Source organism: Gordionus sp. m RMFG-2023, chromosome 1, assembly GCF_954871325.1.
Source record: "Gordionus sp. m RMFG-2023 chromosome 1, tfGorSpeb1-WG-v2, whole genome shotgun sequence".
Lineage (NCBI taxonomy): Eukaryota > Metazoa > Nematomorpha > Gordioida > Chordodea > Parachordodidae > Gordionus > Gordionus sp. m RMFG-2023.
The window spans coordinates 23,838,935-23,908,807 of NC_088775.1; the positions used below are offsets into that span (position 1 = coordinate 23,838,935).

Sequence of the window (69,873 nt, forward strand, 5' to 3'; positions counted from 1 at the left end):
TATTATTGAAGCCACCTCTACTACGTAAACATGAGAAGAAAAGTTCTAGATGGTATCTACAAAAATAGGAATAAAAAAGGTTTTATAAGATATTTATAAATAAAAATCATAAATATAAAAAAAATTAAGGTTTAAAAAGATATGTTTTATAAATAAAATTTGAACATCATTTTTGGGTTAGGGCCTGTCAATAATTCATTCCCAAAGCTAGCACACTTTTCATAGAGAGAATTAAACCCTCAATGCATGTTTTACAATTCGATTTATAGACATAGTTTCTCTTTTCAAATTTTAAGGCTAATAAAGTTTTAATACACTTTTCAAAAAATATATTATAATCTTGAATTAATTTTTGAAATAAAGGGGCTTTATTGCCCTTACCATAGATGTGACGTGAATTCAAATAATCAAACATTCTAGAGGAATTCAAATAAAAAATAATCTATTAATATTATACTTGTCTATCATCAGAATAAATTCAATGGTACCATCAGTTTTCAAATAAAGAAATGACTTTTAGCAAAGGCCAAAGCCTTGCCCACAGAAGCACTGAATACTTGTACTGCCAATTTTACCTTATAAATTATTTATATATGTTAGCGGCAATGTGAAAATTCCGGCAATGTATACATTGCCGGAATTTTTTCGGCAATGTGAGGTAGTGGTAGGCAATGTAAATGTGAGATTTCGGCAATGTATACATTGCCTGGTTATTTTAGGCAATGTGTATTTTACAAATTTATAAATTTATTATTTATTTAAGATTAATTTATTATTTATTTAATATTAATTTATTATTTATTTAATATTAATTTATTTTTTGATATAATATTTTAATTTGTTATATTATCTTTTTAAATATATTTTTTGATTGATTTTTTTTTTTAATTATTATAATATATTATAATTTGTTATATATTTTTTTACATATTTTTTTTGATAGATATTTTTTTTTAATATAATTATTTTTTTATATATTTTTTTTGATTGATATTTTTTTTTTAATATAATTTTTTTTATATATTTTTTTTAATATAATTACTTTTTTATATATATATTTTTTACGTAGATTTTTTTTGATAGAGAATTTTTTTTTGTTTTTTGGTTTATATTACTTTTTAAATAAAACTTTAGAGGTAATATATAATATATTTTTTTTGATATTTTTTTTTAAGTATATTGAAATAATATATTATAATTTGTTATATTATTTTTTACATATTTTTTTTGATTGATATATTTATTTTTTACGTAGATTTTTTTTGATAGCTAGTTTTTTTTTGTTTTTTGGTTTATATTATTTTTTAAATAAAACTTTAGAGGTAATATATTTTAATTTGTTATATTATTTTATTTTTTTTGATTGATATTTTTTTTTAAATAATTTTTAGATAATATATTTTAATTTGTTATATTTTTTTTATATATTTTTTGATTGATATTTTTTAATATAATGGTTTTTTTATGTATTTATTTTTTACGTAAATTTTTTTTTGATATATTTTTTGATAGCTAAATTTTTTTTTATTTGTGTTATTATTATTTATTTAAATATATTTTTTGATTGATATTTTTTTTAGAGATAAGATATTTTAATTTGTCATAATTTTTTTAAATATATTTATTGATTGATATTTTTTTTAAATGATTTTTATATAATTTATTTTTAACGTAATTTTTTCTATTTTATATCTTTTGATTCCTAATTTTATAAGTAAAAGTGACAAAAGGTATAATTGTAATTTTTTTTTTTAAGTTTTTAAAAGCAATTTTCAGTGAAGATGTATTATAGAAAAGTGACAATTGTCATAATCGTTATTTTTGAACATTTTTTAGTTTTTTTAAAGTAAATAGGTAAAAATATGTTTTGTAAAAATGTTAAATTAATATTTCAGTGAAGATGTACTATGGAAAAGTGACGTCATAATCGTTATTTTGAACATTTTTTAGTTTTTTTAAAGTAAATAGGTAAAAATATGTTTTGTAAAAATGTATATTTAAGTGAAGATGTACTATGGAAAAGTGACAATTGTCATAATCGTTATTTTTGAACTTTTTTGATTTTTTTTAAAGTAAATAGTTAAAATTATGTTTTGTAAAAATGTTAAATTAATATTTCAGTGAAGATGTACTATGGAAAAGTGATAATTGTCATAATCGTTATTTTTGAACTTTTTTGATTTTTTTTAAAGTAAATAGGTAAAAATATGTTTTGTAAAAATGTTAAATTAATATTTCAGTGAAGATGTACTATGGAAAAGTGACAATTGTCATAATCGTTATTTTTGAACATTATTTAGTTTTTTTAAAGTAAATAGGTAAAAATATGTTTTGTAAAAATGTTAAATTAATATTTCAGTGAAGATGTACTATGGAAAAGTGACAATTGTCATAATCGTTATTTTTGAACATTTTTTAGTTTTTTTAAAGTAAATAGGTAAAAATATGTTTTGTAAAAATGTTAAATTAATATTTCAGTGAAGATGTACTATGGAAAAGTGACAATTGTCATAATTGTTATTTTTAAACTTTTTTGATTTTTTTTAAAGTAAATAGTTAAAATTATGTTTTGTAAACATGTTAAATTAATATTTCAGTGAAGATGTAATATGGAAAATTGACAATTGTCAAAATCGTTATTTTTGAACTTTTTTGATTTTTTTTAAAGTAAATAGTTAAAATTATTTGTAAACATGTTAAATTAATATTTCAGTGAAGATGTACTATGGAAAAGTGACAATTGTCATAATGGTTATTTTTGAACCTTTTTGATTTTTTTTAAAGTAAATAGTTAAAATTATGTTTTGTAAAAATGTTAAATTAATATTTCACTGAAGATGTACTATGGAAAAGTGACAATTGTCATAATCATTATTTTTGAACATTTTTTAGTTTTTTTAAAGTAAATAGATAAAAATATGTTTAGTAAACGTGTTAAATTAAAATTTCAGTTTAGATATGTTTTATATTATATAGACACTAACAGGAATATTAACATTAAAATTCCTAAATTCGCTATTATTTATAAATTGAAAATTAAAGATGAATTATTTTCCTGTAAATCGTCAATGCCTTGATTTGATTAATCTCGAGATTTCAGCATGAATACATTAATGACCTCAAATGATAAAAATTTTACTATTACGATTACACCTTAATCTTCATAGCAGCCGGAAATGTTTTTTAACATAATTTATAATAGTAGACCGAGGTATAAATAAAATATTTGTAGGATTAATCTATTTTTTTCTAAAATATTAACTGCGAAATATTTAAATATAGAATCCTGCATCGGTTATTTGTATATCAACTAACTATAATATCTTTGACTTATTTATTTCAATTCTGTGAGTAAATATATTTTAAATATTTATTCACTTTAGTGAACTATCTAAAATTACAAGTTAGAGCTATTGAGATGTATATCTATCACTAAATACATTTTCATGAATATATTTATAAACGAAATAAATTTTAGCAATTAACTATGTTGCAATATAGCGTACATTAAATACTATTAGCCCTTATATTTATTACTAAGATTATGCGTCAAACATTATAAGTTCATCTAAGATTTTTTCGAGAAATAAAGGCCTTTGAGTAACTTTTTTTATACTATATTTTATTGATAAATGCTAGGCTCTCTGTTTGAAGGCCTTTGGCCAGTTATTGTTTTAAATTTTCTTTAGGTTTATACTCTTTTTTTAAAAAAAAATTTCTCACAAATTTTATAAGGTCGTTATTTTTAATATTTTTGTGACATAGTGGTATATTCTTAATTATTTTTAAATAATATTTACCAAATCAGACATATTTGGTAAAATGGGTGGGAATTTTTTACTTCCCCCCTTTCCCCAACTTTATACGCAACTTAATATTATGTTAAAATACATTTTTACGCCATATTATTAATGGATATCTGGTAGCAAGCCTTCCCTATATGACTATATCTTCATAATAGAAAAAACAATATTTACAATACACATTTTTTATTACTATATAATTCAATATTAATATAAATGAATCATTTATTTTGACATAAATTATTTTTTGTATGACAATTTGAATTTCAGGACACATTAGATGCCTTGCATTTACATCTATTTGTCCTGCAATTTTGTTTGCATTTACAAACCACAATGTTTGCCGACGTTGATGCTTTATCTTCTTCATCAATGGCGCCTATAAAATTAAAATATTATAAACATTTTATCATAAAAATTTTTAAAAAATGTTATTATAATAATCGCCCTGGATATATTTACATTTTTTATATATTTATAATTAATCAATATAGAAAGTATAATAACTTGATTGGCGGAAATTGTATTTAAAGATTGGACCAATTGGATAACCTAAAAAATCATTTTTATAAAATTTTATATATTTTTCTAAATACCGTCATTATCCAATTCATTCGAGTATACCATGTGTTTACGAGCGCTTTCTATAAAATAAGATTTATTATTTTGCAAAATATTGAATATATAAACCGGATAAATTGGCAAAATAGCCTAGTTGATCCTCATAGAGTTTCATCTCTTCATCAGCCAAATTATCTATAAATTAGACAAATTATTTTGCTAAATAAGGTATTATGAAAACCTGAAGCATTGTATAAAAATAATTAAGAATATACCACTATGTCACAAAAATTTTAAAAATAACGACCTTATAAAATTTGTGAGAAATTTTTTTTTAAAAAAAGAGTATAAAACTAAAGAAAATTTAAAACAATAACTGGCCAAAGGCCTTCAAACAGAGAGCCTAGCATTTATCAATAAAATATAGTATAAAAAAAGTTACTCAAAGGCCTTTATTTCTCGAAAAAATCTTAGATGAACTTATAATGTTTGACGCATAATCTTAGTAATAAATATAAGGGCTAATAGTATTTAATGTACGCTATATTGCAACATAGTTAATTGCTAAAATTTATTTCGTTTATAAATATATTCATGAAAATGTATTTAGTGATAGATATACATCTCAATAGCTCTAACTTATAATTTTAGATAGTTCACTAAAGTGAATAAATATTTAAAATATATTTACTCACAGAATTGAAATAAATAAGTCAAAGATATTATAGTTAGTTGATATACAAATAACCGATGCAGGATTCTATATTTAAATATTTCGCAGTTAATATTTTAGAAAAAAATAGATTAATCCTACAAATATTTTATTTATACCTCGGTCTACTATTATAAATTATGTTAAAAAACATTTCCGGCTGCTATGAAGATTAAGGTGTAATCGTAATAGTAAAATTTTTATCATTTGAGGTCATTAATGTATTCATGCTGAAATCTCGAGATTAATCAAATCAAGGCATTGACGATTTACAGGAAAATAATTCATCTTTAATTTTCAATATATAAATAATAGCGAATTTAGGAATTTTAATGTTAATATTCCTGTTAGTGTCTATATAATATAAAACATATCTAAACTGAAATTTTAATTTAACACGTTTACTAAACATATTTTTATCTATTTACTTTAAAAAAACTAAAAAATGTTCAAAAATAATGATTATGACAATTGTCACTTTTCCATAGTACATCTTCACTGAAATATTAATTTAACATTTTTACAAAACATAATTTTAACTATTTACTTTAAAAAAAATCAAAAAGGTTCAAAAATAACCATTATGACAATTGTCACTTTTCCATAGTACATCTTCACTGAAATATTAATTTAACATGTTTACAAATAATTTTAACTATTTACTTTAAAAAAAATCAAAAAAGTTCAAAAATAACGATTTTGACAATTGTCAATTTTCCATATTACATCTTCACTGAAATATTAATTTAACATGTTTACAAAACATAATTTTAACTATTTACTTTAAAAAAAATCAAAAAAGTTTAAAAATAACAATTATGACAATTGTCACTTTTCCATAGTACATCTTCACTGAAATATTAATTTAACATTTTTACAAAACATATTTTTACCTATTTACTTTAAAAAAACTAAAAAATGTTCAAAAATAACGATTATGACAATTGTCACTTTTCCATAGTACATCTTCACTGAAATATTAATTTAACATTTTTACAAAACATATTTTTACCTATTTACTTTAAAAAAACTAAATAATGTTCAAAAATAACGATTATGACAATTGTCACTTTTCCATAGTACATCTTCACTGAAATATTAATTTAACATTTTTACAAAACATATTTTTACCTATTTACTTTAAAAAAAATCAAAAAAGTTCAAAAATAACGATTATGACAATTATCACTTTTCCATAGTACATCTTCACTGAAATATTAATTTAACATTTTTACAAAACATAATTTTAACTATTTACTTTAAAAAAAATCAAAAAAGTTCAAAAATAACGATTATGACAATTGTCACTTTTCCATAGTACATCTTCACTTAAATATTAATTTAACATTTTTACAAAACATATTTTTACCTATTTACTTTAAAAAAACTAAAAAATGTTCAAAATAACGATTATGACAATTGTCACTTTTCCATAGTACATCTTCACTGAAATATTAATTTAACATTTTTACAAAACATATTTTTACCTATTTACTTTAAAAAAACTAAAAAATGTTCAAAAATAACGATTATGACAATTGTCACTTTTCTATAATACATCTTCACTGAAAATTGCTTTTAAAAACTTAAAAAAAAAAATTACGATTATACCTTTTGTCACTTTTACTTATAAAATTAGGAATCAAAAGATATAAAATAGAAAAAATTACGTTAAAAATAAATTATATAAAAATCATTTAAAAAAAATATCAATCAATAAATATATTTAAAAAAATTATGACAAATTAAAATATCTTATCTCTAAAAAAAAATATCAATCAAAAAATATATTTAAATAAATAATAATAACACAAATAAAAAAAAATTTAGCTATCAAAAAATATATCAAAAAAAAATTTACGTAAAAAATAAATACATAAAAAAACCATTATATTAAAAAATATCAATCAAAAAATATATAAAAAAATAATATAACAAATTAAAATATATTATCTAAAAATTATTTAAAAAAAAATATCAATCAAAAAATATATTTAAAAAAATAATATAACACAAAAAATAAAAAAAAATTTAGATATCAAAAAATATATCAAGAAAAAATTTACGTGAAAAATAAATACATTAAAAACCATTATATTAAAAAATATCAATCAAAAAATATATAAAAAAATAATATAACAAATTAAAATATATTATCTAAAATTATTTTTAAAAAAATATCAATCATAAAAAAAAATTTAGCTATCAAAAAATATATCAAGAAAAAATTTACGTGAAAAATAAATACATAAAAAACCATTATATTAAAAAATATCAATCAAAAAATATATAAAAAAATATAACAAATTAAAATATATTATCTAAGATTATTTTAAAAAAAATATCAATCAAAAAATATATTTAAAAAAATAATATAACACAAAAAATAAAAAAAAATATTTAGCAAAAATTAAATAAAATATTTAGTCAAAAAATATATCAAGAAAAAATTTACCTGAAAAATAAATACATAAAAAACCATTATAATAAAAAACATAAAAAACCATTATAATAAAAAATATCAATCAAAAAATATATAAAAAATTAATATAACAAATTAAAATATATTATAATATTTCAATATATTTAAAAAAAAATATCAATCAAATAATATATTTTAAAAAACATATTAATATATCTAAAAAAATAATATAAATTATCAAATAAAATTTTAATCTTAAAAAAATTATTAATAATAAAAACAAAATTATTAATAATATAATATTACAAAAATAACACATTGCCTAAAATAACCAGGCAATGACATTGCCGAAATCTCACATTTACATTGCCTACCACTACTACCTCACATTGCCGAAAAAATTCCGGCAATGTATACATTGCCGGAATTTTCACATTTCCGCTAACATATATATTAAATATATTATAATTTTACCTTCATCTTTTGCTTATAAAATTGAATGTGATAGGTTCAATTTATTCCCTGCTCTCAAGCCTTCATTTTCTTGTAAATTATGTAACTTGGTAATATAATCTTATTTTATGATCTATAAAGTTTTAATATAACATGAGAAATTTTATTTTAAAAGTTACGCTTCCATCATTGATGAGTAATTTGGCATCAGCTAGCAAATTTCTTAACAGTTTCATCATGTGACACACATCTAGAAGCATATAGACCTTTTAATCTTTATTGATAGGGTGGAGGAAATATGGAACTGAATTTTCAGGATTTAGGCAAACACCAAGTTGTTCACCCATTCTTTTGTTTGCAGCCAATCCATCTCATATTAAGGCTTTACAAATAACTCCAGTTTCATGTATGTGATGGAGAACATTCATAACTAAATTTTTTAATAACTGGGAATTAATACTAAAAACTAGGAAGTATCCAAGTGGAATCTTCTAAGATACATTGAGACAAGTTGCCATTGTAATTCTGTTTTATCCCAATGTATGTGCCGTCTGATTGCTATTTCATTTATACTAACAGCACAATATAATTGCTGATTTGAGGATTCTGATTGGAGACTTTTAATTTTTTCTAATGAAGACTTTAAAAATCCTAAAGGAATAAAATAAAATATTTTTATTAAAGATATTAGTAATACTAGGCCTAATCTTTGTATTGCAGCTCCAGTTCCTTAAAGTTGATTTAGATGGCATACAAAAATGGCTCTTTAAAAAGCGATCAGCCTTAGGAGAGTAAAAATAAATAGTGGAAGCGAATTGTTTAAAATTTCAATTTGTTTCATATTTAATTTTCTTTGGATTTTTGACTCCACCACTTTCAATGTGAGTTTTGACATATGTAAGAGGGAGACCTGTAAATAATCCCTAAACAACATCATGACCTTCACCATATATCAAGTTTTTATCTTTCAATGATTTAACAATAGACTTTAAGCATAGTATTTCTCTATCTTTTCTCATTAATTTTTTTTTTGCCAAATTTAATTTGTTTTGTAACTTTCTTGTCAATCTATTTTTAATAATAGACCTCTTTTTTATTGTATTGAAACTTTCAAAATAATTATGTTCAGCTTCAATATTCTTGCTAATAGGATATTCATATATGGGGCTTAAAATACTTGATTCAAGGCGTACAAGAGACATGATTTATTTTTTTGATCCCTTTGGCTTGATTGATTTCTATAAAAAAAATATTCAATTATCTTTAAATTAATCTGACTTCCAGGAAATCTGCATGTTATAATTTATTATTATTTTGTTACTTTTTGAAGATGCTTAAGAAAATCAAAAATTGATGGTATTGCTCTCTCTCTTAATTGAATATGATTTGTAACTGATGGAATAAATGAATCTGGTGTAAAATGTTTCGAACATAATTTACTATATTTTGTTGCGTTGAAATTATCTCTCTTCAAAGCATGGGTCCACTTTTGTAATAAAATTTTATTTTTCATTGGAAATCTGGCATAATAATTTTTACAAGAAAAAATTAGTTACAAAAATTAGAAATTCTTATTTAATTTGAGATATCATACTTATGAAAAGAAATTTTGCTTCCTGATCAATATTTTTGGTTACAGCCATATGCACAACAATATACTAATTTTCTTAAAATATAAAAAATATATTAAATTTTATTATAAATTTCAAATCATAATATATCTTTCCTCACTTTGATTTTGTTATTGAATATATAAATATAAAATTAATTCTTATAAAAAATATTCATTCTAACTTGATAAGATATATATTTGAAAAATCTTAAAGATATTCATGAGGTATTAAAGAAAACAAATCCTTACTTCTTTAGAAATGACAAAATTTTAAACTATATTCTTATTACTAAACAGATTTTATTTTATATTGATTAGTCTATATAAAATATTAAAATTGTTTATAAAATGATTTTTATTCATCTAGTAAAAAAATATGATTATAAATATAATAAAAATTCATTCATTCATTCATTACCACGCCAGAAATTGCACCGTGCAATTTCATCACCCACCAGGAGTTGAAGCGTGCATCATGTATTTTCACTAGTATATAGATCCCATACATGATGTCTACCCGTTTTATTATAGTGGACGGTACCACTATGTAGCCAGTTAGCAAAGTGAAGAAGGAAGAAGTACAATAATGGTGATGTATTAGTTCCGTTACCGGCAGAATAGTGTTAAGGAAAAAAAATAAAATAATGTCATATAATAATGTACCTGCATCCTTAAGTGGTATTTAGTGAGGCAACAAAAAATAATAACCCTTATATCTTGATAAGTATTGAGAGTTTATGTTAAGTTTGTATGAAGAGTCTCTTCCTTGTTTGTTGTTCGGTGTGCCAAATATCGTATGTCCTGTAGATCTTGTATGTGCTCTGCCAATGATATTTGGGTTCGTCCGAGTTATTGCGTTATTATTATAACCAGTGTACCTTCTCATTGTCCATTTTACAACTAATAGTCTCGTAATTGTTATCATTATCGTTATCGTCGCCGATATCGTGTGTCCAGAAAAGAAAGGTCGTGGGTTAATAAAGGAAGTTTTATGATGTTGTTGTTCAGGTTATTATCATTATCAAACATACTTTATTCTATTTATTGCAAGAAAGTAAAGGAGAAGAACGGTTTCAATATTAATTTAGGCCATATTTTAACATGTATTGTAAATGTTCTTTTAGGTGTTTCTTGTTTTTGCTGAGTGCCATGAAATCTGCAAACGAGAGGTTAATCAGGTCCATGTCTTTCAAACATTTCGCCAACCAATAGTATTTAGGAGTTTTCTTCCTACCGTCAGGGCACCATTTCAAGGACAAGAATATCATATTTTCCTGCGAGTGTCTTAAGCTATGGCCTAGTATTTCTAGTCTCCTCAAGGGTATGAGACGATTGATTGGTAGGATGTCGCATCTATTCCAGAGCGTTGTATTTGATGTGTTGTATGGGTAATACGTTTTGGTGATTTTTCTAAGGCATTTGTTTATAAATGTCTGAATTGTGTTTATGTTACTTTTTAAGTCCTGCCAAGTCTCCAGGCCGTAGGTAAAAATGGGTACAATTAGGGACTTGAAGAGTCTTATTTTTAAATTAGTTGATATTTGGTTGTGTTGTTAATATATATTTTGAATACTTTTTACTTTGTAGCTTGTGACCTTTTGTAAAAAACATTTCTTTATTTTTGATAACCTATAATTTGAATATTTTTTACTTTGACCTTTTGTAAAAATCTTTTCTTTTTTTAAGGACCTTTTAAATTATATTAATGTTAACATGTAAATAATAATGTGTATATATAGCTGTAAAAATTGTAAGTTTATCAGTTGTAATTTTTATAAAATTGAAATAATAAAATAAATTAATCTTTTTCTACTTTTTTAATACCTGCCTTCCTTGTGTTTATCAGGTTGGATGACCATAATTTCGACAGTTGATGATAGCGGAGTCTAGCATTATTCGTTCTCGATTTCGTATCTAAAAAAGTGAGGCCTAATGATGTTATCCTGGTTCCTTGGTATTTAAAATCTGACACTAATTCTATCGTATTACCCTCAAAGTTAAAGGGGTTTAAGTTACTCGCATCGGTATTTGAGGTGATCAGCTTGGTATTTGTGTAGTTAACTCTTAAACCATATCCATCACAGTTATTGATAAATAATGATAAAATATTTCTTAATTTGTATTCTGAGTTGGCTAGAATACATACGTCGTCGGCATAACATAGAAAGTTTAGAGATTTATGCATATCATTGAGGTGCTGTTGATCACTATAATATGTGTTGAGTGCATATTCCTGTTTAAGGGATTTATTTAGGATATCATTCATTATTACATTATCGGTGAAAGGATGCATCCTTGTTTGAGGCTCCTATTTGCTTTAAAAGGTTGTGATTTCATATTTAGATGTTGAGGAACTACGCTATGATTGTCGTAAATTATCTTAATTAGCGCTATCAGATGCTTATCTATTCCAATGTTTTCCAGCAAGGGCCATATCTTATTCTGAATTATGGAGTCAAAGGCTTGATTTAAATCAATCATTAGGGCAAAGATGGGGGATTTATGCATTCTGGCCTTTTCCAGAATGACCTTAAGTGCCATAGTCAACTCCGTAGTGTGGTAGGCACGCTTATTTTAATGTATATGTATTGTTTTTCTTTATTATTACTCATATTCTTTTACGATATTATTTGTTTTTTTTATCAATATTATAATTTTGTCAATATTATTACTTTAATCAATATTATTTGTTTTTTATCAATATTTTCGCAAGGTCTAAAAGTCGAAAGGCTGCATGATACGAAAGGCTAAAAAATAATATTGAAAATAAAAATAACAAAGAAAATGATTAATGTGTAATTAGATTGATTTATTGCTTTTTTTAGGAGAAAAATATTATAATAGCATTCATTACATTAAAATATATTAAAAAAATGGAAATTTTAAGATCTTTTCAATTTTTTTATTAATTCTTTGAAATAAATTGCGATTTTAATTTTATTTAATTTTATTAATTTTTAATTTATATTTTTAATTAAATTATATTTATTTATTTAAAAAAAATGGAATATAATATATTAAAAAAATGGAAATTTTAAGATCTTTTCAATTTTTTTATTAATTCTTTGAAATAAATTGCGGTTTTAATTTTATTTAATTTTATTAATATCTTACACGTAATTTTAAGTATCTATATATAATTCAACTCAAAATTAAATTTCCTATCCAAATATGCTTAGATATATTTTTTTAGGTTACCGTTTCAAAAAATAATATTTTTGTCACGAAAACGTTCGAAGGGAAAAGGCTAACATCTTAAGATTAATTTTATAAATTTGTATATCATTGAACTCAAAATTAAATTTCCTATCCAATTATGCTTAGATGTATTTTTTTACGTTTCCGGTTCAAAAAATAATATTTTTGTCGCCAAAACGTTCGAAAGGAAAAGGCTAACATCTTAAACGCAATTTTGAATATTTTTATATCATTCTACTCAGAATTAAATTTCCTATCCAAATATGCTTAGATGTATTTTTTTACGTTTCCGGTTCAAAAAATAACATTTTTGTCGCGAAAATGTTCGAAGGGAAAAGGCTAACATTTTAAGTTTAATTTTATAAATTTTTATATCATTGAACTCAGAATTAAGTTTCCTATCGAAATATGCTTTGATGTATTTTTTTACGTTCAGTTTCAAAAAATAACATTTTTGTCGCGAAAACGTTCGAAGGGAAAAGGCTAACATCTTAAGTTTAATTTTATAAATTTTTATATCATTGAACTCAGAATTAAATTTCCTATCGAAATATGCTTTGATGTATTTTTTTACGTTATCGGTTCAAAAATCAAATTTAAAAAATTTTTTGGTGGTAAAAACATTCAGTTGGAAAAGGCTAACATCTTAAACGCAATTTTAGGTATTTTTATATCATTCTACTCAGAATTAAATTTCCTATCCAATTATGCTTGTTATAAATATTTTAAACCGGTTTAAACGGTTATAAACGGTTTTAAAAAATAATTAATTTTAAACCATTAACCTAAATTTGAAATTTGAATTTTCCTTGAAGAAATTTTTTGCCAGACTTTTAGTTTCTATTCTGCGATTCAATAAATTTGAAAAATGTCGTTTTGGCTCAGCTATATATCTCGACCCATTAATAAAAATATCCATTTGATTATCATAAAATATAAAAATATAAATTAAAAAGATTTTTCTCTAATATTAATATATATGGTTTATGATTAAATTTTTTTTAAATCAAATTTATAAGAACCGGAACAAACCAATAAGAACCGTTATAAATTATAAACCGAACCGAACCGATATGAATTTTTTCAAAAAAACCGAAATGGAACAAAACCTTTATAAAATTTTTAACTAAAAACCGAAACGAACCGAACCTCTATATTTAACGGTTCGAAACCATGATAAAAATGGAACAGTGGTAATAAATGAATGATTTTTAAAAAAATTTTTTGAACCGATAACGTAAAAAAATATATCAAAGCATATTTAGATAGGAAATTTAATTCTGAGTTCAATGATATAAAAATTTATAAAATTAAACTTAAGATGTTAGCCTTTTTCCTTCGAACGTTTTCGCGACAAAAATGTTTTTTTTGAAACGGAAACGTAAAAAAATACATCTAAGCATATTTGGATAGGAAATTTAATTCTGAGTAGAATGATATAAAAATATTCAAAATTGCGTTTAAGATGTAGCCTTTTCCCTTCGAAGGTTTTGGCGACAAAAATATTATTTTTTGAACGGGAAATGTAAAAAAATACATCTAAGCATAATTGGATAGGAAATTTAATTCTGAGTAGAATGATATAAAAATACTTAAAATTGCGTTTAAGATGTTAGCCTTTTCCCTTCGAACGTTTTTACCACAAAAAAATTATTAAAATTTATTTTTTGAACCGATAACGTAAAAAAATACATCAAAGCATATTTCGATAGGAAATTTAATTCTGAGTTCAATGATATAAAAATTTATAAAATTAAACTTAAGATGTTAGCCTTTTCCCTTCGAACGTTTTCGCGACAAAAATGTTATTTTTTGAACCGGAAACGTAATTGTTGCAGTTTTACTTTACAAAAAAATGCATTATGCAAATCGTAAACAAAAATAATGTTTTATTAAAATATCCCCGTCTATGTAAATGAGAAAAAAACGCGTGAGATTTGTAGATTTTTTCATACTTTAACAGTTTTAACAAGTAGGATGTAGAACTTGTTAATCTTCGCTAGGGAGACTATGTAAATGTTGATTAAAGAAAAAGGATATATAATGGAGAAATTATGATGCGAAAAAGGGGATTATTATTTTAACTAAAATTTACTTTTAATTTTTTAATTTAATTTAATTTTATTTTTTTTATGATGTTTACTATTATAATTTTGAATAAAGAATTAAAGTTGATTTTATGATTTCGTGATTCCTAATTATTATTAATTTCCTTTTTATATATATATTTGTTTTCTATTTTTATATTTAGGTTTTGATGCACAATGACAATCTTGTCTTTGTGACAGTGGTGCCGAAGAGCGGAGGAGACCGGCCCTTAATAACCTTCAGTCTGTGACCGGCAACAAGGAGATGTGTCAAACTGTATTCTAATACAAAAAAAAAAAATTCCAGAAGAACGTAAGAAAAATATGTAAATAAAGATGAAAGGGAAAAATTATGTGGTTAAGATTATGTTTATGTAGGAATATAAAATCTAAAATTAAAGACAAAGGTTTTGAAACTAATAAAGACTATGATATTTTAGATTTTAGAATTATTATCAAGTGATCACTAGAAATAACTTTGACAAAGAAATAGAAACATAAATTGCGAAAGTAAATATTTAACTAATAGGTTGCTGAGATATAATAATTAAAAAATTCGGTGAATAAGATTAGAATATAACTTTATTGTTAGGAAATAGTTGATTAAATTCTTATTGAAGATTTACGTTTAACTTTTATTTTAAGGGCTGCGAGAGATAAAACAGCCTCAAGGATTAATGTGAATTAGTATATTAGGTTGTAGATTAACCAAAAAATCTTCATAGAGAGAATCGGCTTTTCGTCATTAGAAAATTTATGCCGCAATCGAGCTCAATTTGAGATCGGATTTTTATTTTGAATCATGAATAAGATTTAAGAAGAATCATACAATATTATTCTAATAATACAAAAGGAAAAACATGCTTTAGAAATATACATATCAGTTTTCAACAACGGTTGTGCGAAAAATTATAATGATTAGATTTCATAAGTTCTTCAAAGACGTGGGGTGAAAACCATAGTGATTAGAATTAAGAGGTTGTTCATAAACGTAAGTATGAAAACTTTTATGATAGGTCATTGATTTCTCAACAACGTATGTATGAAAAGAGATTTATATATGTCAGCAGTTTTTTTTAAAGACTGAGTGTCAAAGAGTACATGAGGAAATAAATACACAAGGATAATTTTTTTAAAGAGATAGGTTTTGATATATATTTTAGAATAGGATTTTTAGATATAAATTTAGTATAGACATGGCTGAAAAGAAGATGGGATCAATAGCTAAAGGATGAGTACAAGTAAATTTTTCAATGAAAATATGGGTCTAGGCTTCATTAAGGGGAGAGAATGTGATATATTTATATAATTTATTATATTTTGCTACGTATTATAAAATTTAAGATTTAGTATAATTTACGCCATTTATTAAAGGCAGAATTAGTTTAGAGGAGATAAATGTAGATATGTAAATAGATTATTTTAGGTAGAAGTAGATTAGATGTGATAACCCGATATCTCAGCAAGGACAAACTGTCATACAAGACCCGAAAGTCTGAAAGATAGATACGATTACGAGGCAACAACCAATCAATTACAAGAGAAAGGGGGAAAACAAGCAAATTGATAGAAAAGAGGGTCAAGACGTTATGCTGCAATCGTTAATCGCTGACCAATAATAGCCAATTATTCCGAGACTTTAGTCTTGATAAGAAAGCTACGATAAATTGTAAAAAAGATTAAGACAGACTAGCAAAAAACAAGAGAGGAAAGGAAACTGGATGTCATCGATAATCGTTATCAATCGTGGATAGTGGAAAACAGGCGTGTATCAAGTTCGTCAGTGGCTTACAGCGATAAAAAGCTGATCGTTTCACAGGGTGACAAGCGACAGATAGAATTCAAAAATTTCAAGCGACAAAGCCTTCGTTAGAACTTAGAAGACAACAAAAATTAAGAAGAATAAGTCGAGATCGAAAGAAGATTGATTATTCGCAGATTGGTGGGTCTAACTTAAGTGGAAGGGTGTTGCAGTTTTACTTTACAAAAAAATGCATTATGCAAATCGTAAACAAAAATAATGTTTTATTAAAATATCCCCGTCTATGTAAATGAGAAAAAAACGCGTGAGATTTGTAGATTTTTTCATACTTTAACAGTTTTAACAAGTAGGATGTAGAACTTGTTAATCTTCGCTAGGGAGACTATGTAAATGTTGATTAAAGAAAAAGGATATATAATGGAGAAATTATGATGCGAAAAAGGGGATTATTATTTTAACTAAAATTTACTTTTAATTTTTTAATTTTATTTAATTTTATTTTTTTTATGATGTTTACTATTATAATTTTGAATAAAGAATTAAAGTTGATTTTATGATTTCGTGATTCCTAATTATTATTAATTTCCTTTTTATATATATATTTGTTTTCTATTTTTATATTTAGGTTTTTATGCACAATGACAATCTTGTAGTTGTGACAGTAATAAATTACATCTAAGCATATTTGGATAGGAAATTTAATTCTGAGTAGAATGATATAAAAATATTTAAAATTGCGTTTAAGATGTTAGCCTTTTCCTTTCGAACTTTTTCGCGACAAAAATATTATTTTTTGAACCGGAAATGTAAAAAAATACATCTAAGCATAATTGGATAGGAAATTTAATTCTGAGTTCAATGATATAAAAATACTTAAAATTGCGTTTAAGATGTTAGCCTTTTCCCTTCGAACGTTTTTACCACAAAAAAATTTTTAAAATTTATTTTTTGAACCGATAACGTAAAAAATTACATCAAAGCATATTTAGATAGGAAATTTAATTCTGAGTTCAATGATATAAAAATTTTTAAAATTAAATTTAAGATGTTAGCCTTTTCCCTTCGAACATTTTCGCGACAAAAATATTATTTTTTGAACCGGAAACGTAAAAAAATACATCTAAGCATAATTGGATAGGAAATTTAATTCTGAGTACAATGATATAAAAATACTTAAAATTGCGTTTAAGATGTTAGCCTTTTTCCTTCGAACGTTTTGGCGACAAAAATATTATTTTTTAAACCGGTAACGTAAAAAAATACATCTAAGCATAATTGGATAGGAAATTTAATTCTGAGTAGAATGATATAAAGATACTTAAAATTACGTATAAGATGTTAGCCTTTTCCCTAATCCAGTACTCACAATATTGTTATACTTACTATCAATTTAGTTTTGAAAAAAAACTTAAATAGAATATATATATAATTTTAAAAATTCCATTATTTTAAAATGACCAAATATAATTTAATTAAAAATATAAATTAAAAATTAATAAAATTAAAACCGCAATTTATTTCAAAGAATTAATAAAAAAATTGAAAAGATCTAAAAATTTCCATTTTTTAATATATTATAATGTAATGTTATTATAATATTTTTCTCGTAAAAAAAGCAATAAATCAATCAAATTACACATTAATCATTTTCTTTGTTATTTTTATTTTCAATATTATTTTTTAGCCTTTCGTATCATGCAGCCTTTCGACTTATAGACCTACCCCAATATTTTATTTTTTTATTATTTATGTGGGTTATAAAAACACTGAAAAAGAAGTATATTTTTATTCTGTTTATTATTTGGAAATAAAAGTAAATTATATAGAAATAAGAAATTGATACATTAATATATTAATATCTGAGATAAAATTATAAGGAAATCAAAATATATAGAAATAAGAAATATATTTAGAAATAAGAAATTGGTGCCGTGTTGAACACTAGAACCTGGAGGTTAACCGCTGGGAGATTTACATATATTTTTAAGCGAAAAAAGCGCTAATAAGTTAAAACGGTAAAGCGTTGATAAATTTTCAGATATTGTCAAAGCGAAAAAAGCGCTAACACAATAAGTTAAAACGGTAAAGCGTTGATAAATTTTCAGATATTGTCAAAGCGAAAAAAGCGCTAACACAATAAGTTAAACCGGTAAAGCGTTGATAAATTTTCAGATATTGTCAAAGCGAAAAAAGCGCTAACACAATAAGTTAAAACGGTAAAGCGTTGATAAATTTTCAGATATTGTCAAAGCGAAATAAGCGCTAACACAATAAGTTAAAACGGTAAAGCGTTGATAAATTTTCAGATATTGTCAAAGCGAAAAAAGCGCTAACACAATAAGTTAAAACGGTAAAGCGTTGATAAATTTTCAGATATTGTCAAAGCGAAAAAAGCGCTAACACAATAAATTAAAACGGTAAAGCGTTGATAAATTTTCAGATATTGTCAAAGCGAAAAAAGCGCTAACACAATAAGTTAAAACGGTAAAGCGTTGATAAATTTTCAGATATTGTCAAAGCGAAAAAAGCGCTAACACAATAAGTTAAAACGGTAAAGCGTTGATAAATTTTCAGATATTGTCAAAGCGAAAAAAGCGCTAACACAATAAGTTAAAACGGTAAAGCGTTGATAAATTTCCAGATATTGTTAAACCGAAAAAAGCGCTAACACAATAAGTTAAAACGGTAAAGCGTTGATAAATTTTCAGATATTGTCAAAGCGAAAAAAGCGCTAACACAATAAGTTAAAACGGTAAAGCGTTGATAAATTTTCAGATATTGTCAAAGCGAAAAAAGCGCTAACACAATAAGTTAAAACGGTAAAGCGTTGATAAATTTTCAGATATTGTCAAAGCGAAAAAAGCGCTAACACAATAAGTTAAAACGGTAAAGCGTTGATAAATTTTCAGATATTGTCAAAGCGAAAAAAGCGCTAACACAATAAGTTAAAACGGTAAAGCGTTGATAAATTTTCAGATATTGTCAAAGCGAAAAAAGCGCTAACACAATAAGTTAAAACGGTAAAGCGTTGATAAATTTTCAGATATTGTCAAAGCGAAAAAAGCGCTAACACAATAAGTTAAAACGGTAAAGCGTTGATAAATTTTCAGATATTGTCAAAGCGAAAAAAGCGCTAACACAATAAGTTAAAACGGTAAAGCGTTGATAAATTTTCAGATATTGTCAAAGCGAAAAAAGCGCTAACACAATAAGTTAAAACGGTAAAGCGTTGATAAATTTTCAGATATTGTCAAAGCGAAAAAAGCGCTAACACAATAAGTTAAAACGGTAAAGCTTGATAAATTTTCAGATATTGTCAAAGCGAAAAAAGCGCTAACACAATAAGTTAAAACGGTAAAGCGTTGATAAATTTTCAGATATTGTCAAAGCGAAAAAAGCGCTAACACAATAAGTTAAAACGGTAAAGCGTTGATAAATTTTCAGATATTGTCAAAGCGAAAAAAGCGCTAACACAATAAGTTAAAACGGTAAAGCGTTGATAAATTTTCAGATATTGTCAAAGCGAAAAAAGCGCTAACACAATAAGTTAAAACGGTAAAGCTTGATAAATTTTCAGATATTGTCAAAGCGAAAAAAGCGCTAACACAATTAGTTAAAACGGTAAAGCGTTGATAAATTTTCAGATATTGTCAAAGCGAAAAAAGCGCTAACACAATAAGTTAAAACGGTAAAGCGTTGATAAATTTCCAGATATTGTTAAAGCGAAAAAAGCGCTAACACAATAAGTTAAAACGGTAAAGCGTTGATAAATTTTCAGATATTGTCAAAGCGAAAAAAGCGCTAACACAATAAGTTAAAACGGTAAAGCGTTGATAAATTTTCAGATATTGTCAAAGCGAAAAAAGCGCTAACACAATAAGTTAAAATGGTAAAGCGTTGATAAATTTTCAGATATTGTCAAAGCGAAAAAAGCGCTAACACAATAAGTTAAAACGGTAAAGCGTTGATAAATTTCCAGATATTGTTAAAGCGAAAAAAGCGCTAACACAATAAGTTAAAACGGTAAAGCGTTGATAAATTTTCAGATATTGTCAAATCGAAAAAAGCGCTAACACAATAAGTTAAAACGGTAAAGCGTTGATAAATTTCCAGATATTGTTAAAGCGAAAAAAGCGCTAACACAATAAGTTAAAACGGTAAAGCGTTGATAAATTTTCAGATATTGTCAAAGCGAAAAAAGCGCTAACACAATAAGTTAAAACGGTAAAGCGTTGATAAATTTCCAGATATTGTTAAAGCGAAAAAAGCGCTAACACAATAAGTTAAAACGGTAAAGCGTTGATAAATTTTCAGATATTGTCAAAGCGAAAAAAGCGCTAACACAATAAGTTAAAACGGTAAAGCGTTGATAAATTTTCAGATATTGTCAAAGCGAAAAAAGCGCTAACACAATAAGTTAAAACGGTAAAGCGTTGATAAATTTTCAGATATTGTCAAAGCGAAAAATGCGCTAACACAAATAAAATTGAAGCGAATAACCGCTGTAAAATTTACAAAAATTAGTAAGGCGGAAAAAGCGTTAAAACAAATAAAATTGAAGCGAGTAACGGCTGTCAAATTTACAAGAATTAATAAAGCGAAAAAAGCGCTATTACAAATAAAATTGAAGCGAATAAAACACTGCAGATTTGTAAAGATTTTTAAAACTAGTAAAGCACTGTTACAAAGGAAATTGAAACGAATAAAACGCGGAAGATTCGCAAATATTTTTAAAGCGAGTAAAGCGCTATTTAAAAAAAATATAAAGCGAATAAGTCGCTTGATATTTGCAAATATTATCAGAGCGAGTAAAACGCTATTACAAAAATTATACTAGTAGTGTGAAATTATTAGTTAAATTGCTGAAATTTAAAACGAATTTTACATTAATTTTCGTGAATTAATTATTTGAAACAGAGTAAACACAGAATAGTGTTTTTAGTTTAAAATATCATACAAAGAATAGTAGTGACATATAAGTTTTAGCCATTATATTTATGTATATGTGCTTTATTGGAATATTCACAGTCCTGATCATATCTTATCTCTTAACTCTCCAAGTGATAAAAATTTTTATTATAAAAGTTATAGTTAGTTTCTTGTGATTTGATTATGAAAAGTTTGAAATTCATAAAATACTGGGAGATCCAGTATAATATTCTTGGAGCACTTGTCATTTTAGTAATATGGATATGTAGTTTAATTTTTGGAAGAAGATTAGAAGTAGTAGAAATATAAGGATTAAAAGCCAAACATTGACCATCGTAATGGAGAAGAAGATGTGATGGGTAAGGTAACCTGGTTACCTGTACAGGAATTGATATGGACTGATAGTAGCCTAGGAGAGTTGAATATGATAGGATTGATAACACGCAAAAAAGAGACCGTTATAGAGGGTCGGGATATAACAATCAATTGGGGCCATATAGATGGTCAAGAGAAAATTCACAGGGAAGATGAATGGAAATAAGGCCAGGTTTTAATCCAGGGGAAGAGAAAATCTAAATTGTTATAATTGTGGAAAACAGGGCCATATGGTAAGAGATTCCCAAGAAACGAAATGTTTCGAATGTGGAAAATTTGGGCATATAGCTCCTTATTGCCCGGGAAAGTGTCATAAATTACGTTGTGCGGGTTGTGGACGATTTGGTCATAATAGGGAAGAATGCAATATTGCCAATTTCAATACAAGGGGCGGTTTTCCACAGAGAAATATGGCTCAAATTGCTCCAAATATAAGAATTCTTGAAAGCGGGAAAAATAAGGATATAGAAATATCCAATTTAACGGAGAATAAAAGTTTAAATAATATATGTTTTCGATGCCGCAAGGAAGGACATGTGGCGAGAGAATGTCAGTATTTGTGACTATATGATAGCAAAAGATATACCACAGAGGTCGAGAAGCGGTGGGTCAAGGAAATGGAGAAATTTAATTATGGGAATAAAAGGGAGAAGTCGAAATGTATAAATATGATCCAAGAGGAAATAGTGCATGATCCTTGCCCTAGAGTATGGATTAATTTGAATGGGAATATGGTTTTCATGTTATTTGACACCGGGGCAGCTATCTCTGTGATGGGATATGAGAAATTTCGGAGTATTTGGTCGGAGGGAATGATTAAAAGCGAAGACATCAAGATCCGGCAGTTGGATGGATCAGAAGTAGCCGTGATGGGAAGAGTAGAATTAAAAGTGATGTTGAATAATAGAGTGGAGATATTGGATTTATGGATAATTAATCGAAGAATAGAGACCGTATTGGGATGGGACTGGATCACGCGAATAGGTCTAGATTGTAATTTTTGGGGTATATTTGCTTGGTGCGGTATATTTGTACCTATTGAAAGAGATGAGGGAAATCAATATATGAATTATTGGTATAGAGATAAATTACCTGGAATTGAGACCTTTTTGGGGGAAGAAAATGGTGGAAGAGGAGATATCGGGGGGAATTTTAGAGGAGAAATCAGGGGGAATTATAGGGGAAATATCGGGGGGAATTATAGGGGAGATATCGGGGGGAATTCTAGGGGAGATATAGGGGGGAATTATAGGGGAGATATCGGGAGGAATTATAGAGGAGATATCGGGGGGAATTATAGGGGAGATATCGGGGGGAATTATAGGGATTGTCGCGACTTTAGGAGAAAAGAGGGAAGAGAGGATGCTGAAAGCAAGGAAGAAATTAATGATAATGAAGAATTAGAAGTAAAACTAGATGAAATTCCAAATGGTGAAACAAAGTTGCAGAAAGAATGGTCGGAAAATGATGGTATGAAACAAGGAAATACAAGAGAATATATAATCAAGAAATAATAATGAAGGAGAAAGAGACAGGGCAACAAAAAGACGAGGAATTTAGAAATGAAGAAATGGAATTTGCGATAATAAAGGTGCAAGAGGGAGTGCAAAGATTAGTGAATAATTATAAGGAAATCTTTGAAGAAAGTTTGGGATGCCTAAGAGATTATGAGGTAGATATCAAATTGAAGGGGGGACATGTACCAAAATTTTGTGCGTTACGGCGAATACCGTTTAAATGGCGAAATGAAGTGAACAAGGAATTAGATCAATGGGTCCAAAAAGGCATAGTATGTCCTGTAGAATATAGCCAATGGGCAACACCATTGGTACGGGTGAAAAAGGCCAATGGAAAGCTCCGTTTAGGCGCAAATTTTCGGGTCACGTTAAACCCGTGGGTGGTGGAAGTGAAATATCCTTGCCGCGAATTGAGGAAATATTAGCCAGTCTCAAAGGAAGTATATATTTTTCAAAAGTGGATTTTTCAAATGCCTACCTACAATTGCGGGTGAAGCCAGAGGTGCAGCGTCTATTGGCCATTACTACGCCGAAAGGATTGTTTGCGTTCTGTAGATTGCCATTTGGACTTAACATGTCGGCTCCGATTTTTCAACGAACAATGGCAGCTGTTTTTAAGGGTCTAGAAGGAGTGTTTTATTACATGGATGATGTATTAGTAATGGGAGAAACTCCTGAACATCATGAGCAAAGATTGGAGGAGGTGTTCAAAAGAATCAGGGATAAAGGGTTGCGGGCAAGCGCAGAAGAAAGTGTATTAGGAATGTCTGAGGTTATATATTTGGGTCATAAAATCAATGGAAAGGAGGTTAAGCCGTTGGACAAAAATATGGCGAGCATAACAAGCATGCTGAGACCTAATAATAAAGTGTAGGTACAGGCTTTCTTGGGAATGGTAAACTATTATCACCGTTTTGTGGAGAGTTTTGCACGGATAGCGGCACCGTTATATAAATTATTGAAAAAGGGAGAAAAATTTATATGGCAGGATGAGCAGGAAGAGGCCTTTGAAGAGTTGAAAAGTAAAATCGGAAAAGAACCTATCTTAGTATGCTTTAATAACGATTTGGAAGTCATATTGTCCGTGGATGCTTCAAATAGGGGTGTGGGTGGAGCCTTGCTTCATTACATAGACGAACTGGAGAGACTTATTTTGTTTTTCTCGAGAATTTTTAAGCAGCAGAGACAAGGTATTCAGTAATTGAACAGGAAGGCCTTGGCGGTTATTTTTGGATTGACCAAGTGCTGGGAATACTTAATTGGAAGCAGATTTATAATCTGCACAGATCACAAACCTTTAGTCCATCTTTTCAAAAAGGATAATAAGGAGCTGATGTTGTCTCCTCGTTTACAAAGATGGTTATTACTGGTTGGCAGTTTTGATGTGCAGGTGGAATATAGGCGGGGAAGGGAAAACTATTTACCTGATATTTTGTCTCGATGTGGGGCGGGAGAAGATGAAAGCGAAATAGGATCCGAAGAAGTGGAAGAAAAGAAAGAAAAGGGACTAATTCGAGCGGTAGCGAAGATAGCTAGAGGTGGCCCCGTGACTTGGGAGGAACTAAAAAGAATCACCGTGAAAGTTCGCGAACCAATGAGAATTAAAAGAAGTGTTAGGGGAAAGAGACCGTGGAGAGAGGGAGATAAACATTTTAAGTGCATAGAAAAAGAGCTGGCCATAGTGGATGAATGTCTGGTCCGAGGAAACCGAGGAGTAGTACCAATGAAATTGAGAGGCGCAGTGTTATCTATGATACACGCTGGACATCAAGGGATTGAGCGAATGAAGCAATGGGGGCGTGATTATGTGTGGTGGCCTGGCATGAATAAGGAAATTGAAAAAATTTGCCGAGATTGTTTGATGTGTAATTCATGGGCCAGTATGCCTCGTAAAGACAAGAGAAGCGTATGGCCGAAAGTGGTACGACCTTGGGAGATAATCCATTTAGATTTTCTCGACTTTGAAAACAAGATATATCTCCTGGTGGTTGATGCTTTTTCCAAATGGATAAAGTACGAAGAAGTGAGGGGATTGACAACTCAAGTCGTGATAAAAATGTTAAAAAAACTTTGGGCCCGATTTGGAGTACCTAATATAATAGTTCGGATGGGGGTCCGGCCTTCGTAAGTGGTCAATGCAAGTTATTTTGTGAGGAAACAAGGGCGAAACATGTTTTAACGCCGCCATATCATCCAAGCTCGAACGGCCAGGCAGAAAGAATGGTAGCACTTGTTAAGAGCTGGTTAAGAAAATCAAAGTATGGAGTTGGGGAAATTTGGATAGCCGTAGCCTATTATAACAACAGTCGAAAGGGAGAAGAACAGTCTCCAGCAGAGAAGTTTTTAGGGCGGCGAACCAGAATATTATTGGATTTATTAAAACCAAAACTACATCAAGAGGTGGAGAGAGAGATAACGGAGAAACCTGAATTTATAGTGGGACAAACCGTGTGGGCAAGAATATATGGAGGTACAAGAAGGTGGGAGTCAGGGGTCATCGTAGAAAACATTGGAAATAAATTAAGTCGAGTAAAATTCTCTGAAGAAAGAGAAGGAATAAGGCATCGGGACCAACTTAAAAGGGGACTGGAGCCAGGAAGATTACGATCAGGTGTTTGGAGCAAAATGATATTATATGTATTATATGAAATTAAAAGGAGATGTATGTGTCTATGTAACAATACCATGAAATAAATATATATATATGTAACGTTTTTTTTTAATATATCGAAATCAGTATATCCAAATTAATCATAGATTCGTTGATATAATGTTTAACATTGTTTAAAAATTCTTAATTTATCCAAAAATTAATCATAGATTCATGGATATAACATAAAAAATTGTTGGAAATCCCATGAGAATTATATGGGATTGAAAGGAAATATATTTGTAATAATCAGTGAAATATATATATATGTAACGCTTTTTTTTTAAAAAAAAATCGAAATTAGTATATCCAAATTAATCATAGATTCATTGATATAATGTTTAACATTGTTTAACATTGTTTAAAAATTCTTAATATACCCAAATTAATTATAAATTCATTGATATAATATATAAAATTGTTGAAAATCCCATGTTGGGATAATATGTATCTTAAAGTAGCAGTGTAATAATGTTCCAATCATATAATATTTTTTTAATACGATTGATAAAAATTTTTTCTGTTTCCCTCGCTCATTTTTTTTTAAAGAGAAGCATTATTGGCTCATTAACCATCATAAATTATATAACTTATGATATTTAAAAAATGTTATTTGGTGGTGCCCAAAATTAAAATGTCAAACAAATTGGTAAGAGAGAAAGTTAATAAATCATGGAAATGAATAGAAATTGGTACAAGATTGTAACTTTTTGGAAAGAAAATAGAGGGGTGATGACAGTTGGAGAAAAGAACAGATAAAGATGTTTTTGAAGAATGTTATTGGAAAGAATAAAAGAAGGAGTATCCAAATTTTGATAATTTTTTAAATTCGCTCATAAAAGAAATTATTAATTATTTTCCATAAATTTTAGTTTTAAAGAGAATTTTTTTTGTAATTATAAAAATTGTAAAAAAAAAAAGCGAAAGTACGTTATCAATATTTTTTTATTATACCTTTTTTTTTATTAGAATGACGGGTATTCATGAATGTATATATTGGGAGAATATCACTCGAGTTAGTATCTTCAGGGGCAGAGTTGACACGGAGGGAAATCGTATACATCCAGGATCGAGACCCGATCCCAGACCCCAGAGAAATAGACAAACTATAGAATTGTTCAATGGAATGGGTCATGGATCCGAGTTACCCCAGCCCAGTCATTCGGGTTCAAGTACCGTACGGAATATTCGGTTATGTTTCATCTGCGGAGCAAGGAGTCATTTACAGGCTCGATGCCCCCGCGGGCCTCGCCATGGTTATACGGGATAGAATTATAGAAGAAATTTGGTATGGTCAAGAAACGATAGGGGTAATGGTGGGCAAATTCGAGGGACCTATTCCGTCCGGACTGCGTTACCGGCAGTAACGGGTGCTGGGGGTTTACAAACAATGAGTGGAACGACGAAAATTGAGCAACCCGTAGCCTTGGAAGTGTAGCGACCAGTGGCGGTGATAGGACCGTCTCAGGAACAGGCCCCCCTTTCGAATGATCTAGGAGAATTACTTGGAGAATGGCCGATCATAGATCTATCGGCCGATGAATTGGAACAATTATTCCAAGAGCAGTGAGAGGAAATTTATCAAAAACAAATTATACTTTTTTTTTAAACCGAGATTAATGATAATATTGTATGCGGTATAATATTTTTCGAGTAAATTAATTGATTTTTTTTATGGGGGACATGTGGTAGGCACGCTTATTTTAATGTATATGTATTGTTTTTCTTTATTATTACTCATATTCTTTTAATCGATATTATTTGTTTTTTTTATCAATATTATAATTTTGTCAATATTATTTCTTTTAATCACTATTATTTGTTTTTTATCAATATTTTTTTTTATTATTTATGTGGGTTATAAAAACCCTGAAAAAGAAGAATTTATAACATTATATTTTTATTCTGTTTATTATTGGGAAATAAAAGTAAATTATATAGAAATAGGAAATTGATACATTAATATATTAATATCTGAGATAAAATTATAAGGAAATCGAAATATATAGAAATAAGAAATATATTTAGAAATAAGAAACGTAGTATTTCTACCCTTCCTGTAAGGTGATAGCGTTAGAAAGGAACCTGTTAATGATTGGTTTAATCCTGACCGATGTGATGTATGTGAACATTTTTAGTGTGACTGGAATCAGTGCAATACCTCTGTAATCCTTAAGGCAGTTTGGGGACTTATTTTTAGGGAAGTTTAATATAATTCTTACCCGTATTCCAAATCTCCCTAAAGAGGGGAAGTAGTAAGCTGGCACTTAACTCTACCTCTATCTTCCAGAGTTCTGCAAAGATCCCATCAGCTCCAGCAGCTTTATGCATTTTTAGACGTTTGATGGCACCGACTATATCGGGCTTGTTCAGATTCTGACTGGGTGATTGGAAGGGGTAGTCACATTTAGGTCTAGGCCATCTCGTTCTGTAGAGGTTCATGTAGTGGTCTATCCATAAGTCTAATTGTTCCTTAGGGTCAGTTATAATCTTGTTGTTATTTAATTGTAGTCTTGGTAAAGGATTGGTTTAAAGGTGGTGAGTAGTTTAAGAGATTGGAAAGCCTTATAAATATTATTATTATCAAAATTGAATTGGATAGAATTCGATAAGTTAGCAATAAACAGTCTGTCAGCCCTTATGCGGTTAGTAATGTACCTCCTATGATGTCTTGCGAATTGGTGGTGGGATATATTTGTTGTAAGATTCTTAATTATTTGTATTGTTGAAGGGGTGAGCCACTCTCTGCGCTTGGTGCGTGGTCTTAAGCATGATGTTATACTACCTAATAAATTCAGCTTAATGTCCTTCCAGGTCAGATTTGGGTTTATCATGCCATTTACTGTATTTCTCCATGATGTTAATTTAGAGACGAACTCTTCTTTCACAACTAAGTCATTTAGTTGTGCCAAGTCTTTTCTAGCTATGTATTTTACAGTGGTGAGACTGTTCTGTCTAGTGTGGTTTGGGAAGATACTGTTGTTAATTTTGAGTTTACAACCCAGTGGATAATGGTCCGTAAAAAGTGTAAGGTTTAGTTTACTGATTACTCTGATGTCTCTCACCCACTTAAAGATCTTAGTGGAAATTACAAAGAGATCTATCTGTGAGGTAGTGCCAAAGGAAGGACTCTTGTAAGTCATGATGTGATGAGTTGGATGATTGAAGAAAGTATTTCCAATTTTCATGTTGAAAAGCTCACAGATTTCTATTAACCTATTACCGTTGGGGTTCGTACTTTGTATTAATGTGGCGTTTCCAAGGCAGGAAGAGTTCTTAGATTTACCTACCGAAGCATTGAAATCGCCTGCTAGAATGATGCCATCCCGATGCGGTAGTTCCTTTAAGACATTCTCCAATTCCATATAGAAAACACTATCATTGTGAAGCGCATATATATTAAACAAATGAACTTTTTTGTATCCTAAGTTTAAGGTAAGGCAGCATATTCGGCTGGAGATTGGGTTGAAGCATACAAATCTTATTAATTTATTATGTATCATAATCGCCACCCCAGCCCATACGAGTTCAGCATTTGAGCTGCAATATAAGGTGTAATCTAAGAGGTTCCTTACCTCAGTTACTTTAAGGTGGGTCTCCTGTAAAAAGAGGATATCGTAATGTTGGTCTTTCATGACTTGCCTAAGTATAGTTAGTTTATCATTCAGGGATCTTATATTTAAAGAGATCATTTTAATATTGTGGTCCTTCATTGAAAAATTTTATTAAAATTTAATTATGATTACCATGTTGATTCTATATATTACAGAGAGTCCGCCTTGTAATAATAGCAAATACACAAAGATAGATAGATTAAGAATTAAGTAAGAATTGTTTTAAAAAAATTCAATATATATATATATGGTATCAAAATGCGTATAGTATATGATAATAGATTAAATGAGTATTTGAGTAAGTTTCATATAATAATTTAGCAGAAAGAGATGAAAGGTTTTCGTTCATATAATAAAAATAAACCTGAAATTTATGAAATTATCATATGTTTCTTACGTTATAGATCCAAACACAAAATGGCCGCTACTCAATTCAATTTTTGCCACTTCAAATACATTAATCGGCAGTCTATAGTATTAATGTCATTGAAGTTGAACGATAGGCTATGAATTCTATATAGTGAGACCAATGATGATACACAAATAATTCTGAAATCCACGTAAGAAGAAAAGTTATTATAAATAAAATTTAATGCCGAGATAAAGGCATGGTATAAATTAACTTATAACTTAAATGTAAATCAATCATAATGGACATATTTGAATACATAAAAAGTCTTAAAAAAATATTTACTTAATAATGAATTAACAGTTAAATTTCTTAGTGAAATGCCTATTGATATTTTTCATATTTTGATTTCTTGAATTATGCCCAATTGTGGAAATTAATTGAATTACCTAAAGATGAATTCTTAGATACAATTAAAAAATATTTACTTAATAATGAATTAACAGTTGAATTTCTTAGTGAAATGCCTATTGATATTTTTCATATTTTTGATGACCAATTGTGGAAATTAACTGAATTACCTAAAGATGAATTCTTAGATATAATTAAAAATATTACAAAGTTAAACCATTAAAAATCCTAAACAAGAAGATAAAACTTTAATTTAAGTCTATATTAAAATGTAATTGAAAAATATGAATTAAAAGATTTAAAAGATAAAAATCATATGATTGATTTAAAAAATTATAAAATTAATATAGCTCTTATAAATAATACTTAATATGATAAAAAAGTTTTTGAAATTTAAAGCTTTGAAGACAAGAGGTTATGTAACATCTTCATTTTAGATAAATATTTAAATGATATGATGAGGAGATCATTTTCTAAAAATTATCTTATGAAGAATTATTATTTAAAAAAGAACACTTTTTTGAATTAAAACTAGGGTGTGAAATTTAAATTTTTTTTTAAAGAGAGGGAAATGTGAATAATATTTTATTTGCATATTTTAACCTCGTGGATTGAAAATATTAATATCTAAATAAAAATAAATTAAATACTAAAACGCAAAAAATTGATTAAACACTAAAACGCGAAAAAATAAATTGGACACTAAAACGCGAAAAAAAGCTAAAAATATTATATAACAATCTTATTGATTTATCATTCTTCACTTATTTTTATATCCAACTTGATGAATTATTATTTCTCATTATTCGCAACTTAATGATGATAATAACAATTTTGAAAAATGATAATAATAACAAATGAGTACTACCAAGCAAGCTATATGACAAAATCATGATTTATGGAGACAACTTTCGATAAGGATATCAAGCTTACGATTTAAACAAACCAACGATTTGGACAAGCCAACGATTAAGATGTGACTGATGCAACATTGACAACCAAAACGATAAACCATTTGGACAACAAACTCTCTATGACTGCTTAGATAAACTTATGAGAAGGCTTTTTTAGAAGAGGGAGAATGTTATATTATAGAAATTAATATATTATATATTTTGGTTAATAAATAGTACATGTTTATAATGTAACGCACATTCATTTAATTCTGTTTATTCAAATCGCGCATTCATTTAATTAATAATTTATTCAAATTATATTTTTATTTTTGTTATATTTTTATAACAACCTTTTTTAATATTATATTCTAATTTTAGTTTGTAAAAAATATATAAATAGTAGATTGAAAAAGTAAATAAATGAACATTTTAATATTTCTTTATTTTAGTGTTCCGAGGACGTCTTCTTTCTTTCTTCACAACCACTGATAGATTCTATGCTGAAAGGCATCGAGAAAGGGTCAAAACTTTATTTTTATTTTCTATTATACAATTATATAAAATGAATGATTATTGCTTGATTAGCGATAAACGAAATGATGAAAGGTTTATTTTTAATTTGTATATATATCAATGGTAGTAAATTTGTAGCAATAATTTTAAAATATATTAAATATATAAAAATATATATTCATATTTAATATAAAAATTATCAAAGACTCCACCCCCCCCCCCCCCCCACCTAATTTTTTAGCAGCCCACCACTGCTTAGGGTATATTAAATCTTGATATTGAAATTAAATATATCGCTCATTCAGAGGATATAAATGTATCTGATGGCTATATTTGATAGATCTGGTGGCCATTTTCCTATTTCAACCTTATATATTCAGAACCCAAAGAATATTATTTTTTAAAACAAAATATTAAAATTACCAATTTAAAATATAATTGTTTTATGTTTTATAGTAGTTTGTACTCCCACCCGTTTTTATAAAATGAGTTTTTATTATATTTACCAGAGACCTGCAGAGGTACCATTTGTACGGCCCGGCCCAGATTAAAAAGTTTTCGGCATTTTTTACGGCCCGGCCCGGGCTTAAAAATTTAGGCCCGGCCCGACCCGAATATTTAAAAAAAAATTTTTTTTAGGCCCGGCTCGGAATTTTTAAAAATTATATTCAACCTGGTATATACAAAAAATTTATTATTTCGTATTTTATCATATTTTTCGGCGAGTATTATCATTTAATAAGCAAGTATATTAGCTAATGTTGTTAAACGGCTCGTTTTGAGCCGATTTTTAAAAACGGCTAACTCAATATTTTCGCCAGAAAAATATTGACTAAGCCTCGAAATTTCGATACTATATGTCTAGACCTTTGCTCCTTCTATGAGCAAAATTTTCAGGCTTGCATAATATTTTTCTGGATAAAACACTGAGTTAGCCGTATTTAAAAATTGGCTCAAAACGTTTATTTATTTTTATTCTAAACAGATATTTAGTATAAATTTTTTTAAAAATTCCCGGCCAGGGTATTTTTTAAAAAAAATTTTCAGGCCCGGCCCGGGTTTTTTAAAAAAAAAATTTTCAGGCCTGGCCCAGCCCGGGTATATTTTAAAAATTTAAAATATGGCCCGGCCCTGGTACCCGGGCCTGGGGCTTAGGGCCGGGCCTGCAGCTTTCTGATATTTACTACACAATTATAATGTTGAAAGTATTTAAGCTATTAAAAGTGAATAATTTAAAATTTTTTTTTAATAATCCTCCAAAAAATGCCAAGGAATCATTGCATAATTTAAAAAATATTTTGTATTTTTTACATCTTTACTTCATTACGGAGAAAAGTATAGAAAGTGTTTTAAATATTGAAATTAATTTAACATATTTTGTTATTTCACTATTTTACATCTATGTAATAGATATTCGAGTATTTTCAATTAAAGTAACAATTGTAACCTTGTAAAACATTTTATATTTTATTTTATTTAATTTAATATTGAAATGAACGTATTTGAAAAAAATATATATATAGTTATACAATATGTGAATTTAGATGCATCTATTTTTAGTTTAATAAATAAATCCATAGTTACAAATCAGTTTCCCTGCCTACCTTAACATTGTGGCAGCCAAATGTAGTAATGCTAAAAGATAAAATATTAACTTGATTTTAAAAATAATTCTATTCAATTTTAAAAACATTTAGTGGCATAGATGTAAAAATAAGATTTAATAACCTTAATTTATTTAAACCTATAATATTTAATAATGGAAACATTAAATTGTTTAGAAGAAAAAATGCCGAAGGGTTGAAATTAAAATGATATAAAGAAAATGCTGTGCTATGAGGAAGAATTATTGTGAAAGTGATTGAAATATCCTGTAACATTATTTATCCATTCTAAATATTTAAAAATTGTATATATGATACATATTTATATTCTAAAAGCTAGACTAGAATTTAAAGAAGAGAAGTTATAAGATAAAAAAAAATTTCATTTTTTCTCAATAAAATAATAAATACTTTTTTGGGATTGGTAAGTGTGAAATAGGAACTAAATGAGGACAATGTTTTAGAGAATAATTATAACATATCTATTAATATATAGATAAAACCTCATTTCTGACGGATTTAAATATAAATGATTTTATAATTATATGCATTTTCTTCTACTTCATTCTTAATATGTATTTATAAATGTTATTAAGTCTTATATTTTGTTTCATCAAAAATATTTTTAGTTTTTTTCATTCCTTATTTAAAAAAATTATATTTAGTGTATATTTTTCTTTAGAATATTGAGTTTTCATTTTAATTCAAAACTGTTTTTTCTAATTTTAAACTATTAAAAATATTTTATTTTATATTCAAGACAATTGTTATAAGTTATTATGTTTATAAAATTATTTTATATTCAAAACAATTGTTATAAGTTTTTATCTTTTATTTTACTTTAAGAGGTCATTCTAAATTGAAGTCTTTTTATTTTACCTTTAAAAACAATCTGAATCAAAAAATATTTTATTCTAATTAAATTATTTTTATTTTCTATATAAAAAACGTTTTTTTTACTATTTATTTTTATTTTACTAACAAAATCAGTGTCCAAGAATATTCTTCATTGTGTATTTTCATAAATTTAATGGTTAAAATATAGTGCTTCATCACCAAAAATATTATTTTGTAACTAACCTCATCTTTTTGTATCTCAACTACTACTTTTTTCCCATTTTTATTAATTTATTTATTTTATTTTTTTAATATATATTTTTTGATATTTAATAATAAATACATATCGAGAACATTATGTCACGATGACATGACGTAACGAGGACATCGGATAATTATAATATAGATAAAGAGATTTAATCTTCAATTTCAATAAAAAATATTAAAATATCGACAAACAAAATTATACTTTATTATGCTATATAAATCTTATAAAATACTACACAAAATAATTTGAGAGAACAGCTGATTTCAATTTTTAACCATTCAAATTTCAACCTTTATATACACGGTATTCATTTTTATGCAACTTTTTATTGATAAACATTTGCGTTTTATCAAATATTGTTTATATTCGTTGCCGGAAAATTGTGCCTATTTGGAAACTAGTCGGTTTAATTACATTATTTATATTTTTATTATATATAATAATAAGGATGACCATATTGTTCTTTTCAATAGCGAGTATTCGAATGTTGGACAAATTAGATTCTATTAATGACATGAAGGATGAAATTATTCAGTGGATTATGTCATTAAGGATCATGTCGGATTCTAAAGGTATTATATATAAACTAATTTATTTTATATTTCTTATAATCATAAATTTTTAAGCCAATAATTATTTTATTTATTGATATATCTATAATTCATTTAAATATCAATTAGGAATTAATAATAAATATTGTGGCTTTACAGGCTCAAACTACCTCAGGACTTCAGATGTAAGATTTGAATTTATTTATAATACAATAAAGTTAGCCAATATACAAAAAAAAATTATCCATCTATATTTACCATCCACCAAGTAGTTAATATCAATATTTCTTAAATAAATTGCTAATTCATTTTATTTGATTTAAAAATTATCCAATATTTAAAATATTAAATTTTAAATTTTTTTAATAATTATGCATGAAATATCTTTTTATAAAGTAATTATATTTTATATCAATATACATAATATAAACTATATTAACAAATGATAATTCCTGTAATTCTAATCTTAATTATGGTTGCAATCTTTTTAAATTTATCTGATGGATACCCCTTTCAAAATTATTTTATTAAGTTTATCTTTTCAACATTTTAAAAAACAAATATAATAAATTATTAGAAAGATATAATATTTTTTTTTCTCTTTTTATCCTTTTTTTATTTATAATTATTACATATATATTACTATATATTTCTTTATTCCATAATTTATATATCATAATACACATTCATACATGAATTGAATAGTAACAAGCATAAAATATTGTTATAACATGATCCTTAAATATGTCTAACCCTTTGTACCTGACTTTTTCACCTCGATGAAAATTTTTTTCAGGAGATATTTATCATAAACACAAATAACACATTTTCATCAAAAAAAATTATTTAGAATATATTTTTATCAAAAGATATTCATGATTCCAATTGATCAATAGTTCATTTAAAAAATACTGGAAGGTCTTCTGGTCTTCTTAGTATTATCCTTTCCTGCTAGCATAAGCCCTTTTGCTATGTGTAAATTAAATATCAACAATGTCATAAATGCTTTCATATGGCATCTATAAAGGAGCCAGGCATTTATTACTGAACAATCCAATAAATGAAAAACCATTCTTATATAATATTGTTTCCATTTAATATCTGTCCAATATAACTTTATAATATGAAGATCTACTCCACCCTTGAAGATATTATTATCGAGAGGCAAAGGACAATATCTCCACTAATACCCAAACATGATTTTATGACATTAGTACACTTTCCCTGGTATATTTCAGAATCATATATAAACCTGGAAAAGCCACATATCTCAAGCACTTTTAACCTTATGGGACTTTGATTTAATGTATTGTCTTAATTTAGAGTGTCCCTTGAAGGGAATTATAAATTCGTTTAAAGCTAACTTCTCTTCAAGTTGAATATTTTAGAATTTTTTTAGTTTGCATATGAAGGGTTGAATTTTGAATAATTTGTTGTATCCTTCCCTATTTACCATATCTTTGTTATTATTATGGAAAAATTTTCAGATCAAAAGGAAACGATTTCGGTATATAGTTTCTTTATGGAATAGATGTTTCAACCGACCAATACTATCCTATAAAAGGCATCTTAACTAAGCTAATATCTAAATGTATCCCAATATATTTTTCAATTTCATTGGTATCTGTATTTATAGATTTACCATATTTATTTCCGATATAAAATTGCTAATTATCTGGCAGTCCAAAAATATACGAAAATAGGTTAGAGGAATTGAATCCTTCAACATAGGGATAAACTCTATTCATGTTTCCGATGCTTTTTTAGACCAAAGAGGGTTGTCTTTTATTTTAGTTAGTATCATCGATTATATGCTCCAATTCAAGACCCAGTTTATTTGTAATATAAGATGATGTCGGGTAATTCATCTGTCAGCAAAGGATAATAATAATTGTCTTCTACGTCTGAACTCTCTATATCAGTATCAGATATATCGCTTTTGGATACTAAATGCATATTGTTATAACAGCTCATATTACATGATTATATAAAATATCTATTTATAACCCATCCCTATATTCAAGAAAAATCACTAATATACATTAGATAATCAGTATAGATAACTATTGCAAAAATCTAACCTAATTAGCCCCCTCCCCTCCTTTTCCCATAACCCTAATCTAAATATCTTAAATAATTTAGCAAAATTTCCATTTATTGATAAAAATATTTTATTGCATTAATAATGGCTATTGATGACATCATGTTTATCATTCTTTGACTGCCATTCCATCAACTGTGTATCATGTTAAATATTCACGAATGTCCTTTCCAGAAAACTCATATAAAATACATCATTCTGTATAAATTCTCAGAATCTGATTTATTAAATATAAAATTTGTTTATGGTAGTAGTAAATTAGTGTCTTTCAAAATATTATTATAGTATTAGGACATGTATTGCATTTAAATGAGGTATAATTCTATTCTTGAATTTTTTAAAATTCAATATATTAAAATTAGATATATTAGCGATAAACTATTTACCTATTTATTAGGGGTGTACCGATACCACTTTTTGGAGGCCTATCTGATCAGATATTCCAGATATTAAATTGATATCGGCCGATAACCGATCCGATATCATATCTAATTTTGTATTCGATAACATTGGTTTTAATTTTTAATATACTTTTTATTAGTATAACATCTATAGTTTTACTATATCATAACATATATCATTTAAATATATTATAATGATCAGTTATAGTTTATATTAAATTCAATTGCTATTATTTATATAATAAGTAATAACATTAATCTATTTACATAATTAGTAATAAACAAATATATTATGAAATTTGAAATTAATATATCTAAGATTTCTTTTTAGAAATACCAAAATTTCCAATTTATCAGAGATCGGTCTGCGATGATGGGGACTGTTAATATCACTAGCATCACTAAAAACAGATTATGAAGATATTAATGAACACTTTTTTAAACAGAATGCGAAAAAAATAACTATATTACAGAATGTTTATTAACTAATTATTACTATTAAAAAAATTAAACATAAAAATATAAAAATAAATAGTTTTTTAGATATAACTTTTTTTAAATTTTGTTAAAAGCGCCATTTTATATCGGATCGGAAAATTTTATATCGGATCGGATCGTGCCGATATTTTAAAATGGGCAAAATATCGGCCCGATCCGATATAAAATATTGGTACATCCCTACTATTTATTTAACCTTGATCTTGAGAAAAATTAAATCTTTATTTAATATAATGTATTAAAAAACAGTTCTTTTAACTATTGAATCTTTAGAGGAAAAAAAATTATCTGACTTTATTTTTTTTAAAAAGTCTCCAAATATATGGAGTCCAATTTCAAAGTCGGATTCATAAATTTTATAATTGAGGTCAAGTACACGGGCTCCACAATAAGTGGGGATGGTCCGGACATTTCAGGGAGAGGGGCAAGGAGCCCAGTTTTGCAGAAATTTTAGTAATCTTTCACTAATCAATCTAACAAAAAAACGAAAATTCACTCGATAAAGGACGACATTATTCACACTTCGGGACAAGCAGAAATTTTTAAAGGGTCTGAAGCATTTATTTAAGTTAATGTTTAATTTCAAGGTATAGTTTAACACCTATTTTGTTTTAATCTATTTATTTAAATTACGTTACAATATAATTTAGATAATCCATAATTCACTTATTATGCCACTATATCATATATTTTAAAACCGAGACGAGACGGTGGCTGCCATGCCGCTGTGTTATAGAGGCTTTTCATCTAATTTAATTATATGAACGAATTTCTCACCACCTCAGATGCCATTTTCCCTCTAATTTAAAGGGAGGCACAAAACAGTACCACAGTAAAAGTGTTATGTTTGCGCGAGACAGTTTAGTTATGGTATCATTTATATTGAGTAAGTCTAGTTTTATTAAACTGTTCGACTTCGCCTATTTTAAATTAAGATTTTCGCCAAAATAATATTATTCAGGGCTCGAGATTTCGTTAATAGATGTCCAAACCGTTTTGTCATCTATGAGCAAAATCTCGAGACTTTCATAGTCTTTTTTTGGTTAAAACATTGGGTAAGTCGTTTTTAAAAATCTAGCCTCTTAACAAAACTAAGTAAGTCATATATTAATCGATAAATAAATATAACTTTAAAAAAATAGCGGAATAATCCAATAAAAAAAATCTATTTGAATAATACTAACGTTTCTCTTATTTGTAAAAAAAAGCTAACGGTATGATCTAAACAAGAAAAACCGAAATACTCCTCACCGTTCTTGGAGCCTGCGTAATCGACCCTGACTTTAACAATAAATATATTTTTTTATAACAAAAATAAGAAAATTTTTTACCCTTGGAAATTTAATTATATACATCCTTAAGGGAATGGGGAATGATCTATAACGTTCGACAATATTCTATAACAAATTAGAATAATTAAATGATCATATTTGGTTGAAATAGAAATATGTTAATGCACAAAATTTTTTAACGTAGACTCTTCTTAACCATAGCATCTTTTCTAAGTTATTTTATGGAAAAATTTCATTTTAAAAAGTGTCCTGAATTATTTTTTACCTACGCTAGGTGTTGCCATGCTTGTTTAGCCACAACTTAGGTCTATAACTTATGTGCCACATTTGGAATTTGAAAAATATATATTTTTTATACATTTTACGGCTAACAAATATTTTACAAAAAACAACATCCGACATTAAATATCACTACATTCTTTATAAAGCTTTTAAATGCTGCCTTGGATGACTCCTAGGCACAAATATTTGCATGGGAAATATTTTTAGCTAATTAAAAAAATTCCATTTTTCATAATTAAATGATTCAAATGGAGGGAGACTGTCTCCCCAGAAAAGACGGAAGATGGTCATTCTATTTCCAAAATTAACTCAAAAACTAAGGTGTATAATTCGCATAAATATTATGATCCTTAAATAGATGATGGCCAGAATTAAAAAAATTAAGTATATAAGTAGTGTTGTTAAAGTTATTTTAGTTATAGAAACAGTTATAGGGTCATTCCATGTCAAATCAATCACTTTTCGGCCGACCCCTTTCGATTTCGATAAAAATTCGTAGGCTGGTTATATATGTTCCCATTAGATTATAAACAAAATTTTAGCGCATTAGAAACTATATTAGCGGAGATATTCGCAGTTAAAGGTCCAAAAAACGTCTTTTTTTGCTTTTTACTGATGTTAAATAATTAGTTTTTAATTTAAAACTAAATATGATCAAATATTGAATCTAATATCAATAGCCAAGTTAATAATTGATGATTATGGCGAAAACATCAAAATTAATTTTTGATAAAATATGGGTCATCTTATGGTCAGTTGAAAACTTGAAATTAATATTTCGAAATGTATATGATCTCCGATTTTTAATTTTTTTAAGAATTATTATCCGTTTACTATTTTTTTAATAATTTATTCGACAATCAGTATGGCTGGGTATTTATTTAAAAAAATATTGGGTTTATTATACTTTAGAAGAAATAGATGGCGCTATATATAATAGTTTTAATATGTTAAAATTTATTTTTTTATTGATTAAAAATATTTTAATGTATATATATCATACTAAATCGATTACAATGTGCATTATATATATTATTTGTAATTCAGATCATAAATTTTTAAAATCTTCACAAATTTTGCCTAATTAAGATAGTTTATAAATTAATTAAATCTTACTTCATCTAAAGGAATACAAAGCCTGGCTAGCTTGTGAGATTCTTCAGGAGATAATATATATGTTCGACTGGTGGGAGTAGAAGGATTGACCAGCGAGAGAATATGAGATTTAGGCAACACTAAAATATTATCTTTCAAAGGAAATTTAAATGAGGCTGAAGGTCCACAAGGGTGTAAAAATCGGATTTTTACTTCTTCATTTGGTTAACTTTTATCGATTATATATCCTAACCACCATTTATCATCATATACACATGTTATATATTCATTAATATTTTAAAATATAATTTTCTCATTTAAAAACGGAACTTGTTTTATATTATATTTTTTGGAATTAGAGTATATTTTGGTTTTTAGTTTATTTTGATCAATGGGAATAATCCCGTGAATTTTTTGGGTACCATGTATGGGCAGTGCAGAATTAAATCTTTTACGAAGGGCTAATTCCTCTTCGATATATTCTTGATTGGATACATATTCAAATTGAATATTAATATTTTCTTTAGCATAATTATATAATTCTAATGGTTAGGATTTGATTTTTATTTGGCCTTTGAAGACTAGCTCTGGCAACTAATCTTTTGACAGTTCCTCCGATACCGTCACATGCATTTTTGCCGTGAGCAGTGACAAAGAAATGCTATTCGGCAGGAATATTAAAATCGTATTTATGAAGGCATATGTTCAGAAAATTTTTGCGATTCTTGTATTGAGACGCGGCTTCATCCGAAAAATATATTATTTTTTATGGTTTAGAATGAAATTTGGCTGTTAAGAATTTAATGAATTTTTTTTGATAAAGGTGGACTGCACTAGTAAGTATTATGGCTTAATGATTCGGACAAAATAACAAAATTTATATTTTTTAATTCTTCTCCAGATTTATAATATGCTACAAATGGATGTATAGTGGCCTGCACATTGTTCCAATGAAATCCCTGAACTTCATCTTGTAAAATGAAGGAATAATTTTCAGAATAATCTAGAATTGTTAAAAATTCCTCATCTTTTAAATTTTCTTTGGAATTCTTCAAAAATAAACTTTGTGTTTAGCTATAAACGAGTGACGCAGTAAAATTTGAACTTTTTATAATAGATATTCGATGAAACCATCAATGGACTTTATAATAGTTTCAAGATTTGCTCTATCCACCGTGATCCATTGTTTAAACGTGACATATTCTATACGATTTCTCTGAAACAATTCATATAATTGGCCCATAAGAGATTCTATACCAGGGCATTGATCACAATTTGTTAAATAACATTTTGGCTGAGATGGATTATAAATAATTTGCGCCAAAAGATTGTTATAAGAATTTATACAGTAATCTTCTCCTGCTGTAATTTCAGCTATTACATTTGTCATTAATTTCACATTCTGATGAATGGCGCAGACACAAACAGTGTGTGTGCCATCCAACTAAAATTCAGTTTTTTGGTCTAAGTTCGGCAAATTTAGGGAATCCAATTGATATACTTGGGTATTCTTCCTTAAACATCTTGAATATTTCTTTAAGATTATTTAATATAAATCTTTGCTAATTCTTTCTCGCCTTTAACAGATACACAATCTTTTATTCCAGGCATGAGTCGGCTTATTTCATCAGAAATATAATTTTGTTATTTTTATTGCTTAAAAAATTTTTCAAAATCTTTGAAATTTTCTTTATCTCTGGTTATTTTAATAATGTAAGATAATGACAATTTCATAACATTCTTGGTCTTAATGGGTATGACTTAGTCTGGGGAGGGGGTGGATAGGGGGTTGGGGGTAGGCCTGGTAATTAATGCGATTTTCGATTTTTCCCTTAATAATTTTTCTGCACCCCTTTAATCCTGCTTTTTTGTTCGTGTGCTAGTCCGATTTTTTAATTATTTTAATTTACAATGAAATATTAAAAAAATTATTAAAATTTTTTATCCTGCGAATATCTCAGGGGAATAAGGTTTACAAAGTTATATAATCGAATTTTATGATATATTTACATTAAAATATTTTTAATCAATAAAAAAAATGAATTTTAACATATAAAACTATTATATATAGCGCCATCTATTTTTTTTAAAGTATAAAAATCGCAATATTTTTTTAAATAAATATCCAGCCATGCTAATTGTTAAAGAAATTATTAAAAAAATAGTAAACGGATAATATTTCTTAAAAAAATTAAAAATCGGAGATCATATACATTTAGAAATATTAATTTCAAGTTTTCAACTGACCATAAGATGACCCATATTTTAAAAAAAATTATAATTATCAATTATTAACTTAGCTATTGATATTAGATTCAATATTTGATCATAATTAGTTTTAAATTAAAAACTAATTATTTAACATCAGTAAAAAGAAAAAAAAGGCGTTTTTTGGACCTTTAACTCCGATTATCTCCGTTAATATAGTTGCTAATGCGCTAAAATTTTGTTTATAATCTAATGGAAACATATATAACCAGTCTACAACTTTTTATCAAAATTGAAAGGGGTCGGCCGAAAATCTTGATTTTTTTGCTCATTTGACATGGAATGACCCTATATTACTAAAAATGGTTTTAGTTAATTATTATATTCTTCGAAAAATAAGCAAATTTGAGTAACTTAAAAAAATTAGTTTAAAAAAATGACAGTTATATTTTATAAAATATACATTAAAAACTATTATACAATTAGTTGGAGTTTTATTTTTTCTAAGAAGTTGGTATTCATGCATGTATAACTATTTGCAACTAGTTATCTGTTCACATTTAATTTTAGGGTTTCCCATCCAAATATTGAAAAATCGCAATCAAAAAAGGCAAAAGTTTGATCAAAGAAGGAAAGTGTTAATCACGATGGTAGCAAAGGCTTAGAAAAAAGTTCTATAAAGGAGAAAGTCCGATCAAAAAAGGAGTGTTAATCAAGAAAGGAAAAGTACCAAGGGCTTAGGAAAAAGTTTGATCAAAAAAGGAAAAGACCAAACACTTTTAAAAAGTTCGATCAAAAAAAAAAGTCAATTAAAAAAGAAGTCCAGGAGAAAAGGAAAAGTAAAAATTAAAAAATTAAAAAATTAAAACTTATTCAAAATAGAAAATCGTTTATATCTTTTTTGTCATTTTTTAACCCTGAAATATGATTTTTTTTAAATTTAAAGTTAGAACTAAAATAAATAGAAAAATTAAAAAAAACCAAAAATTGAGAAAAATCATATTTTATCAGGGTTATAAAAATGACTTAATTTTTTTTAAAAATAACGATTTTCCTTTTTAAATTTTCCTTTTTTCGGACTTTTTACTTTTTTGATAAAGATTTCCTTTTTTGAATAAGAAATCCTGTAACATGGCATTTTTCATTAAGACTACTAGTAAGCAGATAGAGATCTTGTGAATATCTAACCTCCCCAGTATTATATAATTCTTTTCTAAACGACGGAAGAATCATTCTTAAAAATATATTTTGAAGCAATTTGAATGTAAAACAATTGGTGAAAATTTATTTTAACTTCTTCTATAATTTTTTTTTATAAATATATAAAAATTTTAATTGAATTATAATATAAATTAATTACATATACTCACCCAAAATGGCATCACCAGCGGCATTTAAATGAATAAATCGTCTGTCTAGATAATATAATGTTATTGAACTGTCCACTTTAGCGATGGCAATGCAAGCACATGTATATTTGTAGCATCCTTTTATTCTTATTTTAAAAATGACATGCCTTTTTTTAAAGGAAGAAACTCAGTGCAAGATCCAAAAAGGTGACTCCGACTATGTCAGAATAAAATGTAAAGATCCCGGCATTTTGTTTTCCGATGAAAACAGTTGTTCTCACATAACCATGACTTTGAGTGCCCTATTGTCGCTTGTGATATTATGCGATAATAAAAAAATTACCCGAGATACAAATGATAATAAAGAACAAGACGATTACGATGTCATAAACTATTTAAATAAAAACCTTAAACAATTATTACCTAGCCTTATCGCACCACCATCAAATGCCAGAATTAACGGCGCCGATTTATTAGACAAAGAAGCTATCCTTGTCGGTCTTTCCAATTTGCAGAACATAGATGGAAGGTTGATTTAAGAGATATATCATTTTTTAAAAATTAATTTATCTGCTAAGTTTTTCCAGGAAAAAAATTATCCTGAATTCTCACGCGAGAATTCGGAATCTCAATTTTAAATCATCTACTAGGGTTAGTGTTGTTAAACCGCTCGATTTTTATAAACGACTAACTTAATATTTTAGCCAAAAAAGGTTATGCAAGTCTCGAGATTTCGTTAATAGATGTCCAAACTATTAGTTGCCCACAGTAAGAATATCGTTGTTCCTCTAGAATAGTTGTCAAAGATAATTATTTGAAACCCAAAACTCACAAAATGCCGAATAATTTTATTGGTAAAATAAAAATGAAGTCTCGTAGTAATAATATTGTCAAAAATCGGCCCTTTTATATCATACAAATAAAATAAATAATCCAAAATAAAATAATATAGGACTCATCCTGAGTCTTACAAATTATATAATTCAAAATCAAATACTAGCGCCGTTGTTACACATCCATGTTATTTCGCTTAAAAAATAATAATGATAAGAAGATATACAACAAAATAAAGAAAAATGACCTCAATTATAACTAGACCTGTGCGCCGGCGAAACAATCGTCTGCCGGCGCAATTTTCAAAAATCTAATCGACGGCCGGCGGGCGCCAATTTTTAGCCACCGTCAACAAAATCACATAAATTTTTTTTAAAAAAAAACTTATATACATTACTCTACAGATATCTCGGCATATTTTTTAATATTTATTTAATAGAACACTCATTATAAATCCAAAATCAATTTCGTAATTTTATAATTATCATGTATAAAAATTATTTTATTTAAATTTTCGGGACATAATGATGATCTCCTTGAATTTAACGTCAATCTAGCGGTAGTGAAAACTCCACTAGGTGTGCTAGTCGCCGGAATACAAAAAATTTTTTGGCGAGCCTGGAAAGATTGGGAAGTTCGCTCTTCTTTTCTCTCCAAAAATTTAGAACGTCCATATCTTGTGAATGTCGTTTTCCAAGAAGAATGTGGTATTCTTGATCTAAGTCACCTAACGTGGAATCATAATTTATATTTGTTGAATGTTTATTTGCCAATCTTGTCAATTTACTTGAATTTAATAATTTCTCTTGATCCTCAATAGCTATATTTACTACTTGAATATCATCATTCTCTATAAGTTTAAGATGTTTTATTATAAATTCTGAAGCTGAGCAATTTTGCTCTATTATATACTTTGACATAATTGTCAATTTTTGAAATCTTGGATCTAAAAGAGGAACCAATACCTAGATAATTTTAAATAAAAAATAAATGAATATACTTATATATTATTACTTGCAGATCACAAACCGGAAATTGTAATGCAAATTTTAGCATATTTTCCTTAAATAAAATGATTTCAGAACTATCACTATTATTTACTATCAAATGCGTTTCAATTTCACTTCTAAAAAGTAACGCAAAGTTTAAAGTAAGCCCTTTTTATACTGAAAGAAATTCGACATTTCTTTAAATTTTTAAAGAAATGCTAATATCTACCTGATCAGATTCATAGTTTGATAATTTGAAAAAGTGTTTCCCAATTCTTTTCAAAACATTATTAATTAAATTCTTATTTAATCCAAATACGCTTTCTAGCATAATTACTATACTATGTCAACTTGTTGGGATATTTAATTATAAGGTTTTCATATGCGTGGAATTATTATCATTAGAATTGCCAATTCGAAAGCGGGGAACCGGGTATAGATCAGTGCTGTTAAGATCTAACATCTCTGATGTTAAATCTATTGTACTTAGGCATTTTCTTTGATCTTCTTCGAATTATTTAACCTCTGCATTTTTATATCTTATATCTTAGAGCAGTAATAATTTCTCTAATTCTTTTGATGAGATTTTCAACAAAGGGTACCTTTTTAATACCATCTACTGTAACCAGATTGTATAAACTATGACCCAAACATAAGTGGTGTTCATATTCACCTAATCGAACACCTTTTCTAATATTAAGCCGGTAAGCCCAGCATCTGTGACCATTTGTATTTTTTCTTTTTTATATTAAATTCCTCTTCTATTTTATCAATCTCAGTTAGAATAGTTTCACTTGTGTGTTTTTGGGCTATATAATGAGTTGATAAAGTAAAGTAATCATTTCAAAATTATCATTTATTAAATGAAGTGTAAATGTAATATAGTTTCTTCTTCTGTATTAATCTGTCCACATATCAAATGTAATTGAGCAAAATTTTGGCCCTGAATTAATTTGATCTTGTACATGTGCTTTCATTGATATAAAAACATCATTAAGAGCAGTAAGGCATAGTGTTGTCCTGTCTGGCAAATCAGAATTAGAATTGATAACTTGATATTTCTAAAATAGTATTTTAAAATTTATAACAGAAAATCATTATATCTCAATTTATATCAGACAACAAATTAGGGAGAATTTATCAAGAAGAAATAAATTTTTAAAAATTTATTCTGGGTTGCAAAGCTAGACAAAAACAGCTGATTAGGGCAAATGCATATCTATGTGTAATCATATTGTTAGCATGGCTATGAATTCAACTATTGTAAACCTTCCTCAGTAGCCAATACTATTTAAATAGAATAAAAAACATAAAGGTAGATATATTATTATAGATAATATATCTTATAAATTTAATACCTTCAAAAAATCTTTCATTCCTATATTATTAATTGATTGAAAAGGTAATAAGTCAACACTACATAATAACACATAATTTCTTGCTAGAAGCCATTTTTTAGATGTTTTAGAATTAGCTTGTAATTTTGTTTTGAATATAAAATATTTTTTTAAATCTTGCGATTTTGATGAAGTATCTTCTTTAATATTATGTTCAGAAGTCACGTGTTTTAACAAATTTCCTGTGCTAATGTTTAATAAAAAGTTTTGAATTTTATAGCTAGATTATATTTTACAAAAAATATATTTTAATTTATTAAAGATTTTGGCTATATATGAGAAAATTTTAAAAAAATATACTGTGAAAATGGCTTATTTGAATCATCATCGTCTCCAATAGCCTTTTTAAAGCAACAATTGCAGTAAAATTTGTCAGAATTTATGGAAATTGTTTTATTATCTCTTTTTAAGTGTAAGTAACCAAAAAATTCCAAACTAATAATTTTTTATTATTTAATGTTATAATACTAAATTATTTATAGATTTATTAAATGTAGATGCATCCATTTTAAAAATATGTAAAATTATGGTAACATCTGGAATTTTAGATTTTTGATTGATAAAATCCTGAATGACATTAAAAAAATTACAACAGTGAGGTTGATCAATTATTAGAATAAAAAGGTATAAAATATGAAAGAAATTTCTACGCCGGCGTGATTTTCATAAACGGCGGCGTTTTCGGCGTAACCAAAAAAGTCGGCGGCCGGCCAACGGCCTGTCGGCGCACAGGTCTAATTATAACACAGACCTTTCTACCATCTATGAGCAAAATATTCAGACTTGCATAATATTTTTAGCTAGAATATTGGGTTATTCTTTTCTAAAAATCGAGCCTAACAACACTTAGGGTGATTAAAATTTTTTTTTGATTATACAGGAAATGTGTTCTAGTATGTTTATACTACCTAAGTGCCCTATGTATAAGTCAGAATTGTTAAAAGATACTTTTAAAATGAATCTAGATACAGATATTGTCTAAATCTGTTACAAATGCATAAGTATACCGTTAAATTTTTTACCGATATGTCTAAATATAGATACAATTATATTATAATTATGCAAATATATATAATTTAGGATTCTATTTTTAAAATTCAAATTTTGAAGTGAGCTAAAACATTTTATTGAACTATTTTATAATTTACATACAAATATAATTAAATTTTAATAATACATATAGCCACCCCCTTTTATCTGTAAGTTTTTAACCAAACTAAAAGCTTTTCCACCGGGACACTTAACGGCAGATTGGTTTTATATTTAATGAATAACAACTTTATTATCATTAAATATATTAAAATCCGGATATTTATTTTTAAAAAAAATCATTCGAAATTTGAGGAGGGTCAAAACACCATCTAAGGGGTACCTAAAAAATGTGATATTAGATTATTTGATTTCCTACAGAGATTTTCTAGAAATATTAATCCAAAAATTATGTATATATTTTTTGAATTATATAAACAAATAATATAAAATTTTGTCGTCATTTATTGCTTAAAGTAAAAATTATCTGGTTTGTTTTTATAATGAAATAAACTCGGACATTACAATGATAATTAATTTTTTTTAAAGTTAAAAATTTTATAATGTTCAACTAGCATGAAATCAACATGATTAATTCGAGCCAACACTTGTTTTCAATAAATTTCGTATATGTATATATAATAAAATGTCACGTGACGGGAAAATCCGTTCTAGATCGATTTAATAATAATTTCAAAAATTGATGTGTATAAAAAATATAAGTTTTCTATAGACGCAAAAATATAAGTAAAAGTAATGAAAAGGATTATATGTATAACTATAAGTAACAAAAAAGTATCTTTATATGATTCAAGTTCTATCATAATATGATTTGTATTGATGGTTCATGTAATGTTCTTGTATTAATATGTCTTGCCAGTGTTTGTTTTGAATCCACTCTCTCAATTACATTGACTGGGTTTTCTTAGGTCGGGATCCATGGTATACTTTGGTGACTTAAGTGAAGTGGGTGATGCCAATTATCTCCATTGTTTTTGTTAAGATTATTTCTAGCGTGGGGAACGGCAACCTCTTTCTCATCATAATATGCTGTAGGGGAGTCTTTATGTACCCGAGGTAAGATGTTAAGTATTATGTTTTAAATTGAAAAATTAATTAAATTTATATACCTTTTTGCTTTTTTAAAAATTTCATGGATAATTGCATGAATGTAATATGAGATAACTAAGGAGGATTGTTTATATATGGTGGGCTCAGGCTTTAAAAATAAATAACGATTTCAGGGCATTTCCCAAAAATAACTAAAAGGAAACCGATTAGTGAACTGGTCTTTATTTTGACCATGGCAATAATCCGGTCTGATATTTACTTCTGTTCGTTTTGTGACATTCAACTGTCCTCCTTTTTTATTAATTATTCTTACTTACATCTTTTAGAAATGCGATAACTAATTATCAATAAATATATGGATTTTTCATTTAACAAAAAGTTTTAGGCCCACTGTCCATGAAGGTGAAAGCGATTTGCGTTTTGTGTATTGCGCGTCGGCGATATGCCACCTTTTAGATGACTGGTCTCACATCGATGCATCGCAAATGATCTCCTTCATAATGTCTTGCAAGGTTTGAGTTTATTTTACTACTAGAACCTATCCGAAAATTATCGTATCAGTTCATTACCGCGAAATTTTTTCCGCGAAAGGCATAATCTCAAACGGATAATTGAGCCATTTTAATTACCGCCTAAATGCAATATCTTATTTTAAAAAATTACCTTTTCGCATAAATTATCATCATCATCAGTTTTTAAGATGTTTTTATCTTTGAGGACTAGTCTTTGCTTTTTCTTCTATCGACGAAAGGATATTTTCAAGTTAGTAGTAAATTTATTTCCACTACATTTGCCCAACTTGTTTGGATCTTTATTTTAGGTCTCATATTCATATTTTCCATTAACTCAACTATAGTTTAGTTCGGTGGCTCAGTAAAGATTTGCTAACTCTATTAGTCTAATGATTTATGAGAGAAGGTTTGATCTAGATTAATTTACTCTTAATTATATTTTAAAAGTTATATTTGTAAGTGTTAAACTTAAAATAATCAACAATCTTTATTTCGTAATATATTATTATTATAACATTAAATTTGCGAATCAGCTAAATAATCGCTAAATTGCTTTAGCCATAATATATTTACTGCGGTATAATGCCTTTTGCAGAAAGATTCAACGGTATTGACGTGTTATTTAAATCTGACCCCTAGTATTCAATTATGACCCTGATTTAATTTCAAATTGTATTTATAGAACCTTATAACACAAAATGCCGAATCAGGTTTTAATCGACTTCCTATATCCTTAATTCATTTTCTTTCTTAAAAAAAGAGTTACGAAGGAGGGTTCGGTCAAGTTCCCGGGGCCGAGTCGCATGGTAATATACTATTTTTTATTTTTTTTCTCGAAATATTAGATTTAGAGCAATGACATTAATTTCACCTATTCATTCATGCTTAGGATGTATGTACCATTATAATGAATGAACGGTAAATCTAGGAGATTAGTGTTTTTTTCTGGCGATGTACCCGAATTTTTGGTTCAGTTTCGCAGATCTACTAAATAATCCATTTTTATTTAAAACTGCGGCATAATTGATGCAGGATAACACCAGCAATTTTTAATGGAAAAAAGCATTTTTGAATAATATATTTAATTATGCCCTGTCTACAGAAAGTCTTGTATTTTTCTTTATAAAGTTTGCGCAATTAATTACTCCTATATTTCATGACTCACCATGAATTGTTTTTTTCTCGTTTTTTTACATCCCTATTTATTACTAAATAATTATTCTGCGAGGAATATCCAAATCATCAAATGGGTCGCCTCCTTAATCGTTTTACCTATTATTGTTAGATATATTATATGAGAGTTGTTAAAATAGTTACAAAAATGTGATCTATGAATCTAGATGCATTTCCATAAAAGTATCTGTATCGAGATTTATAGGCTATATTCCATTTAGAAAGTATATTTTAACAACTCTGAATATTATATTAGGAGGATGTAAAAAAATAAAATGCCTATTTCGCCTCTCAACGCAAACGTAGAACATATGTTAATCCTTAAAATATATTAAGTTGACACACATTTCGCAATGGTGATCATTTCCTTTAAGGTTGACCTAGGTCTTGGGACTTATTTCATTGTTTCGCAACTTTTATTATAAACCTTATTACCTTGTTTCCTTTTTAAAACTGTTTTAATTTATTTTCAGTGTGTCTAGCATGTGTGGGAGAAATAATTTTCTTATAGGTTCACTGAAGGGTAGGTTATAATCATTTTTTAAAAAAGTAAAAGGAGGGAAGGAAGGGCAAATTATAGTATTTACTTCAAGTTATTTTCTCTAATGTAGGTAGATTGTTGCATCATATTTTTTTATGAATTAGAACCCATTTTAAAATTTATAAGGACCGGAAGCAGGACCCCGTTTTAAGATTTCTAAGGACCGGAGGCAAAAACAATTTAAAAAAACGGGAACCAGGACAAGAGCCACCTTTAAATTTATTCTAGCCGGAAATCCAAACCGGCAAAGAACCCTTTTAACATATATAGGGACCGACAACAGAAACCCATTTAAAAATTTTATTTTTATAAAACAGAAACCCATTTTAAATATTCTAGGGACCGGAAATAGAAACCCATTTTTAATTTTCTAAGACCGAAACCGATTCTAACAAAAGTGCAATTAATTTATATGATATATAAATTGTTATGGTTAAAAATGATATGTGATTTATTCTCATCCTAGTAGAATCGAGACCAGTACCCTTTATATTTCTGGCTCTAAAATCGGATTCGTGATTTCATATCTTTATTTTTTCTTTCCAATATTGGTGTTTATTTTAAATAAAGTTTTAAACAGCTCCATAGTCTATTCTTAATAAACGATTAACTAAATCAAGATCTTCGCCAAAATATTATTACCTAAGATTCGAAACTTCGCCAATAGAAATCCAAACCTTGCCATCTGTTGGCAGCATCTTTAAGTTTGGGTAATTTACTTTTGCTAAAATCTTGAGTTCGCCATTTTAATAAATCGGCTATTTGAGCCGTTCAACAACACTAATGGCTTTCTATCGAAGTTGGTAATGAACCCTTGATTTTTTTTCTTATTCAAAAAAATGTAGTTAAGGTATATTTGTAAAAAAGATATTTTTAAATATTCAAAATCAAGAAATTCTTGTTTGTCAATATTTAAAAATGAATTTCGGTTTTTGTGTGTTTTTCGATATTCTTTGTAAAATAAAAGAAATAATGTTAGAATTTATTTAGATTAATATAATAGCCAGGGACTTTGCTTAAGTTCGGATATCAAAACTCAATTTTATAATTAAGTATTTTATCATCTTGAAATGTTTACATATGTTTTATATATACACATGTCACAATTAGGTGGCGATTCATTCTCGATTGGGATAAGGACTCCCCGTGGATTCGTAATTTCTCTATTTTAAATCATTAGCTTAGTGCTATTTTTAAATTTAAAAAAAATCTGAGCTAACTGCAAATTTATTCTTGCAGTGTGCAACCCATATAGATTTTTCTAAAAAATAATATGCAAAAGTTCAGAAAATTTCCAAAAATTCACAAGACCCGCTAAAGATAGCTACCCGATCGGTAGGTGACAAAGCATCTTCCCGACCCGTTAAGTGGGTTGGTCCGAATAAGTCGGGTTTTTCGCACCTCTACTCTCCGCATACTGAAATATATTTCTAAAGTCAAATAAGATTTTTAAAAAAATTTAATTATTGCCCTCAGTAAATGGTATAAAAGAGAGATTCCGAAACCCTAGGAGTTCATATCCAAATAAGACATATCTTTTGCTGAGTATTATAATGTTCATTACCTACTCTTTTGCCAAAGTGCATTTTTCGATAAATGAATCCTTCAATACTTTATTTCTTTACTATCACCAATAAAAATATTAAAATATAATTTCTAATATATTTACATTAGTATAGTGTGATCTCTTATCTAAAATACAAAAAAAAAATTTTTTAAATACTTTTCTAAAAAATTATAAAAATTAGATATAATACTAATTAAAATATGATATTTTTCTAACTTGTATTCTTTGCATTTAGGAGGTTCTACATTTTGTGCTGTGGCCAGTTTGAAGCTTGCTGGTAAATTACATCTTATCACGGATAACCAAGAGATCAAGGAGAATCTCCTTCGATGGTGTATGTTTAGACAGCAACAATGTATTTATGCTATTTTTTTTACATGAAAAGAAGGTAGGAAAAAAGAAGAAAAAAAATTGATTTCCGATTTCAATAATTTGAAAGTTATTTTATTTCAATTTTAATTGGTTGAATTAACATTCACAGTATTATCTACTTTTCTAAATTTTAAAGAAAGAAAAAAAGTTTAAAAATAATATCTATTGTTATTAGAAGTGATTTGTTTAATATATTACATTAATATCTAAGGCCAATCACTGAATGCCAACAGCGACATCATATTATGCTCGGGGTTTAACGGAAGACCCAACAAGGACGCCGACAGTTGCTATAGTTTTTGGATCGGTTCCACCTTAAAAGTATTAATGTTTTGATTATTGATATTGAATGATTATTAAAAATATAAATTACATTTTTTTTCACTTTTTTTCCCTCGAATAACAATTTTTTTTTATTACAACATATTATCAGATTTTAGGTTGCCTTTCTCATATAAATGTCGAAGCTAACCAAACCTTTTTGCTCAACGTGTCTCAAGATCTCCGGAAGGGAGGTTTCAAGAAAGCTATCAACGTTTATTCTGGTTTATTTGTATATTGTTAGTCACATATAAGTGTCCCTTTTCAATCTAGTCAACCTGGTTAAGAGTCATTTTTGTTTTTTGGGGAAAAAGTCAGTGTTTAGCGCGTTATATGACTTAAAACAGCTATAAATAACGTAATTATAATATTATTTTACTTAAATTTTGAGAGATTATTTCGTTAATAATTAATAATCAAATTGTGTCCCGATGGATATAAGAGGATAATAATGTTTTTTCAAAAATCTAACAGAAGGAAAATTTTATAGTTCAACCTTATTCTAATTTCTCTTAGCCGTTATCGAAACCGTATTATTATATATCGATAATAATGATTATAAAGATCCTCTTCACACGTTCCTCAGTTTATCAGCCCTCACCATGTTTTCTCACCTGCAAGATAGTAAATATTTAAGTCCGTCTCTTGCTCAATTAACCGATATTCAGCCCGCGCTGATGTTACCTTTTTGAAACTTTTGCAAAGAATTTTTTTCTCATTCGAAATATTCTTCACAATTCGAATTCATTCTATAGTCAATGATCTTACATGACGAGAATAATTATTTATCCTTTTTTATAAATAAATTTACGTGAAACGATTGTATCTTGTATGTATATCGGCTAAAATTATTTATTATTTTTTAATTTTATCAGCTATTCTGGTATATATTAAATAAAAACTGATATATTTTAATATTATACGAATATTTTATTTTTTCTTGGGGGGGGGGGTTATTGGCATATTTAGAGGTTAACTATGGTAAGCCAGTTTGCCCCTCTAATTGGAAGTATTCATTCAACCTACTCTTAGGTCCGGTCCGATGTCACGATTCTCTTTCCAAAATATGTTAATTCGAATCCTATTCTGTTGAGAAAAATAAATAAAAGCTCTGAATTAGCGAACAAACTGGTATTTACCCGGAAAGAAAATAATCCCTCGGGAAAACCCCGGGAATTAATTCTCCGGGAAAAATAATTCACCGGAAAAAAAAGTCCCAGGAAAATTATTTCCCGGAAAAAAAAATTCCCATCAATAAATAATTTCCCTGAAACAAATTCCTCATTTTTTAAAAAATTAGTAAAATAGGAAAAATTCCCCATAAATATATATCCGTTCAAATAAGATATTTAACAATTTTGGGAAAATTAGCAAAATAAAAAAAAAAATCCCTGAAAAAAGATGTCCCCTCATACATTGTTAATTAAAATAATTATTTATAATTTTTAAAATCGGCCGGGACTTTTTTAAAATAATCATACCATTTTTCTGTCCGGACGGGTAAGTCTCTGCTTTAAATAAATGGAAATCAAAAATTTGTATTTTTAAATTCATTTCTCGAAGTTTTGAGGTTTCAAGTCATTCAAAGAAAATTAAATAAATTTAGGTTCGCCTTTTAACATTTTCCACAACTTTTAGATATTTATAGAAAAAAATTAAGGCTTGTTTATGACTGGAAATTTTTTTATATGAAAAATCAGTTTTTTAAAAAAAATATATATTTTAGACCTTTTTTAAAAATTTATTAAATTATTAATCATTTCCATGAAATTTTTGGGAAATGTTAATATAAAATTGGGAGATTATAAATAAGGATTTTCACAATTTCCTTCAAAAATGGTTAGACATACGAACTTTTTTCAATCAGCTGGATAATAACGGTGATTCGTTTAACTCTCCTTATATTCTCAATTCCTGTAAATAAATTTTTTATCTGAGCATTTTAAAAATAATCTACTGTAATCATTTCATATTCATTGTAACCACTACATATTATTTTGTTGTCACGTCTTCTTTTAAAATGTCAAAAATCTATGAATACTTTTTCTTCAAAATAAAGTTTAAAAATTTAAATTATATATAAAGTCTAATATGATAGATTTTGAAATAAGTTTCAAGAGATTCATACAATATTTTTTGCATGCCTTCCAAGTTTTCATTTTTATACATAATGTGCATTGCTATAACTCACTGGTATAATAGAAGATTTTATCCTTCCTTTTCTTTTTTTCTCTATTGCAAAATTATGATAAATAAATTTCAAAAAATTCTATTGGACAAAAAGAATAAATTTTCAATTATCTCCGAAGAAAGAGAGAATGCGGGATATTGTGTAAATAAATCTTTGTATTCCAATTTATATTTGATATTTTTTTTGAATTAATTATCTATTTAGCCTATTGCACTTGTTACTCCGCTGATGCTTAGAATATTTAGCAGGAAACGCTGCTAGTAATAATAAAATATGGTGCATAACGCCTTTTTTTTATTGTTATAATGCCTTTTTCTGAAAATATTTATTCAAATTGGTGGAGATTAATCCCTACTTTGTTGGCACTCCAATCCTCAAATATCTGGATCAAAACTCTGGCCATGAATGATTTGAAGCCGTCATTAGGGCCAGTCTTGGTTCTTTGCTATCCTATGAGGAGCTAGCTGAGGGTGACCATAGGGTATAAACTAGGCTGTGACCTATGTCTACCCCATAAATTGAAAAGGGTATGGTCTAATTATATTATAAAGGACAATTCGATTGCCATAGACTATAACTCAATCTCGAACAAATTAGGATTGGCCAACTACCCAAACCTCCTGGAACCCGCTCACCTCTCCCGGGAAATGACCAGATGGGCTCACAAATATTCCTTGGTTTAGAGGAAAACACCTTATTTGGGATTTCACTTGTTTCAATTTTCCAGTAACCCAAACATTGATTCGATTATTGCACATCAAAGGACAAAAATTAGAAACTACCATGACTTTTCAGATTTTCACTTTATCTTAATAGTTATTTTTATCATTGGGTCCCTAGGCTCCCCAAGCTATCATTTTTTTAATATTTAGGTAAAAAAATTATCAAATTAATGGTGATCATGGATCCTCTTTTAAAATGTTATTCAACTCAAATCGGCATATTCTGAGCCAGGATCCCAATAAGCGTCTCTTATTGTTCCCCCATCACTTCTTATATGTTTTTTTAAATATAGTTTTTATATTTGTCTTTTTTAAAATTGTTTACATGATTTTTTTTTAAATATTGTATATAAATAATTGGATCAAAATTTACCTTATAGTTATTTTTTAATATTGAATAAAAAGAATTATTAAAAAAATTTAGTTATTATTTCAATTTATTCGATAATAAAAATAGACTCATGCTTAAACTAAAGGATTCTTATTGTATGAACCTGTAGGCTGAATCGAATGGCATCTGTCGAATGCACAGCAACTGGGAAGGAAATGTTAATATAAATCTAGAGTGGTGTTCTGGCTTATATATTTAAGATTTAACTTATATTTAAAAACGAACCATACCAATGGACTTTTAAAAAATGGAACATTGTCTTAAAAATATATGATTTGATTATAAAGTCCTATAACAAGTTCCAGACTTATTACCATGTTTATCTAAGAAAAATTACATATTGTCATTTTACAAAACACTCATACAATCAGAGGTGAATACAGGCATTTTACAAAACACTTTTATAAAAAAATTCTAAAATTAAACAAATACCAGCTCAAAAATTATCAGGGATAATAAAAAATTAATTAAAGAAAAACAAAACTAATAATAAACATGCAATGAAAAAGTAATTGGGCTCGATATGATTTTGTGATGAATTGATGCTAACCTAAACGATTTATTCATTATAATGCTTTAAAAGTGAGCAAATATTGAAACCCATCATTGAAAGGTTTTTAGACTAATACAGCAACGATCATTATCCCGCTTTAATTATGTATATTTTATTTTTCTAAATTTTAGGAATTTTAAAAATGGAAGAAAATGTAATGTTGAGTAAAAGTGTTTTGTCTTGTCTTGGTTGTTGCGGAGGAAAAGAAAATATACTAAGCAATTGGGAAAACTAAAGAAAGTTATACAATAAAGAGAGCTAATTCTTACCCCCGAATTTTGAAAAATAGTGGTGCTCTAGGTGTTTTTGAAAAAAATATAGCAGTACTTTGTGACAACATTGATATAAACCATATCAACCTATTTCTCGCTACATCTCCTTTCTTGTTTTTTTACACATTTCGCTTTCTATATCCTTTACAGTGAAATGTTTGTTATTATTAAATATACAAAAAAAGAGGGTAAAGAAAGGAAAGGTTTTATTAATTCCTAAACATATTGAAACTAAAAAGGTGAAAGAAATTAACCAAGCTAGAATATCGTGTTTTTACAAAAATTTTTTTTACATATTTAATCTATTATGATAATCACAATTTTTTTAAAAAAAACTTGATTTTTAGAAAAACTATAATATAGTAAACCAATGTGTCAAAACAAAAATCTTATAAATGAATATTATATATTATCAGTATTTAAAATATTTAAAATTTCTTTAAAGTAGTGTTATAGTATAGCTTAACAAATCATTTTAAGATTTGATTGGAAGGTGGATGGAGGAGGGTGGGGTGGGGGCTTATTTTGTGAATTTGTCTTGGAACTCACCATATTTTGATCTGTCTAATCTATAATTTAGTTTGTTATCCTTAGAAAAAGGATATATTATAGTCTTGGCATTTGTATTATTTTATGAATTTTTTTTTTAATCTGAGAATTTTTCAGATATATTTTGCAAGAATTATTTATTCTTACTATTTGAGTTTTATTTGAGCTTTAAAAAACAATTCAGATCAATCAGTATTTTTCCTGTTCTCATATTTTTAGAGTTTAATACCTTTACTATATTTATGTTAATTTCCTTGTCACTATCATATATCATCATGCAAATTCTCATACAACTGTATAAACTCTTTTTCAACGCTAACTAAAGATTTCTGAATGAAAGAAGTGACCGAGTGAGAATTAGATATTTAAAAAATGTTTGCAAAATCGGAGGGAATGTGAATTTGGCGCTGATGAAAAGTTTTATGGTAAAAGATAGAGGAACCGGTGACTGAAGTTCCAGAATTTAAATACAATAGTTTGAAAATTGTAGATATAAATATTATATTCAAAAAATGTTTTCAAAAGCTAATAATGGAACGACAAAATGGTCAAGGTGATATTGAATCGTTTTATAACGAAGAGAGGATAGAGGATGTGAAGTAAAAAACAAAATTTTTATAAAATCAAAAATCTATGTGTTGATGCTAAAATCCCTAAATTTGAAAGACATAAAGAAAGGCAGAGTTGTATTTGACCCGGATAATAATTCCTTAATCGCGCTATTGATGTGGTGAAGATGAATATGTGACCAAAATGTTAAAACGCAATAAATTGTGTGCCGACGATTTAAAATATCTCCCATAAAATATTTTATGAGTGAACTAATATAGCATTGTTGCAGATAATTGATCGAGATGATCGCGCTATTAAGGTGTTGATGACGAATGAGACCAAAAGGTTGAAACATAGTAAATTGTGTGCTGATGAATTAAAAATACCCGTAAAAAAATCTTTGAAAGATATGAAAACAAAGAGAGCTAACATAGCATTGCTGTGTTAAATAATTGATCATAATATGGTGCTGATGTGGTGAAGATGAAAGAGAACAAAATGTAGAAACGTAGTAAATTATGTGCTGATGAATTTAAAGTACCCCATAAAAAATATTTGAAAGAAATAAGAAATAGACTCTAGATAGTATTGCTGCGGATGACACAATTTATCGTAATAATCGCGCTATTTATGTGATGAAGATGAATGAGAACAAAATGTTAAAGCATAGTAAATTATGTGCTGACTAATTAAAAGTATCCTTTAAAAAATTATTCAAATAAAAAATATGAAAGATAGGGAATTTATTTTTGGAATGTATAACACCTTTGATGGTAGTGTTCTGGAGTTGTCGAGCGACGATAGCGATGCCTTGAACTCAGACTATTTGTGCGCTGAAATTGGTTTGTTCTCATTCATCTTCACCACAATCTTTATTATTATTTGTGTTATCCGTAGAAATATTATTTTAACTCTCCTTTCTTTCAAATAATTTTTTCGGGTACTTTTAATTCATCAGCACACAATTTACTACACTTTAACATTTTGTTCTCATTCATCTTCACCACGTAATAGCACGATTATTACTTATCAATTGTGTTATCCGCAGCTATGCTATCTAGGCTCTCTTTCTTATTTTTCAAATATTTTTTTACGGAGTACTTTAAATTCATCAACATACAATTTACTGCTTTTCAACATTTTGTTCTCATTCATCTTCACTTTAATAAATATAGAATTTTAACACAAAAATTGCACTTTATTATTGATTTATTTTTCACATTTAAAATTATATATATTAATAATCTCATGAAAAAATCTCCAATTCATTTCATAAAAAATCACACACTGAATAAAATATTACTTTTACAATAAAAACATATATTAAAAGAATAATAATCTGATTGACATCTCTTGAAAATAAATAAACATTTTTATTTTTCTCTTTAATTCAACATTTGCAACACGCCCACCCTTCAAAATCCCAGATACCATATAATTATCGTTTTTTTAGGACATTGATCATTTCCTCGTCATTTATCGAATCGTACCTTTGAACATCATCGACCTTTAACTCGAATTGTCTTCTTTCGACATGCGGATTATAATAATTAATATATTTTGTTTGTTTTATAATACATATAAATTTGGATTCAACAATCCTTTACAATTATTTTCTTTTTCTTAATGTTCAATTATAAAACAAATAATTGACCACAAACAAAATAAAAAAATACGAATAGGGATAAAATTTTTTTTATAATTATCACTATTAAAACTACATACATTGGATATCATTATATCTTTAAAATTCTCACTATTAGAACCACATACATAGAATATCCTTATATCTTTATAATTATCACTATTAAAATTACATACATGGATTATCATTATATCCATTAAGAAAATAATATGAACCACAAAAAAAATTATTAAGACATGTCATATAGCAAAAATACAAAACTACAATATATATATAATGCCACCACAATCATATTTTTTATGTTACAAAAAAAAATATGAAGATGTGCCGATAGATAAAAAATTTTTTTAATTTATTATTATAACTATTAAAACTATAAACAATATCATCACATCACATTCCATCCTTTTTTAAAACTCTTTTATTTTACATAATTCTTCACAAGGTCAAAGTTTAAAATCTTTTATTGTCCACCGACCGACTTTTATTTAAGAGTTTTTTTCTTTATCACATAATATTTAAAAAAAATTTAATTTTACATTGTTGTTAAAAAAAATACATTTAATCTACACAAAAGAATGTATTTCATTGAACTTTCTAATACAATGCCACGTGATATTATTTCCAAACTTTTGTTAAAATAAATGTTTTCTTTAACTGATAACAATTTAATTATTAAATTAAAATATTCTTCTCTATTGCTTAAGATAAATAAAACTTTTCTTCCCAAATGTTACCCTTATCAAAAATTTTTATGATTAATTTCTCTTTCAAGCATTAAAATTTTAATCAACTGAATTATATTTATTATATTTTAATTACCATTAATATCGTTAATATTCATGCCTAAATTCAACTCTGAATTTAATGGCCTCTGAATATCAATATTTTTTTTATTAAATATATTGGAATTATTTTTAACAACACTATATATATTACAAATTTTAGTATTAATATATGATTTTTCAATTTCTATATGATTCTCTTTCAAATCATATAGTCATTGTAATTCGTTCACAGAACACAATTCATGGCCACATGACCCATTTTCTCACATTTAAAACACATTCGGTCATTATCTTTATTGCTCACATCTTTTTCACTTGCATTTAAAATAATAGAATTTTTTATATTACATACCACGGGATTTACTAATACCGGTGGTCTCTTGGGAAAACCATCTTTAAAATTGGCTTCCTTCACCATACAATTTTTTTTTATATGACCGGTAAAACCACACAGATGACAAATTATATCATTTTTTATCATTCACTTTTACATTCATATTTTCATTGATTTTTCGTTCACGCGAAAAACAATTTTTCCCACTATGATCTCTCCGGCCACAAATATCACATTTTCACTAAAATTATGATTTTTATTCCTAAATGTATCTATATCTTTGGAAATATTTTTCAAATTTTCTTTAATTTCTTTTATATCATTTGAAATTACACATTCATCTTCATTTCTTTTAACATTGTTAGTAACATCTTGATCTTTTACAACCTTCACAGGTTTATAAATAACAATTTCTGAAATTTTCTCTGTAATTTCACTCATAAATGAATCTAAACTAACACTTATATCTTTTGACATCATAATAATCTTACCAACAATGGGCATTTCACATTTGACTTCTCATTCCCAATGGAATTATTTATTTTCTCAATATTTAAATTTCTAAGTTCAATTAGAATCAAATTTAAACTATTTTTTAGACCTTCAGAAAAATCTAAAATTTTATCAGATGTCATAGGATCCAAATCCACAACATTAGAATCATCTAACATACTCACTTTATTTGTAAAATACTTATTCTTAATTATTTTAATTATATGTACAATAAAAATCGATTTAATATATTAGATGAAAAAAATTAGAGCTGTAACCACACAATTGGTCACATTCAATTTATCAAAACTCGAATTAAATACTTTAACAAAATTATTCTTATAAATTTGCATTTTATTAAGGTTAGAATTCCTATGATTACTAATAAAAAAATAAACCATGTTCTCATTAAAATATTGATAATAAAAATTTTATCCTAAACAATAATTGCGTTGTGTGTGTGTAATAAGATATTTAATAAAGAAAATTTTTTTTAACCTTTTTTATCCGGATTCGAATGATCTTCTTCAATATTCTTCCTCGAATAAAAATGATCTTTTTCAGGAACTGTGTCCTCAAAATTTGTTTCTCTTTATTTAAATATTCTTAACAGTAAAATTTCGATCTTGGTTCAACGTGTACCACTTTAATAAAACTAACAACTACACTTTATTTTTCATCTAATAAATTCCAATAGTATAATCATAAAAATCGAATATCAAATAATTCAAATTCCAATTCATAAATATACAACTCATTTAATAAAAAATCACACACTGAATTAAATATTACTTTTACAATAAAAACATATTATTAAAAGAATAATAATCTGATTGACATCTTTTAAAAATAAATAAACATTTTTATTTTTCTCTTTAATTCAACTACCATAAAACGGTTTATTACCACTAAACCATTTTGTCTTTCTATTTTTCGATTTTGAAAACATTTTTTGAATATAATATTCACATCTTCAATATACAAACTTTTGTATTTAAATTCTGGAACTTCCATCACCGACTCCTCTCTCTCTTTACCATAAAACTTTACATTATTACCTAAGCCATTGTTCCTTTTTGTTACGAATTTGAAAATTTTTTTCAAATTTAAGATTAGGGTTCAATCGTTTTAAGACCAACTTGACGTTTATTCGTATTTTGGATAATAAAAGGTTTAAAAAAATCTTGCCAACTTTTTTTCTTTTTTAAAAAAAATAATAATTATAGAAAATATAGAATATCATTATGTTATTTTTGGTCTAGGGTTATATGCTATGGTAAATCAATTAAAGCGGTAAGCAGGTTTTGCAAGATGTCATATATTACCCACGTTGTTTGAATGGTCAAGCATTTATTAAGCAGCTGTAGTATGTGCTGTCATAATTAAGGAATAATTTTATTCAAATTCCAAAAATCAACCTCATAAAAAATGACACAAATCTAATTTGTAATACTTCTAGCTCTAATGAAGAATTGAGTGAAATTAGTGAGAATAATTATCAAATTGACAATATCTTGTCTTGTAACTCAGTAAAATTTGATTCCATTATCTCTGATCAATCTATAAGCAAGGCGATTAAATGTAAATCCCAATCTTGTATAACGGTTTCATAGATAGAAAGAATCCCAAATAAAAAAATGAGATCGATCAATTGTTTGCAAAGGCTGTATATGCGACATCACTGAAAATCCCTATATCCAAGAATTTTTTAAAAAAATACATACTATTTACACTTTACCCAGGTGAAGGCAGCTAACTAGATATCTTCTAGACAAAGCGTCAGGAGATATGGAGGCGAGAGTTGTAGATATAATTGATAAAGCTCCTAACTTATCAATTATAACAGCAACATCAGAAACGAGAATATTATTAATTTTATGGTGATGACGCCTGTTCCAGTATTCTACAAATTTTTAAAAACTGAGGAAAATCGCCATACAGCAGATTATATAGCCCAGTTAAAAATATAATTCATAAATTGAATCCGGTAAAAGTATATTTTTTAGTTACTAAAAATGTCGCTAATATGAAAACAGCCTGGAGAATTATAAATTCTGAATCTATTTATAATCATTTATAGTTGTGCAGCGCATACATTGCAGTTATTCTTTCACGGTTTTGAACGATTGAACGACTTCAGTTACTATATTTCATTAATTAAAATAATTGTTAAATTTTTGAAGAATAAACACATACCAGCTGCAGTATTTCCCCGTAATAAAAATCAACATGGATACCATCTACATTAAGTACAATTAACCAATGGGCAACGTCAATAAAATGTATGGAGCTAATACAAATATGTAAGAAAGCTCTGAAAGCATTGGTTGTTGAAGAAGCTTATATTTGTCCTAAAAAAATTACCAATAATATATTAAAAGAAAAAATATTTTGGACGAAAAATTTAAAATTTTAGTAATACAGTGATAGGGGATAAATGTACTTTGGTCCACGTAAAAAACCAAATACTTAATTTGGAAAAACACATAATACAATCATGCCATGATTCTATATTTTCTCCATCTGACGAGATAAGAATTAAAGTTATGTTTGAAAAGAGAAAAAATGATCTAAATACATGTGCTCACAATATTGCTTACTTATTTACCTGCAATATCAAGGGGAGCATCTTACTGGTACAGAACTTGATGAAGCATGTAATATAATACAAGAATTAGGCATTTTACAAGGTGGTGATAATCAACATATTTTAAGTGATATATAAATTTAAGAAGTAAAAGCAGCATATTTAATAGCCAAAATATGTGAAAAGTGGTAACTTCCATAGGAAACAATCAAATTTCGGCCTCATGTTGGTGGAATTCACTTTGCCCATTAAGAGAAGTAGCTAATATTTTACTAACATTTCCTAGTTCGATTTCTTCTTCAGAAAGAAATTGGGTTGAGGCAATATTCATACGAAAAACAGAACGATTGAAGACATCTACAACAGGAAAATTGGCTAGTGTATATCATTAAGATTGATTAAAAATATTAAAGAAAGTAATGATATTGAATATGAATCGGAACAAGGCTCTGCCACGGAGGGCGAAACATTAACTATGGAATAAATTAAAAAATATTATGAAATTTAATATTTCATAGATTTATTATAATATTATATATAAAAAATAAAGTTAATATTGGCGTAAAAAACATTTATTTGAATTTGACCGATCAAATACGATTCGGTCAACTGATATTATAAAATAAAAATGTGTAAGTAAAAAATATAAATAAGAAACTCAAAAAAAAAATCTTAAGCTCCTCAAAATTTTGTCCATTGAGGTCTTTTTTCTATTAGTCTACCCTTGACTTTAACTTAAGTTGCTCTTCAAAATGCTATATTAGTTCTGCATTATAACCCATGTAAAAATAATTAAATATATTTGCTTTCGGGTTAAAACATAGGTCAAAATTATTATAAGTGTAGCCTATATAGAACCATAAATATTCTATGTAACATTAATAATTACCCTTTTAAAGTTAACCAACTCGTTTTCACTAATTTGATTTTTCTTGTTATAAAAATCTCTAATTGTTCTCGGCGCTCCTGATATTTTACATATTTCTCCTAACTTCACTATTGGTGCATTACAAATTTTCATATCTTTTAACTTATCCTTATATATCGAACTTAATATTTTTATTTTCTCTCCTTTCAAATTTTATATTAATATCATACTTTAATTTATTTTTATCTACCATATTATTGATTTGAGCCGAGGATTTTCCCAAGATTAACACCCTTATTTTTTCCTTTTCGCCATCATATAGTCAAATATCTGACTCAACCCCCCTCCCTCCCCTACTTTCCTCCAGATATAAAGAGAATATATCATTAAAAACAAAAATTTGAAAGTAAAATAAGCTCCGGAATTATTTTATAAAAAAATAACGTAACCAAATATCAATAATAAGTTGACTTAAGACCACCAATAAAATTATTGGAAATCACCATCCGCCCCCATTAAAATCCTGGATACATCTGTGCATAAAAAATTAACTCATCAATATATAAAAAATTAACTTTTTTTCATATTTTAAAATATGAGATTCAGTCTCGAAGATATAGTAATGCTCTTTTTACTGGCTCCCTTTTGTACTTTATATTTAATTTAATATAGGTGGCATCTTTGGGAAATTTAATACCCATGGGATGAAAATTACTACAATAGATGACTTTTTAACTCTAAAACGCTAGGGCTGAGCGATTGCTTAGTAAGGCAATAACAATAAGTGATTACTGCTCTATATTTGAAAATAGAAAAGATCAAAATTCCATACCAGAAACGGCATCACATATTTTAGACTTATTGGGGGATAGCTTATTTTGAAAGTGTTCTGTTTTTACAAAATGAAGGATTTTTTTTTATAATTTTTCCAAACACTTTTTAAATAAATGAGAAAAAAAAATCCTGAGATAATTTCATAAATAATGGTAGAAATCAGAATTTTTGAGAAAATATTTCCCAGTGTTTGGATCCGTGGACGAAATAAGGCTGCCGTTAGTTTTTAATATTTCTAAAAGTTATTCTTGTTCCTAAAATTTAATAAGTGCCTTCTGATTTCGATTCCTAATACTGACGCTGTTCCGGGTTTTGGTTCCTAGATTCGTCCCAGGATTTGCAGGTTAAAATTATGTTTTAACCATTTTCACGAGGGGTGGGGTAAAGTCCCCTTTTATAAAAATTAAGTATTGATTTGGTTCAGGTTTAAGATCAGACAAAAATACCAGCATGGTTCAGGTTTGGTTCTCAAAAAGGTAAACCCTATCATACCTTATGCAATCTTTTTAGAATTATATAAAAAATGGAACATTTTTTAAATATTTTATCACTATTATCTAAAAACACAATATTGAGTCATATACAATTAAAGTGTTTTCAAGATTCTCTTATTAAATCTATAAGAAAGAAGAAAATTTTTTAGAGCCTACCGGCCATAAATGACTGCCCACCCTGCATATTTACATAAAAAAATTAATAACTTAAATTTTTTTAACTTATTTGGGTAAAAGCGAATTGATTAATTAATTTAAGATGTCTAGAGATGTTTAGAAATAAAAAACTCAGAATTTCTATAAATCTTTCTATGAAATTTTAGCCTTTGAAAATAACATGTCAAAAATGACCAATTTGGTAAAATAGGGTTCATTAATTTTTTTTCAGCAACAATTTTAAGTTGCCCGTTATTTTTTGGAAGAAAGTCATTTATCACATATTAGTCTGCTTATTAATACCTATTTTTAATTATTTTAATTCCTAGATTTTTTTTTGTTTTAAATCATTGTTTAAAGAAACTTTCAGTCTTTATTAATTTTAACGAACATTAAACCAAAATGTTTAAAAGAAAAGAAATTTCTATTCCAACTAAATGTAAAATAATTAATTTACACATAAGTGGTAAAAGTAATCTTCGAATTGCCAGAGAATTAACTCTAGCACGACGAACAGTCGATTGTATACTTAAAAGATTACGCAACAATAATACAATTTCGAATCCAAAGAGGCCTGGAAGACCCCGCAAAACGACTTTAAGCGATGATAGGTTTATAGCAAGGATCAGTAAACAATCGACACCTTGTCGCCTCAGAGATAGCTGCGAAGATTAATCTGACTCGAAAAAACCCGATAAGTGTCATAACTGTGAAAAGGCGCCTTAGGAGCTTTGAACTTTATGGTAGGGTAGCGGTCAAAAAGCCACTCTTGAGCAAAAAAAATAAACTCAAGCGATTAGACTGGACACGAAAACATCAATTTTGGACATCTGCCAACTGGTACCGCGTCTTATGGAGGGATGAGTCAAAATTCGAAATCTTCGGTTCTAAAAGAAGGCAATATATCCGCCACTCAACTGGAGAGCGAATGAGTGATCCCTGCATAATTCCTACAATCAAATTCGGGGGAGGGTCTCTGTTATAGTGTGGGGGTGTTTTGGTGTCGGGGCAACAGGCGACATTGTCAAAATTAAAGGAATCCTTAACAAGGAAGGATACTGGCAAATCATTGAGGACCATGTGATTTCATCGGGAAAGCGTTTGATCGGGAATACTTTTTAGTTCACCAAGATAATGACCCAAAGCATACATTCAGGCTATGCAAAGATTAGTTACAAAATCTACAACAACACGGTATTCTTGAGTTGATGACTTGGCCATCCCAGTCTCCCATTTCAATCCAATCGAACTTTTATGCTTGATCGACAAGCGCGAAAAAGCCCTCTAACCTCTCATTCGTACTTTTGGGAAATATTATAGAGAGAATGGAACAATATCACTTCCTAATATTTAAAAAATCTCATCGAAAGATTACCAAAATTTTTTGCAGCTATTATTAAGAATAAAGGTGGTCATATTGATGAGACCTTGATAAACCTCATATTGTGTGTTATTTGTCTTATTTTAAGAAAAATGTTAAGAAAATGCAGGGTGGGCAATCATTTATGGCTGGTAGTGTATATATATGCTAACTTCCTTAAAATACCATTATAATAGGAATATATCTAAAATTAATTACTGACATTTATCAGTAAAATCTATATTAATCATTTTAATTTTAGATAAAATATCAAAATGTTCAAACCGGATCACATGCATTTTAAGAGGTTCGGATAACAAATTCCTTAAGCTTTCAGTATAGGTAAAAATAAGAAGAGTCTATACCGGTTTGAGGGTTCAGTTTGAATCTCAGTAATTTTAAGTTATAATTTTTAATAATAGGAGATGGGTCATCCTCAAACCACTCCTTGTCTAAATAACTGATACTAACGACGAATGGTTCAAATTTTTATATGTTATAGGTATTGTATTTTGTAAAGGAGTTTTATACGCAAAACCTTTATCTTTGATGTTTATAAAATTAACGCAACTTATTTAATTGTCCCTTTTATATTAGATAGAATATTTTGCATAAATGATATTAGCCATTAATGTTTAATTTTTTTTTTGAAAATTTTTATTATTATTCATTCTAATTTTAAACATTTAAAATAAAAATATAAAGATGGCATAAAAAACATAATTAGTTAATTTCAGGAATCCGAACCGTAAAGGATATAAGTTAGGTTTGAATCTTTAAAATCCAGTTTGAACCTTTTCATATACAAGTGTATTAGATTTACGTAAAGGGAAGCATTTTTTAAAAATATTTGATCACTATTCTCTAAAAAAAATAATATTAAACCTTAAGCAAATAAAATATTTTCAAAATTCTCTTCTGTCAAATTA

General features: G+C 27.2%; 3 protein-coding genes across 5 annotated transcripts; 2 read left to right on the forward strand and 1 right to left on the reverse strand.

Annotated features, from left to right (window-relative positions):
* Window positions 1–22,144: 22,144 nt before the first annotated feature.
* On the forward strand, window positions 22,145–22,477 carry LOC135923269 (CCHC-type zinc finger nucleic acid binding protein-like). Its single transcript, XM_065457929.1, has one exon. It carries the CDS (start codon window positions 22,145–22,147, stop codon window positions 22,475–22,477), a length of 333 nt encoding a protein of 110 aa, XP_065314001.1.
* Window positions 22,478–28,582: 6,105 nt separating this feature from the next.
* Window positions 28,583–29,794, reverse strand: LOC135923287 (craniofacial development protein 2-like). The gene has a single exon (XM_065457961.1). It carries the CDS (start codon window positions 29,792–29,794, stop codon window positions 28,583–28,585), a length of 1,212 nt encoding a protein of 403 aa, XP_065314033.1.
* Window positions 29,795–34,859: 5,065 nt separating this feature from the next.
* LOC135931218 (geranylgeranyl transferase type-1 subunit beta-like) lies at window positions 34,860–54,993 on the forward strand. 3 transcript variants are annotated; one of them, XM_065468173.1, is made up of 10 exons: window positions 34,860–34,977; window positions 35,021–35,145; window positions 35,254–35,309; window positions 44,530–44,879; window positions 50,050–50,182; window positions 50,943–50,988; window positions 53,699–53,818; window positions 54,047–54,156; window positions 54,269–54,380; window positions 54,721–54,993. In XM_065468173.1, the coding sequence occupies exons 1-10, from the start codon at window positions 34,889–34,891 to the stop codon at window positions 54,846–54,848; spliced, it is 1,269 nt and encodes a 422-aa protein (XP_065324245.1). In that variant the 5' UTR covers window positions 34,860–34,888; the 3' UTR covers window positions 54,849–54,993. The 3 variants fall into 3 exon arrangements, with proteins under 3 accessions (XP_065324245.1, XP_065324247.1, XP_065324246.1); XM_065468175.1 differs by having other exon boundaries at window positions 54,269–54,370; XM_065468174.1 differs by having other exon boundaries at window positions 54,269–54,350.
* Window positions 54,994–69,873: the final 14,880 nt, after the last annotated feature.

Excerpts from the sequence above, each read along its gene's own strand:
- LOC135923269 (XM_065457929.1), top strand. The coding sequence starts at position 22,145 with ATGGTAAGAGATTCCCAAGAAACGAAATGTTTCGAATGTGGAAAATTT.
- LOC135923287 (XM_065457961.1), bottom strand. The coding sequence starts at position 29,794 with ATGAAGGACCACAATATTAAAATGATCTCTTTAAATATAAGATCCCTG.
- LOC135931218 (XM_065468173.1), top strand. The coding sequence starts at position 34,889 with ATGCAACTTTTTATTGATAAACATTTGCGTTTTATCAAATATTGTTTA. Across the intron at positions 44,880-50,049 it reads TTGCAGAACATAGATGGAAG|TTTTAGGCCCACTGTCCATG; the intron begins GTTGATTTAAGA and ends TTTAACAAAAAG. Across the intron at positions 50,183-50,942 it reads CCTTCATAATGTCTTGCAAG|AGTTACGAAGGAGGGTTCGG; the intron begins GTTTGAGTTTAT and ends TCTTAAAAAAAG.